Here is a 70,936-nt window from a genome sequence, read left to right as displayed (position 1 = left end):
TTCCTCCATTCTCAAATTTTCAAACTGATTAGTGAGAATCCTTCTTTTGGTTCGACGCACACTTTCAGATCCTTCACAGTGCATTTGAAGTTTTTCCCAAGCCTGTTTAGCACAAACACTGTTAGTCACCAGTGCAAACATGTTAGAATCAAGAGAAGTAAATATAGCATTAAGGGCTTTGTTATTCATGTTTGAAGCTGCTGTTTCTTCAGCATTCCAATATGTTTCTGGTTTGAGGAGAAAATCTCCTTCTCCATCAGTTCTTCTGGGTGGACTCCAGCCTTGTAGCACTCGTTGCCAAGCTTTTTCATCAATGGATTTGATGTAGACTCGCATCCTAACTTTCCAAATAGCATAATTGGATCCATCCAAGGTTGGTGGTCGTTGAGTAGTGCCGGAATATGGTATTTCCATAATAAACTCTGTCAAACACAAAAACCAGAATCTCACTTAGTATCGTCAAGTGTTGGGTTCTGATACCACTTGAAAGGGTTTGACGTCTCAATTACAGAAATACCAGATATAAAGTTTCAGAGGTAGTGTTATTTTCAGTGTTGTCAACACTTCGAAAAACACTTATGCAGCGGAATAATTAAACATAAAATAAATAACACAAATATTTATGCACAAGTAATTAATACTTGTGCGGTGCCTCAAGGAAAAATGATCACTAGAACAAACCAGTTTACAAAAACCAACTAGTGAACATATATGAAAACCTACTTTTCTCAATAAATTGAGAAAATAAAGAACATCATAAAAACTAGTAGAAACTAGCTAGAATAGAAAAACCAATATGGTGTTTAACACATGTGCCGAAAAACAAAAACCAAGGAACCACTTTCGAATCAACACTTCACTCGCGTGATTCTTCAAGTGTCTCCAACAATTTACGGCAACACGGTTATTCGGCAACGATCGGCAATAAAGTTTCTTCAGAAAAATCTCGATCAACTCTCAAATATATTCTAAACTATTCTATCTGTGTTGATCTCGCTTCGTTGCACTCCCTCTCGTTCTGTAGGATAGTGTTCTTAAATATATCTTATTAGAAATCCTACCAAAAGATTCAAAAACAAAAGTTGTTAGGATAAAATATTTGATCAACAGACTTGATAAGATATAAATCATCTCTTTAAACAAGAGATAAGTTATTCAAATAAAATATACATGATAAGATATTTATGATAAGATTAATTTAAACTCATGAGATCAATATAAGCACATGTCAAAGAAAGGCAAAATTCTAAAATTCTCAATTAGAGAATAACGTGATATACACGTTCTTTCAGTGAGAAATCAAATTCCATCAGAAACAAAGAGCTATAACCGAAGGAGTGAAGGCAAATTTCTTTTCAAATGCAAAACTGAAGAATTGTACAGCTAGTGTAACAGTCATGTAATGGAAATTAAATGATTATTATGGAGGATAAATTACTGATCATGGGAGGCTTTTCAGTAGCTACTTGAAGCATATAAATTAAGGATTGAGCTTATGGGAAAGACACCAATTTCGATCACTCCAACACTCCATACTCGAGCAGCAGCAGCATTTTTTTTAAAGCTTTGAGTTCCGTTAAATTCTGTTCATTTCGAGCTCCAGTTCCAGCCATTTTAAGCATCGAATTGCAGTCTAGTTAGCAAGGATTCAAGAAAATGATTTCTGGACCATTTTACAGATCAGTAGCAGCAATTGAATCAAGCAATTCAAAGGATTAAGTTGCTGCCCAGAATCTTCAAAGAAATCGGCATCGTATCGGAAGGATTATTTTGGCTATCTTCGAAAACCAGTAAGCAAAAATCTGAGATCATGTTTCTGTCCAAATTTTGAGCGTATCTCCTTCCTAAATTCGAAACTCAATAGCAGGAGTTTGAAGCTCGGAAATCTCTGCTCGGTGTTGATCTTCAAAGTTTCCAGAAAAGTCGGAAAAGTCGGCATCATTTTGAAGTAAACTTTCTATCCATTTTTGAAGAGATTTCTGTCCATTTCGAGAGCAAGTTTCTGCTCGTTCCTGAGGCCTTCGAATCTGTTCAGGTTCAAGCAATCATCTACTGCAACCAAATCTAGAAAGTTGTCCAAGATCAAGCCAAGAAGCAGCGCCGAACTCGAGCGAGGAGTTGCATTTTTCCAGAAAATTCGAGCAGCTTAATTCCCTTGGAACCGAGCAGATTTTTGTCGTGAATATAGTTCAAGTTTTTGCTCCATTCGAGGCTCTTCAACAATGTTTACTCCTACACGATTTTCTTAGAAATCGAATACGGTAAGTGGGCTTTTACCTTTCTTTTGTGTGATATAAGTTTCTACACTTATATTTATTTTTTTGTGTAAGTTATGTTTTATAAAATAAATAATTATGCTTTTGAAAATTCGATCGGCATGATAATATTCGTTTCACTTTGATATATATTATTTGTTGGCTATTCGTGATATTATTTGAAGCATGTAAGAATTATTTGGAAATATTTGAGATGCACTGTTAAGAGTCGATTTAGAAATGGTTAAGGAATTTCCGAAGATTTGATTTGATTTGATTTGATTTGATATGGCCCTGATGCGGTGGGTAAAATAACCGTTCATTTGGCCTCGCCCCTTTGAAGAGTAACATATAGGAAACTGATCAGTAAAACCAAGGAAAATGAGATAATTAACAGTGCAATGTTTGCTTCGTATTTGTGTCAGATTGAACATGCTTATTTTATTTAGAGATTATGAAATATACATGTGTACATGTAAATATATTTTGGTGTTTATCATGCTCGATCAGCCCCCACTTGCTGAGTGTTTCCCAAAACACTCACCCCCTTACTTTCCTCCCCAGATATCGAAGAACAGTTAGAAGAGGATGAACAATATGCTTTCTGGGGTTGGTGATCAAGTTGAAGTTTTATTAGTATTTATTTTTTGTTATTTTGTCGCTTCCGCTATTGTCGTAATTCCTATTTTGTAAAGACATATTTGATTATGTAAAAGACTGGTTGAAGGCTATTTTCTATACTACGTGGCTTGTTGTTTTACAATTCAAAATGTTAAACAACGCCGATGTCAACTAGGCCCGGTTTCGGGGCGTGACATTTTTGTGGTATCAGAGCCGCTAGGTTCATAATCCGGGTGGGAATTCCTTAGGAAAATTTTTGGCAGTTTCTCATAGTAGGCCAAAAGGCCAATGTAGTCCTCTCCGAAACGATCTCACAAATCAAAGTCATCACGAAATTTCATTTCGTCATGAGGAAACTCTTTTTTCGGCTGAACTCATTCGTTTAGGCCTCCGAAATCGCGTTTTTGCTGTTTTAAAAAATATTTAGAATGCTTCTAACTTTTTATAAAAAAAAAACTCGAAATTCAATTCCATCGATTGTGTCACGATCCTCACAATTGATACTGTCAGCTCAATTAAAAATCTCAAAATTTTCCATTTTTGGAAAAGTTTTCTGAAAAGTCCCATTTCGTTTGTAATTATTGAAACTGTTCATGTGTTGTTTAATTTTTGATTTCTGATATTTGTTCTAAGCCTTGCCTTTCCATTTGTTTTCTTTCAGGAAATGGCTCCAAGTTTTCCTCGTACCCGTGCCCATTCCATCTTTCGCATGAAGCAACTGGTTATTGATAACCAGAAGCATAAGATTACTCGATTTTGTGCTAAAGTTGTTTTTGCTAGGCGTGAGCAGCGAGAGTGGGAGAAGAGGGCCAACAAATACCTCTATGAGTTAGAGCAAGTGAGGGGGGATAACATATACCTCCGTGATGACATGGACCTTAATCACTTCCGTGAAGAAGCTCTGCGCAACCAAGTGATTAAGTTCGAAGAGGAGCATAACAAGACGAAAGGAAAAATGGAGGCAGCTGAGATAGAGCATAAGCAGACGAAAGTCAGATTGGGGACAGCACAGGACACCATAGCAGAGCTATCTGGTGTTTTTAGACACTTGACTAAACAAGTGGATCATGAGAAGCAGTTGGGGGAGCAGTCCTACGCAGAACATGGGCAGCGTCGTCAACAGATGTGAGATCGCATCCAGCAGCTGGAAAGCTCAAGTCCAGCAATTGCAGGGTACAGTGACAAACTTGAATAATCATAATGTCATTCTACTCCAGGCCATAAATCAACTGTAAGAAGAGGATTCCGAGGAAGAACCCGAGGAGGATCCGGAGGAAGATCCGGAAGAGATAGAGGTCGAGGAGGAGCCCGTCGATGCTGTGGGGGATGGAGAAGTTATAGACTTAGATTAGTATGGATGCATTAGTTTTGTTCAGCTATGTTTTTCTTATCACTTATTTTCAATTCAGTTGTTGCTTTAAATTCCAAAACTATCAGTTGTCATTTCAATTCAGTTGTTATTCTGAAATTCAATTAATGATCTTTTGTTTACCTATGTGTCCAACTTGTTCAGTTATGCTTCTAATCCGTAAATCTATCAGAATCTTAGAAACTTTTACGTGTGTAGGACATGGACGAGAGACCTGTACGCAACAACCGTAACCCGTGCTATAGAAACCGCAACAACAACAATGAAGGGAACCCTCCGCCACCGTCGCCTCCACCACCACCACCTCAAGGGTTAGGCCTAAATCATGCTGACTTGGTGGCTATAGCAGCCATTGTGGCTAACACCCTTCAAGGCTTGGGAAACCCGCCTGCAAATGGCAATCCACCACCACAGGCAGTACCACAAGTGCATGGGGTGAAGTATCATTATGAGTCACTGAGAAAGAATCGAGCCCAAACCTTTAAAGGAGATCCAGATCCTGAGGTTGGCCAATATTGGCTCAAGAATATCGAGACTCAACTCCGCCTACTCGAGATCCCTGATGAGTTTAAGGTGGATGTAGTAACACCCTTCTTGGAAAAAAAAAGCAGCCAAGTGGTGGGAGGCAGTTTCACCACCTATGATAGCAGCTGGTCCAATCACGTGGCAACAATTTAAGGATATGTTCTTGAAACAGTACTATCCAGCCGAAGTTAAACTGCAGAAGTTGAGTGAGTTTGAAAATTTCATTCAAGCTCCGGATATGTCAGTGGTTGAATACACATCAAAATTCAACTCACTTGGGACATATGCTCCTACGATTATGGCGGATGATATTTTGAAGATGCACCGTTACAAACGAGGTTTAAGCAGCCATATTCAGACAGCGTTAGCAGTATACCAAGCCACAAGCTTTGCTGATCTAATGGGAGCAGCAATTCGAGCTGAGACCGGCATCAATCGAAGGGAAGATGAAAACAAGAATAAGAGGCCTCTCTCTTGCCAATATTCTCAAGGAAAGCAGTCATACAAGAAACCCAATCAGGCTAGTGGAGTAACCAAGAACACATTTACCGGCTCCAACTATCAAGAAGCCAAGATGTGCCCTACCTGCAATACCCGTCATCCTAGAGAATGTCGGAAGAAGTCTGGAGCATGCTTTAATTGTGGGAAGCTTGGACACAGAATTGCTGAATGTCCCGAGCCATTGAAGAGAGGGACAGGATCAAATGTAGATGCTACATCCAACAAACCAAAGGATCACAAGGAGAATAAGCCTAATGCACGTGTGTTTGCCCTAACTCAAGAGGAGGCAGGAAAAGCTAACGATGTCGTGGCAGGTACCATCTTAATCAATCAATCTCCTGCTTATGTGTTGTTTGATTTTGGTGCTACGCATTCGTTTATATCTAAGAGGTTTGCTAAGAAGTTAGGACTTATTCCTGAAATACTTGTGGAACCTTTTAGGGTAGCAACTCCCACTAGTAAGGAAATTGAAACGCATAGGGTACATCGAGATTGCATAATTGACATTAGTGAACACGTATTTCAAGCTGAACTGATTCAACTAAACATGGTAGAATTCGATGCCATTCTAGGGATGGATTGGCTAGCAAATAACCACGCATTAGTTGATTGTCGCATGAAGAATGTCAAACTGCGAACTTCAAACCTCGGCCAAGTCATTTATCATGGTAAGTCAAGGAGCATAAGTCTCTTTTATCTACTTCTCAAGCTTGGAAAGCTATGAAAAGTGGAGAAGAAGTATATCTAGCCGTAGTAGGCGAGATAAAGGAAGAAGTTACCCTTGCATTAGAAGAGATCCGGATTGTACAAGAGTTTCCGGATGTGTTCCCTGAAGAACTCCCTGGAGTAATTCCTGACCGCGAGGTGAAATTTGAGATTAATCTGGTACCCGGTGCTGCACCTATCTCAAAAGCACCATATCGAATGGCTCCAGCGGAATTGAAAGAATTAAAAGAGCAACTGCAAGAATTGTTGGATAAAAATCAAATACGACCAAGCGCATCTCCTTGGGGAGCCCCGGTTCTATTTGTGAAGAAGAAAGATGGGAGTATGAGGTTGTATATCGACTATCAAGAACTCAATAAGATCATAATCAAGAACAAGTACCCCCTTCCAAGAACTGATGATTTGTTTGACCAACTCAAAGGAGCTACAGTCTTTTACAAGCTCGATCTAAGGTCAGGCTATCACCAATTGAAAGTCAAAGCAGAAGACGTTCCGAAAACAGCCTTTCGGACAAGGTATGGCCATTATGAGTTCATGGTAATGCCTTTTGGGCTAACCAATGCACCAGCAGCGTTCATGGACCTCATGAATAGAGTATTCAAGCCGTTCCTCGACAAGTTTGTGGTGGTGTTTATTGACGATATTCTTGTGTATTCACCAAGTGAAGAAGACCACAAAGAGCATCTCCGGCTCACTCTCCAGACGCTGAGAGAGAAAGAACTCTATGTCAAATTCAAGAAGTGTGAATTTTGGCTGAAGAGCGTCACCTTCTTGGGCCATATAATATCCAAAGATGGAGTATCTGTGGATCTCAAGAAAGTGGAGGCAGTTATGGATTGGCCTAGACCAAAAACGGTAACTGAAATTTGAAGCTTTCTAGGTTTGGTTGGTTACTATCGAAAATTTGTGGAAGGTTTTTCCTCGATAGCTATACCTCTCACCAAACTCACACAAAAGAACTCTAAGTTCAATTGGGATGAAACGTGTGAAAAGAGCTTTGAAATTTTGAAGAAAAGTTGGCATCTACACCAGTATTGACACTACCGACTGAAGGCAAGGATTTTACCATCTATAGCGATGCGTCAAAGGGAGGATTGGGATGCGTACTCATGCAAGATGGAAGGGTAATTGCTTATGCTTCAAGACAACTAAAGCCGTATGAGCAAAATTACCCCGCGCATGACCTCGAACTAGCCGCAGTGGTTTTTGCACTAAAGATTTGGAGAAATTATCTTTACGGTGCAAAGTGTGAAATATTTACTGATCACCAAAGTCTCAAGTACTTGTTTACTCAAAAAGAGTTGAATATGAGACAGAGAAGGTGGATCGAACTATTGAAGGATTATGACTTGACAATAAGCTACCATCCAGGAAAAGCAAACAAGGTAGCTGATGCTCTAAGTCGGAAGAACATGGGTAAGGTGATCTTAGCTTCACTCTCAGCACAACCATGTCTTCGAGAAACAGTAAAATTGAAACAAAACCAAGATCCTTCTTTAGAAAAACTTAGGGAACAAGCAGGAGAAGGAAAGGCACCAAATCTTGAAATAGTTCCCAATGGAGTTATGTGGATGAAAGGACGATTGTGTGTACCTGACATTGACAATCTTCGTCAGGAGGTAATGTCCGAAGCACACAAATCAAAATTTTCAGTCCACCCCGGCAGTACCAAAATGTATAGGGATTTGAAAGGAAATTTTTGGTGGAATGGAATGAAAAAGGATGTTGCAGAGTTTGTTGCTAGATGCCAGGTTTGTCAGCAAGCCAAAGCCGAACATCAACGACCCGGAGGATTACTGCAGCCCCTTGAAATTCCGGAATGGAAATGGGAGCACATTTCTATGGATTTTGTTGTCGGTTTACCCAAGTCAAGACAGAGTCATGACGGGATATGGGTAATTGTGGATAGATTAACAAAGACAGCGCACTTCCTACCGATCCGCATGAATTATAACTTGGATAAGCTAGCAACCCTTTATATGGACAATATAGTGAGATTACACGGGGTACCTGCTAGTATTTTGTCGGACAGGGATCCAAGATTTGTGTCCCGATTCTGGAAAAGTTTTCAAGAAGTAATGGGAACCAAGGTTGCTCTCAGTACAGACTACCATCCGCAGACTGATGGCCAAACAGAGAGAACAATTCAAACCTTGGAAGATATGCTGAGGGCTTGTGCCCTAGACTTTAGTGGTAACTGGAGTGAACACTTGCCTTTAATCGAGTTCGCTTACAATAATAGTTACCACAGCAGTATTGGAATGGTACCATATGAAGCTTTGTATGGGAGAAAGTGTCGTTCACCATTGTATTGGGATGAAGTTGGAGATAAAGCCATCACTGGGCCTGAACTTGTTCAAGCAACAATAGAAAAAGTGGTCATCATCAAGGAAAGACTCAAAGCTGCTCAAGATCGACAAAAGAGTTGGGCTGATATAAAGAGACAACCGTTGGAATTTGAAATAAGTGAAAAGGCTTATGTTAAAGTCTCACCCATGAAAGGGGTGATCCGATTTGGGAAAAACGGGAAGTTAAACCCGAGATATGTCGGACCATTTGAGATTTTGGACAAGGTGGGAACATTGGCATATAGATTGGCATTACCACCGGATATGTCAAGGATTCATAATGTTTTCCATGTGTCTCAGTTGAGGAAGTACATTCCGGACCCAAGTCATGTCCTTGAAAGTGCACCCCTTATAATCGAAGGGAATCTAAATGAGGAACTTAAGTATGAAGAAGTTCCTATTCGCATTGTAGATACAAAGGACCAAGTGCTAAGGAGACGAACCATATCATACATTAAAGTACAATGTTCTAATCATTCTGAAAGGGAAGCCACATGGGAACTCGAAGAAAAAATGCAAAAACAATATCCTTATCTTTTTGAAAAGCAACTCGACTCAAGTTTTGAGGACGAAACTCTCAATAAAAAGGGTGAGATGTGAGAAATCAAATTCCATCAGAAACAAAGAGCTATAACCGAAGGAGTGAAGGCAAATTTCTTTTCAAATTCAAAACTGAAGAATTGTAACAGCTAGTGTAACAGTCATGTAATGGAGATTAAATGATTATTATGGAGGATAAATGACTGATCATGAGAGGCTTTTCAGTAGCTACTTGAACTTGAAGTAGGGGTGAGCAAAATATCGGTTTAACCGAAATAACCGACCGAACCGAATTAAATCGGAAATTCGGTTCGGTTTAATCGATCGATCGGTTTTTTTTTTCAAAAATATCGGTCAATTCAGTTTACTCGGTTCGGTTTTGGTTTTCAATTTTAAAAATCGGTTAAACCGATTAAACCAATTTTAATATATATATTTTTAAAAAATGATTATTGGGCCTGATTTTTCTTTGAATTCAGATTATTTATATTGGGCTTTAATCAACATGTTCAAAACCCAAAAATATAAATCATTTGTTGCCCTACCCAACTTCAACTTGCGCGTGGCTTCCAACTGCATCCTGGGCCTGCCCCCTGACGTCGTCTTCTTCTCTTCCCCCTGGCGTCGTCTTCTTCTCTTCTGCATCTTCTTCTTTTTTCTCTCAATTTTTCTGCGTTCCAGTCTCCGGGGAGTCTAGCCACAACTTCTTCCTCTTTGAACCAAAATTGACTAAAAAGGTTAGAGACTAATCGGTTTTTGTTTTTCAAAAATAGGCAAATCTGTTTTTGATTTTTGATCGAACCAACTGTATCTTCTCGATGGTCATGATGTAGCTTATCTCGAGTGACATTATTGATTTGTGAAGCTCTCTTAATTGTGGGACTGTGTCAAAGCATCAATAATTTGTCTGGAATGGATTTGAGGATTACTTGTTTTTTTTTTAATTTGTTTTTGAAAAACATCGGTTATTTCGGTTAGTAACCGAAATAACCGATGTTTAATCGGTTCGGTTAACTCGGTTTTTATGTTAAAAATCGGTCGGTTCGGTTATTCAAAAAAAGATTTCGTCGGTTTGATTTTGTTAATTTCGGTTCGGTCGGTTCGGTTTTGACCGATTGCACACCCCTAACTTGAAGCCTATAAATTATGGATTGAGCTGATGGGAAACACACCAATTTCGATCACTCCAACACTCCATACTCGAGCAGCAGTAGCATTTTTTTTAAAGCTTTGAGTTCCGTTCATTTCTGTTCATTTCGAGCTCCAGTTCCAGCCATTTTAAGCATCGAATTGCAGTCTAGTTAGCAAGGATTCAAGAAGCTGATTTTTGGTCCATTTTACGGATCAGTAGCAGCAATTGAATCGAGCAATTCAAAGGATTAAGTTGCTGCCCAGAATCTTCAAAGAAATCGGCATGGTATCGGAAGGATTATTTTGGCTATCTTCGAAAACCAGTAAGCAAAAATCTGAGATCATGTTTCTGTCCAAATTTTGAGTGTATCTCCTTCCTAAATTCGAAACTCAATAGCAGGAGTTTGAAGCTCGGAAATCTCTGCTCGGTGTTGATCTTCAAAGTTTCCAGAAAACTCGGAAAAGTCGGCATCGTTTCGAAGTAAACTTTCTATCCATTTTTGAAGAGATTTCTGTCCATTTCGAGAGCAAGTTTCTGCTCGTTCCTGAAGCCTTCGAATCTGTCCAGGTTCAAGCAATCATCTACCGCAACCAAATCTAGAAATTTGTCCAAGATCAAGCCAAGAAGCAGCGCCGAACTCGAGCGAGGAGTTGCATTTTTCCAGAAAATTCGAGCAGCTTAATTCCCTTGGAACCGAGCAGATTTTTGTCGTGAATATAGTTCAAGTTTTTGCTCCATTCGAGGCTCTTCAACAATGTTTACTCCTACACGATTTTCTTAGAAATCGAATACGGTAAGTGGGCTTTTACCTTTCTTTTGTGTGATATAAGTTTCTACACTTATATTTATTTTTTTGTGTAAGTTATGTTTTATAAAATAAATAATTATGCTTTTGAAAATTCGATCGGCATGATAATATTCGTTTCACTTTGATATATATTATTTGTTGGCTATTCGTGATATTATTTGAAGCATGTAAGAATTATTTGGAAATATTTGAGATGCACTGTTAAGAGTCGATTTAGAAATGGTTAAGGAAATTTCCGACGATTTGATTTGATTTGGTATGGCCCTGATGCGATGGATTATAATAACCGTTCTTTTGGCCTCGCCCCTTAGAGGAGTAACATATAGGGGACTGATCAGTAAACCACGGAAAACGAGATAATTAACAGTGCAATGTTTGCTTCGTATTTGTGTCAGATTCAACATGCTTATTTTATTTCGAGATTATGAAATATACATGTGTACATGTAAATATATTTTGGTGTTTATCATGCTCGATCGGCCCCCACTTGCTGAGTGTTTTCCAAAACACTCACCCCCTTACTTTTCTCCCCAGATATCGAAGAACAGTTAGAACAGGATGAACAATATGCTTTCTGGGGTTGGTGATCAAGTTGAAGTTTTATTAGTATTTATTTTTTGTTACTTTGTCGTTTTCGCTATTATCGTAATTCCTATTTTGTAAAGACATATTTGATTATGTAAAAGACTGGTTGAAGGCTATTTTCTATACTACGTGGCTTGTTGTTTTACAATTCAAAATGTTAAATAACGTCGATGTCAACTACGCCCGGTTTCGGGGCGTGACAGTTATTATATCATTTTCTCAATAACTCAAAAAAGTTTATTATACCGTGAATATCCGAGAATTAGATGTTGTGACGAGGACAATGATTAAGGGAGTTTTTGCAATAGATTGTGTTTTTGTAGAAGTGATTAATTTATAGATTATAAAAAAGTTAAAAAAAATCAAAAGTTGGTAGTGTTTGAAAACAAATGTGAAAATCTAAAAATCAAAGTTTGGTGGTGTTTGATAAATAAGTGATTAGAATGATTTTAACAATGATCTTCTTATTAGAATCATTTTTGGAGACATAATCACCACATGACTAGCTTTTGAATTTCAATTAAGTTAAGCATAAGCTAAACAAATAATCTAGGTTTAAAAAACACACAAAAATAATTTTTTTAAGCCAAAAGCTAACAATCACTTTTTTTTAGTGATTTCAAACACTCCCTAAATAGATTTTGTAGGATTATAAGGTTTTGAAATAATATGTCTCAATTCATCTACTAAAAAATAATATTTTTTTATGAGTTAATTGGATATAAAATTGACATGTGATATCGTTTCATGATATTTTTTGCGTTCAAATGTTTAGTATAAATATGTTTGTCAACTTTTTATATCTGGTGGAGGGGAGGACAAGGGAACTAGTCCAAAATATTGAGACAACGATTATTTTGCCAGTACCATAAGTAAAGATTCTTGTAGTTATTACACTGATGCTATTGAAAACTCAAAAAACAAAAGGTTAATCAATTATTGATGGATGCATTCATCTCTTGCGACTAAAAATTTTAACAAGAGAGTGAATTTCATGTAAATCTCTCATTCTCAGCGCCAACGTTTGATGTCGATGCCGACGAACCAAAGGGAAGTAAGTTCCTATGCGATTCAATACATTTTCGGTTTCAAATTCTGTCAGCTACCCCTGCCTAAACCCCATGAAGTAGTTGAAGTCATGGTGTTGAACCCGCAATTGCTTTAGCCACGAATCTGCAACGCTCGAAAGTGACGCTAGCCTCTCTCCATCTCCCCCATTTTTGTCTGAGATCCACACATCAACTTGCATTTTATAGGTGGCTAGTCCAAATGGCCGGAGAGAGATGCTTTCTCCTCCTAATTTTCTCCTCCCCTCAAAGTTATCTTCCAACTCCGTATCTGTTCCATTATGCATCCAACTATTGTTTGTGAGACAATGTAAGTGTTGATATAATGCACGGGCACGCGGAAAAAAGATGTATGGGAATGTAGTCAAAACCTTGAAAAGAAGAAGAAAGGGTGTGGTATGTGAGAAAGCATGTTTGAAAGTCTTTGATGGTTCGTCCCATAGGAATGTGATAAATCGGGTACCTGCATTCATTTTCACAATTTACAAATACATCAATCCGAACACGTTTTTGATGTTCAGCGCCAAATATAGTGATGCGAAAAGGGGAAGGAGACAGGAGAGAAACTAACCAAGCAACAGCCATCCAACTAGCGGGTGAAAGATCAACACTTCTACACGTCGTTAATCCCGGGTATCTCTGAGAAAAGCTATTAACCTGATCAGAAGTAAATGCTTGGATTTTTCAGAATATGTGTTGAATCTATCCCAGTCAAATAACAAGACAATGCATGAATGTTCAGGATTCTCACTGGAACCATAGTTTCGGCGCACAAAGGGAAATATTGGTCCCCAAAAGCTAGAATATGTTCTCGAATGGAAGCACAAATAAATCAGTTCCCACGTAAGGAAGAATCGTTTACCATCGAATCACCTAACGAAAATCTAGAATTAAGACACCTAAAATATATACAAGACAAATATATATTTGATTCGCCTTCAAAAGTATAATGTTCCACATCTATTTATCAGATATGCCCTGTCAAAAAAGGAATTTGATTGATTCTATCATATCCGCGACAACTTGCATCTCCTTTTTCGATTCTCCAGTGCACTTGCATGCCATCATCTTTTTCAAGTAACAATTTTTAACAATTCAAGATCCTCCGGAAGAAAAGACGCACACGGACATGTCGAAATTAATCAATATACACACTAAAAAACATAGGATAAACCATGCACCTTGTCCACCAGAGGAACTCTTCCATAAGGAGATGATGTCTCGAAGTGCTGAAAGTAAAGATTACCCAATCTTTCATCCGAATTCCAAAAGCTATCTTGGTCGAACAATCCTTCTTCAGACGAACAACCATCCCATCTCGACAGCTTCTCGCTCTCACTCTCGTCACTAAACGAATCACTAGATGAATTCCTCGTCTCACTCACTGAGTCCATATCCTCCCTATATCAATTCGACGTATCATTATATACCATCTTCGAAACAGACCATGAGCAATGTATAACTCCAAGTGGCAGGACTATGAAATTCGAATAACAAGCTAACTAACTAATAGACCCTTTCACTGGCCCGATATATAGGAGGAAATCAAACGAAACGCTGAAAAACTAAGGCCCCACAAATGAATTTACATCATGAACATATTGCAAAAGAATCAAGTTCAAACTAGAAATCACAATAACAAAGATCACTTATTCAATTTATGGAAGAATTGGGAGATGCGATTACCTTAAACAGATTAAAGATGAACTGCAGGTGAAAATTTGAATAGCAGAGAGATAAGGCACAAAATACTGGGTCAAATTATGTCCACCATCTGAAATAATTGGAACTCCAAGCCCACAAGCACTCCATTCATCAAAACTCTCCCAAAGATCACCCAATGTAAAGAACCCAACTTTCTCCCTTTCCCATGGGTGCCATAGCTTATTAAGCTTCCTCGTCTCACTCTGCATAAATAAATGAAACCAGAGGATGCATCAGCCAGTAAAAAAGTTTAAAACAGAACAGAAACACAAAAACGCCAAAAATCATCTTAAAAAACGAAACAAACCTTGGACAAGAATTGAGATGGGACCACGGGTGTTGTGCGATTCAAGAAGCTGTCAAGGTTCGATTGTTTCGAAACCTCTTTTTCAAAAGACAACATTATTTTCTTCCAACACAAAATCCAGAGAGATGGGCAGAGAGAGACAGAGTTCTTTCTCTGATTCTGAATTCTTTGTTTCGGATAAAAGAGAAAATGGGTAAAACTTGCTTACGAGACAAAGATTACCAGGCTTAGACGTTTGCACAAGCTAATGGAAAAAAAGGAGCTGGAGTCCTTTTCAACTGTATACGTTTTCCCTTGTTATTATAAGGAAAAAAAGTGGAACAGAATTCCACTCCTATCTGATTTCTGATCGAACAGAAAAGCGCATTCAGACAAGATTTCTCCACAAAGGTCAAAACCACGATTGTTTTCTATTTCTAGAAAGCCAGAAGATGTCAATAAATATTGAGAAAAATTATGGCCATTTGATGCATAGATGATAGATGGGATAATTTACTACATCATTCCATGAAATCACGAGATTGTTAAAAATTGAACTATTAATTCTTTGTGTTTTTAAAATTTGAGCACATGTATACGAACGAGGGATTATGTGCTCAAAATTTGAAAAAATAAGAACATATGTGCTCACGATTCAAAAACATAAGAAGCTAATTTTTTCACATGAGATTTTTAGAAATCTCGGGATTTCACCGAGGGATAGGATATTCAATTATCCCATTATATATTAACACAAAAATCACATCACGAATTTATGATTCGACCTCGTGAAATTGTTAACTTTTATCATAAAAGTTGATCGATCAACACTTGTCATGAATAAATTTTCTTGTCCTAGAGTCGAATTAGGCAGTACCCTTCTGATTGTCGTTTATTTTCTTAATCCCCACAAACAATTAATCAACGACATTGGTAGCTATCACAGTCGTCTCATTGAAACCACTAAGTTAACAAGAAATACAACAATAAATGGTATGGACCATATTGTGAGTCATATGGATAAAAGAAAGAGTATTACTTCGACGACTATGATGATTTTGCAGCACTTATTTATTTATTTAATTTTTCAATAAAAATATTATAGAGTTCTAATAAAAAATTTTATATTATATAAGTAGGCTTACATATTTGTTTTTAATAAATAAAATTTAAATTTATTTAATTCAATTTTATATTACATTTTTTAATTGAAGCTTGAATTTTTTTAAAAAAAATCTAAATTTTTTTTAAAAAAATTCTAAAAATTTGATTAATTCGATTCGATTTTAACCTAATGCTCATCTCTATTCACACAAGTGATTGATGCAATATGATTAAGGCTCAATCTTTATTAATATTATTATAATTGTGCATCTGCGATGTCAATGTATAAAATAATATAATATATTTAGTATCATGTGTTATATATACACAATATATTTTTATTTTTAAATAATTAGTTTAATCATGATTTCTTAATTATTATTATTTTATTTATAAAGTAATATATAAATAAATTACATTTTTTATCTTATTTATGATAATTAGTTAAGAAAATATGAATATATATATATAATAATATTTACATATTGGTATAAAATATAAGGGCAATTTTGAGGTGGACAAAATTGGCGTCAACTATTGTACATAGTAAAAAATTATAGGGAAAATTGTTTTTTTGGTCCTGTATGTTTGTCACTTTGCGATTTCAGTCCTTTATATTTTCAGATTTTAGTTTTAGTCCGCTATCTTTATTCTTTTGGCAATTTTAGTCCTTTTTCCAATGTGGCGCTGATGTGGCACCAATTCAGTGCTAATGTGGAGCTGACGTGTACAGTGCCACGTAAGCACTTTTTAATAAAAAGGACCAAAATTGCCAAAAATCAAAACATGCAGAACTAAAACTGAAATTTGAAAACATAGAGGACCAAAATCGCAAAATGACAAACATATAGGACTAAATTTGCAATTTTTCCAAAACTATAAATAGATAGTTCATGGCCATATAATGCATAAATATGGGTTGCCAATATTTCGACAAATTAACCAAAAGAATGATATAAAGTTGTGTTTGGGATGGAGGATTTGAATTTGAGAGAGCATTTGAAAGAATAATTTGAAACGACTTCATATCGAGATGAAATTATAATCAATCATTCACAATACCTAAACAACAACTAGTTGTTATTTGTTATTTTCCCAAAGAAATCAATGAATTTGTTACTATGAATTTAAAATCTGATGGATATAACCCAATTTAATTATTTAGCTAATAAAATTAGGCTCAATCTTATTTATTGAAACATTTTATCAAGGCCTGTAAATTCAATTAGGTCTATAAAAGTCAAAGCCCATAAAACTCTTTGAAAATTTATAAATAGCTCAAGTTACCTATACGTTATCTATTATCAGTAAATTGCTCTAAGTCTCTATAACTTTTATCGAATCAATGCTGATTTAAACGTTGAAGTGTCTTTATCGGCAAACTATGATGTCACTCACTTTATTTTGTGGCATAGGTAATGACACACGAAGTTCGTTACCTGGACATATTCAAAATGTCAGTTGGTCACCCGGATCTCCATGCACTGCCCGAATTTTCTCTATTTGTGTCATACAATTTTTGGCAATATCAGCTCGTTTCCATTTATGGGAAAAGTTACATTCTCGTTTGATCAGAATGCATACTTGTTCACACACCTCTTACAATGCCAACTGCAACGAACATCTGCCTCTTATTCTAAACAACAACAAGATCAGTGTTCAAAGACATTAATGAGGGAGATAGTCACAAGCTCTATAACCCTAGCTAGTACGTGTTGTCCCAATTTGTAGAAATCGATTGGCATAATAGAGTTAACAAAACAACCACAAGCGCGCGGTAAGTCATCAAAACGTAACGTGGCTCTAATGAATACATGTCAAAGAAAACAACGGCTAATTAAATATATTAACGAAAGCCATCGTTCCCAACAATGCCAAGAAGAAAGAAACACGTATGGAAGACGAAGCTATATAGCCACATATGTTTGTGCCGAGGAGTGAAGGTCATGCATGTGGCATGTCACTCTCACAACCAAGGATCTCGTACTTGGAATGAGGATGCATGAGAACCCTCTAGTAATTTTACCTGCTCGGCATACCTTTTAACAACCGTCATCTTGACCGAGTTTCTGCCCAGTCGAATAAAGATCACCAACAATTGGCGGATTTTTTGGTATATATATAAACGATTCACAAGATCGTCAAGACAAATTTTATGCAAAAGAAAATTTATACGACATAAATTATGCCGCATACTGCAAGATTTTTCGAACTACTTTCTCATGTCATACGCTCACGTGGTTCAACATGCAAATTAAAGTTGAACTACATGCATTTCCTAGGAAAAGAAAACGAGGGGAAGAAAAACATGGAGGAATACAAAATAAAACTGAAAGACGTGCCAACCTAAAGTCTAAAGAAATTCAACACTTAAAAGTATCAACTCCTTGAATATTTTATTAGCTTTAATTTAATTTCCTAATTTTTTTGACAGTTAATTAGGAATCATTTGGGTTGTAATCTTCGTTTCGAAGTTTATTAATAATTTATTGCTGACAACATAATTTAGCATGCGTAAAAATGTATCTCCTGCCAACGAATGTTTAACCGAGATGTCATTATAATGTCATATATCCGGGAAATCGGCATAGATAATTTTAAAATGTCATAAGAACTATAAAGAATAAATTAAAATTCGTAATGATTATACAAAATTTGGCAACAAGCCATAGCGACTATTAAAGCTTCAACAATTCATTGCGTATAAAAAAAAATCGAAGAAGTCAATAGCGACTACAAAAAAATCGAGTGGCAAGGATAAAAACTCCAAAAAGTCATACCGAGAATTAATATATACTAGTAAAATGATGAACACATGTTGCGTGTGTATAATAACAATCAACATGATTTTATAAAATAAATTATATTTTAGATTTTCAGAAGTTATAGTGGGGAGTGAGGAGTGGTAAGTGGGAAGTGGGGAGTGGGGAACCTACATGTGAAAGAATAAATGAAAAAGAGGGGTAAAATAGGAAAGAAAAAATGGTGTTCTCAAAAAACGGTTTCTCTAACATGCTCAAGTATTATATAATAGTAGAGATATAGAGAAATTTTCAGATGTCCAACTATGTTTTCTCACTTCGTCCGCGACCATCGGGTTTTAGTGGTTTTTTTTTTACATGACTAAAACCTGACCGGGCAGCTGAATATATATATATATATATATATATAGAGTTTTGCTATCCTGCTCACACACCGTACCCACATAATGTACCCACCATGAGGTGGCACTCAACTATTGATGCACAATTCATCACATCTAATAGTTGAGTGACACCTCATGGTGGGCATATTAGGCGGGCACGGTGAGTGGGCAGGATAGCAAAATTATATATATATATATATATATATATATATATATAGAATAAGAAGCACGGAGGGGTTTGTATGCATTTAAATTTTGGGAATTAGGGTTTGCTGGTGCGGAGTTTGGTGCTTGCCAGTATCAGATTGGGTTGGGCTATGGGCTGTTTTCGAAGTTACGCTATCTGGGCTAGGGTTGTGAAATCTTTCTGCTGCCCATTTACATGTAATAGTGAAATATTTCCAATTATTTATTATCAAAAAGGGTTGACCCAAGGGGATCTTCAGTAAAAGTTAGTGGTTCATTGGTACATGCAAAATTTAAATCAAGGGATATGCACGAGTAGACAGAAACTCAAGAAAGAGAACAAAATGGTTCATCTCCCAGAGTTTACCCCACAATATTTCATTGGAAAATATGTCCTACACAAGAATCAAACTTTTATGTCAGAAATTGTTAACGGTAGATACTAGAGTAATTCAAATGGTTGTATTACATAATTTCCATTGTAACATCATTTCAAAAATTATATTATACTTCTGTTATGTATATTAGAGTAATTAAAAAAATTATATTTAAGTTGAAATTAGTATTAAATTATGAAGATTATTTAAGACCAAAAAAAAAAAAAAAAAAAACGTATAGGCGATAATAAAATAATTTTGGAGAAATTGCACTATCCATTACTTCATAAATCACGATTTCTGTATTTGAATCGTTTGATACATTGGAAATATTATTTTTCATCTTTTTTTTGAAATAGAGGTTGCTTCTTCTTTTAATTTATTTTTTAATTAGAGCGTGTGTGTATATATAGACACACACGATATACCACTACAATTTATTTGATTAGTTTGATTTGAAAACTATTGAGTTAGTTCGAGATTTATCCCGTGTGTATCAAAAAGTAAAATATGTGAGCTCCAACTCAAATATAATATATACTAGCTACAGTGACACACGCTATGCGTGTGTAACTAATTAAATATGATAGTATCAATTGTAGAAAAAAAATAGATAGATGATAAGAAATCAAAGAAATTCACTATAATAAAGCATAAAAATTTGACTGAGATATGAAAGAGAAAAAAAGAAAAACAGTAGCAACACACCCTTGCATTGGAGAAGAAACTTTCTATCTTTGCTTGATATTTTGGCTCTCAGAATTGGAGGATTGAAGTATTTTCTACTTAGTGGAAAAAAGTTGTTATGGAGACATGGGAAGGTGAGAGAGAGAATGAAATAGGAAGATGGAGTTAAAACGTGAGAAAAGAGTTAAAGTGAGGGTAAAATGAGGAAAAAAACATGGTGTCCTCTTGTCATACCAAATACGGTTATTATATACCCCTCAAGTATTATAATATAGTATAGATATATATATATATATATATATATATATATTTATTTATTTATTTATTTATTTATTTATTTATTTATTTATTTATTTATTAGTCTTATAATAATATTATAAAATTTCATCTAATCATCTTTATTCATTTGTATATGTGTGTGTGCATGAAAAAAAATCATGGTGGCACAGATAAAAGATATATATTCCTATCCAAGCTTTATCAAAGCCTTTGTCTCACTATTAATCACCAAAAATAATAATCTTGCCTGACATCTAATTTGATTGTTGAAGAGGGTTAATATGTTAAATTATACGTTAAGATCGATTTCGACTGCTCTTATGCAACTTCCATGAGTAGTTCACTTGAAAAACTTTTTATATGAGAGCAGTTGTTGTTAGCAACTTACTCTATATATTTTTTTTCGTTTGTCAGTGTTAATCGGTCAACAAATATATGTGCATAAAGAGGCCAAATAACAGATTGAACAATGATAAAAAATAGTTTGACAGAAATATATATAAATAACACAGAGATGTTTATGGATGTTCGGAGACAAAACTCCCACGTCACCCCTTCTTCCATGAAAGAAAGATCCAGTACTAGAAGACTTTGGTTTATACAACGTCTTGTATACAACTCACTCCAATCGTAGGACTTACCCTTGTCTAGATCGGAACTCTTATAACACAATTAAGACGCCTCGTCCTAACAATCAAATTACAGTGATGAATGAATCCTTAGATTCAGACAGTAGATCAACTCCTCTTAAACAAATAGGCAATTGAGAGTTGATTATTGGCCCTTGATGATCCTCAGGATCAGATGTATGGTTTGTGTGTGTGGGCACGTTGAGCAGTTTAGATGAAACTTTTATGAGTGGAGTGCTCAAATAGCTTGTATCTATGGCTGCTGTTGTGCAGAATTCTTGCAAAAATCATATCTTAAGTTATAGCCGTTGGATCGGGCTGAAATTTGGACAGCGGATTTAAAACATCTTATATCACATTATGAACGGTGAGATCGGATTCGGATCTTTCTAGATTTGCCAATAACTTTTAGACACTTGCTGCTTCGTGATTCCTTCATGCGCCTCTTCTCGGTGCTCCGACTTTGATATTCGCACTTCTTTTCGCTTCAATATTATCTTGATCTTCTCCTTATTTCATCTATTTCACTTTTTTTACATGTCAAAAATTGATTGTTACCTAAATTCATGCAAACACAAACAAACACAAACACACATTATATCGCTCGATACATAACAAAAATCAAGTTAAATCATATAAAATAAAATGCAAAAATTGCACTTATCAGTGAGCTACACAAACTAACATTAAAAAGGAACAAATCAAATCAAATCAAAGATGAAAGAAACGTACTTCATTGAGTCATAAAATCATACCATGCATTTGTGATATGACAGAGATATTGATTGATCTTCGAAACATTTTCTTAACTGAACTGCCTAAATTACACTGTTTAGATATTATGTCTCCAAAATCCAAATTTTTTGTTTTGAAATTTACAACATACTCGATGTTGTGTTTTTCTGTATTTTTCAAACTTTTAACCACACGTACATACTCTCTTTTTTTTTTTTCAAGCTCGAAAACCGTAACTTAGATGACTTCTTCTTATATTCTCTTTATACGTCCAAATTATGATGGGACTTGATCTTTCTCACGTTTTTTCTATAAGCCGAAACTCATACCAGCGATTTTAGATTTTCAAAATTTCAATTTGTACATATGTACTCAGGAAAAGCTGTATGCTGTCATGTTTGATTCAGATCTTTTGTCGGATTTCAATTCCTAAGACCCAGTACTGCATAGTACCCCAATTAAAAGCATAAATCAGGCCCATAAAGGTTAATTAGCAACTTAAACCTTATATATATTAGTATTCTGTTGCACGCGTTGCGTGCGTACATTTCGTTTTTTTTAAAAGATAATAAATAATAAATTGTAAATTTTAAAAATAATAAAAATATAACGCTTTTCTAAACAAATATTCTATAAATTAAATGTCATATTTTTAATAAAATACTATCAAAGGGCACAAAGTGAGCTTTTAATAGCTATAAAAGAGGAAACCTTATAAAATGAGTATTTTTCCCAGTAATTTTGGTTTTATTGAAAATTAAGTTAGAAGATAATGATAATTTCAAATCAAGCTTCACCAATTAATTGAAAATTTGTTAATTAGAGGGTCTCTACTTTAATAATATAGTAAGATATATATACAGTTTTGATCTCACGCACCCTAGAGTGCGGGGGATCCACGTGTACTCGTGCCCAAAATAACTCTGATTGCCTTGAAATTTTCACGGTAGGGTCGCCTCAAAAATACGAAACCAACGATATATCATATGATACAAATTTTTCAATCTCAACGTTTGGAAATTTGAAGATGGCCGGAATTAGGTGAAATATGCAATTTCCGGCCATCTTCAAATTTCCGACCACCGAAATTGAAATTTATATAATATGATATATCGTTGGATTCGCATTTTCGAGACGACCCTACCGTGAAAATTTCAAGACAATCGAAGTTGTTTTGGGCACGGGTACACGTGGATCCCCCACATCCTTGAGTGCGTGGGATCAAAACTAATATATATATATATAAAATATATATATAGAGTTTCCATCAAATGATGTATATATATATATATAAAATATATATATATAGTTGCCCATGATGGTTTTACATCATTTGATGGAAACTCTATATATATATATATATATATTGACTCGTGAGTCTATATATAACTTGAAACATAATATATCATAAGCTAAACAATCAAATATCTTGTAAAAACATTTAACAACTTGGGTACAAAATGATATATAGACATACATAATTATAAAGAAGTGAAAATGGATATATATTTTAAAACATTGACTCAATATTAAATGACCAAAAACAATGAAAAATCAAAGCATCCGATATAATTGTAATAATTAATATTTAGATATAATAATATATGAAATTATTGTTCATAATTAACAAATACCATAATAACTAAAATTTCTAAGCCTATAATTTTTTGTCATATATTTTATTACTTTACCTTTTATTTGAATTTTTCAAACTCTTATTTTATATATAATAATAATAATAATAATAATAATAATAATAATAATTTTGTAATTATTTATTTTATTATAATGTGATTAATTTAACATAGAAATATAACAATTAAAATAAACTTTAAGTAAAAAAATTATAATAACAACTTAAAGTACTTTTTTAAACTTATTATATATTGTTGGGTGCAATAATTGTCTCTGTTTGATAAAACGACCGAACCATAAAACTTGGGTTGCTGTGCAGTTAAAAGATTTGAGTTGCACCATTACTATCAACTATAGCTTTTGGTAAAGCGAAAAATGTTTGGTCTTACGTATAGTATCACTTCGTTGTCTTCTATAAGAATTACTTAAAATGTTAAAATACTATATGATTAATTTAACATAGAAATATAACAATTAAAATAAATTTTCATAAAGATCAAGTAAAAAAATTATAACAATAACTTAAAATACTGTTATTTTAAACTTCTTATATATTATCACTTCGTTGTTTCTATAAAAATTACTTAGAATGTTAAAGTACTTAAATAATATTTAATATGTTGATATATTAATTGATCACTCCATTTATTTCCTTTTTTTTACCAACTAAAAATTAAACATAACAATTATAATAAAGATAATTTTATAATAAATTTTTAATTATAAATATTTCATTAATAGGCAGTATGATTTATTTTATTCTTTTTATTCACTTTATGAAAAGATTTTATTATTGACACATTACTCAATCCTTTCACTATGTTAAAAAAAATACGTGTAACATAAAAAATGAGGAAATATTTTAACAAAATAATTTTTATACAAAAGTATAAAATAAAATAAATTATTCTTCTTGCCATAATAATTTATATATTCAAAGTATTATTTGTAAATAAATGATTTTTGCTCAACTTGTTTACTACGTATTGTTTGATGATAATTGATAGATTTATTTTCAATCATTTGAATTTTTTTATACCGACTAGATAAATTATTTTTATCTAACCATTTTATTTAACTATATTAAAAGTAATGTTTGTTTATAATTTTATACATTTTTATTAATCTATTGATTTTTATATTAATTCATGTATATGGATATAGATATAGATATAGATATAGATATAAGTGTATGCATAACATTTCATTTATTAAAGTGATCGTCTTCATGATAATAATTTATTTTTATATTAGAGTGTATCTTTCGTAAAAAAAAAAATTAACAATTATTGGTTTATAAGCTACACAAATACACAATAATAAATTAACATAATGTTTTTCTTTAAAATAATGTAACTATTTTTTCAACAACCAAACTAATGTCATAATCACGAAAAAAAATAATATAAGTATATAATTATTAAACACAATCATAATAATATTTGTCTAGTTACTTAAAATATTTTGGAAAAATTTGCAACATTAATAAATAATTATAGTGAAAATACTATATAAGTTTTATTATAATTTTAAATCATTTATTCAATCTTCGATTGAATATTAATAAAATAGTATTACAAAAATTTATACTAGATCTTTCAAATACGTGGATGAAATGAAAAAAAAAATCATATAATAATATATAAAATTTATGTATAATAATTTTTAGAGAATTTGACAAAATCAATAGTAAAATATAAAAGCTATAGAATTAAATAACATCTATTAAGATGGAAGTTAAAATATGAGAAATTATTACACTCAATCAATTATTACACCAAATTAATTGTCCAGTGTATTTTTTCATTTTTGTTCTTATCTTTTTTGTAATTTTACTTATATAACTCTTATTAACAGATCATTCATATTGAACAAAAAGATAAACATGCATATACACAATGCAAAAACTTTGTCCCTGCATTCATATTTTTATAGTAGGTAAAGATATATATATATATATATATATATAATGAAAAATCGCAAATAAAACACCAGCTACCGACCGAGTGCAACCTCGCAGCAAGAGCAAATAAAATGGAGAACGCCTCCAGTGGGATTCGTGAAATGTAATGTCAATGCGGCTATTTTTTCTAATCCTTTTCGTGTAGGTTTTGATTGCATTCTAAGAGACGCACGAGCACTATTAATTTCTGCAATGCATGGAAGTATAGCCGGAAATCATCATCCTTCAATGGTGGAAGTATTGGGCAACAAAGAAGCTCTCAGTTGGCTAAAAAGTTTGGACGCTTACAATATAACTATTGAATCTGACACTCAAATGATGATTGTTGCTCTCAATGACTCAAATACTGATTTTTTTAGTTTCGGATTGGTTATAGATAACTGCAAAAAATTAGCTTTGGAGCTATCAAATTGTAATTTCGTTTTTGCGAATAGATCAGCGAATCAGACAGCTCATATATTAGTTAGGGTCTATGCTTCTATATGATCTGGTCACATAGGGTGGGCTATCATGTCCTCTACTTTAATTTCTGATGTAATCGCTCTTGATTTACATGAATACTTTCTTATCGTTTTTGTAAAAATAATAAAATTAAAAAAGACGAGAAAAAAGAAGAATTTAATTCCAAAAAGTGATCAAGTTAACTAGTTTCGAACCACAATTATTGTTTATTATCATTTATTTTTCCATCTTTATCGTACAATATTTTTTGGATTCGATACAAAAATTTTATTTATCAAAATCTCTATGATACATTGAATGCAAAATCTCACAATATAATTGTTGTAAATATCGTTGTACACGATATTCATTTTACCTTTAGCATTATTTAAAAAAAACACACACACAAAAACAAGACTTTAAATACTCTTTGATTTGATAATAATGGGAGATAATGAATTTATGATCCGGCAAAATCTAAATAACTACACCATCCTCGGACTCGTGGCAAATTATCATCAACCCAAAACTTAAACCTTAAAAAGTTAAAACCCACCTAAAATGCCGGCTAAGCTAAACAACATCCTCCTCTCTTTCAAATATATATTTTATTTATTCATAATTTAATATTTTATTGTTGTTGTGACCTACTCCCCATTGTTTCCATCAACAGCCCTTTTACTCATTCAACTCGAAACCAACCTTCTGAAATCCCCAAAAAATTACGAATAATGCTATAGCTACCATATATATATATATACAACGATATTTACAATAAATATATCGTGAGATTTTGTTATTATATCGAGATATTTTACATTCAATTTATCATGAGACTTTGATAAATGAAATTTTTGTATTGAATTTTTTGTGTTGTACAAATTGATGTACAAATTTGATTATACATGTAGCATTGCTCAAATATTACTTTTTTTTTCCAAAGCTATTTCCGTCATTTCACACGTTGAATGGCTTCCATATCTACTACATTGCCGCCACTTTTCAAGCAACATTTGTTTTACCCCTCGCCCATTTCCTCCTCGCAAGATAACCACGGTGTGTGCGGTGTTTTACGATGAAGACCCACGGCGGAGCCACCACCGTCTCCGATCATTCGCTAAAATCCACGAAGCCCAAATCCATACAAGTGAGTTCGAAATTCCTCTCGCCGAATTCCAGTACATCATCATCGACTGAATATGGCATTCAATCTCCAAACAGCATCCTTTCTCCGATAAGGCAGAAGCCCAGGTCATCCGTTGACTCAAAAAAGCACAAGAGCCTCGAAAACTCGGGCTTTTTCCGCGGGCTTTGGCCCTCATCCTCGACCCTTTCACCTTCGAAGCCTCCGGACACTCTGGCGGATCACCTCGGAAACGAGAGACTCAAAGACATGTCTGAGACCAAACACGATCGGAATCAAGAGTTCCTCATCAGTAGACAAAGAAGCTGCACGGGATTAAGCAGGTTCCAGAGTGGGAAAAAAAGTGATGCCAAAGAAAACCATATGCCTAATTTCGGCAGGTTCAAATTCCATGGCAAATCATCGAAATCTTCTGATTCACTTGATGATCGAAACGTGGGTCGCATCGAGCCTGGAAGATTTTCAGTTGACGGGATCGCATTGCGTAATAAATCATTCGGCAGAGGCGCAGTAGCATCCGACTCCGAATCAGAACACAGCGATTTGTGTTCCGGCGCCAGTTTTGAATCTCAGGCGACCGGAAAAAAATCCCAGCTGGCATCATACATGGCTCCGACCATGAGTTCAAGAAAGCATGGGGCCGAAGATCCACCGAAATCTAAGCATGATTTGAGAAGATGGAGTGCCGAATCCATCGCTAGTAATCCGAAGCCATTTCCACCTGCAGATACCAAATCTCCGAGGATATTCACTTTAAAGAACTCGATGAAGAAGAATGGTTCCAAGTGGGCTATGTCCCCGGGCCGATCGGGCTCTCCGACAGCAGAGAGCGTGTCGAGTCCGAAGCCTCCAACAAGCCCGTCTAGGGGAAAAGGAGGAGTTGGAAATATTCTTACCATGGGCATTGAATTGTTGAAAGGCAAGAAATCTAGTTCCACTAGTACTGCATCATCACCTCTCGGGCCGGGCTCGGCGGAGATTGCTCAGGAACTAAGGTTGTTGCATAACAGGTTGGTACAATGGAGGTACGCTAATGCCAGAGCCGAGGACGTCGCCGGAAACGTCGTTAGCTACGCCGAGGTAAACAGCTCCTCCGTCCTCAAACTAAACAGTAACACGAGTCAATTATGAAACGAACGTAATATTCGATCAATGAGAAAAATATTACCATAATATATATGAATGGATCATGAGACCTGTCTCATAATAGGGCTAGCCATTCATAAAACAAATTGCAATTAACATGACTCCTAACATATGTTAAAGATAAAATTCAGAATTAAATAATGAATATTGCTCTATATTTAGATGTAATTAACAATTAACTATTATAATTTGAGTTGAGTACATCCCGTACATTAAGGTTGAAGCTTGAACCCAACGTACATTGATTGTAATCCTTACGTCCCCTACCAATATATATCTCGTTAATTTAAAATGACGAGATATCCTAGATGAAGATAAACAACTCAAAATATTGTCTCTATCTTTATTTTATTTTATTTTTGCTTTTTTGAAGTAGTAATACATGTGATCATGAGTTCTTTAGTTTTAATTTTTTAATTCATTTAATATAAACATTAATTTACAATTTTAAAACGTATTTTATTTAGAAAAAATTGCATTTTTTGTCATATATATATATTAGCAATTCTGCACGCGACAATTCATGCATATGCATAGATTTTTAACGTAATTAATCGTTTTTTAATCTTTAAGTTTTTTTTTAAAGAAATTTTTAAGTTGTTGAATTATAATTAACAAATCATTTAGTTATTTTTCAAAATATATGTAATATATTTATTAAAATAATTTTTTATTAGATGAAAGAAGGGATACTTTTGTTCATCCATTACAAGGTAGATATATATAGACATACACATATATATTTGCTTATTTGTTATTTTGGTAATTTCTTTAGTCCCGTATCTTATGATTTTTTTGCAATTTTAGTCTTTTTCCATCCACAACAACGACACATCTAAAAATGATTAAAATTATAAAAAAAAAAACAAACAAACAAACAAAGCTAGCCGACAAAACTGAAATTTGACAATTTAAAGAACTAAAATTGCAAAAAGACAAATATATTATACCAAAAATATGATTTTTCCTATTGTTTATTGATCGAGCAATGTCAATTAACCACAGTCAAGATCAAATCAAAGAACATGATTTATTTATTTTTTTTATTTTTTTTTTGGGTGCAGAGAGATTTTCTATACGCATGGAATAGTATTGATAAACTCCAACATTCTGTGGTACAAAAAAAACTGCAGCTGCAATCGGAGAGGCTAGAGTTCAAATTTAATTACATACTCACCTCTCATGTAAAGTACTACATGCAAACACATATGAAGTTTAAGTATGATTTGGCTTATTATATATATATGTGTGTGTTTAATTTTTGATCGTGTACGTACGTAGATGAAGCAGCTGCAGAGGTGGGGAAATATGGAAAGAGAACACTTGTCTGCAGTCACTAGGACCAAGGAATCTTTGCATGCTGTTGTCTGTAGGATACCCCTCGTTGACGGGGCAAAGGTATAAAGTGGGTAATGACAACAAGCATGCTTGATATTGTACGTGATGCGTTTTGTGATTTCGATTTTTTATATTATTAAATTACAGTGCTAGTATTTTTTTTATCATGAATACTGATGTGACATTATAAACGCCAAAGTCACATTGTTGTCATACACATAACGCCAAAAATGACTCAAATTATAAAAAAATAAATAAATAAACGTAATGGAGTTAGAGTGAAATTTACAATATAAAAGACCAAAATCATAAATATAGAACATACCAGGCTAAAATTAAAATCAAGTTTCCCTTTTAATTAAATTTTCCTATTTGTGTGAGCCATCAAATTAATATTGTGACTAATTAAGATATTGAATAATGTTACAGGGCGAGAAACCATCAGTTTCCTTTGCCGTCAGACATGCGGACGATGTGGCAGCTGCTATCGACTTAAAGCTAACTACTTGCTCACCAATGGTTTGTTATTGTTCTTATTAATTATTAATATTTTTCGCAAGTGTTTGAAATTTAAATAATTCTTGATGTTTCATATATAAATATAATAATTGTACTAAATGACGACTAATGATTTCTTCCTTTAGATATTGGAGAAGACTGCAGGATTACTTTTTGAATTAGCAATGGTAGTCACACAAGAGAAGCAACTGTTAGAAGAATGTTTGGAGCTTTTCAGAAATATTTCTGCATTAGAGGTTACACATGATACGCATGGCTTTCATCTTTTCATGCATGATTATACACATATATATTATATTATATTGACGGTTGAGTTTGACCTATCGTTAGTGTATTGTCCAAATCGTTAGGTCCAAAAAAATTTTAAGGTGGACATCATATATGAGAATGAATAAAAACTATGATACGAAACTTTAGCATATATAATTAATGTCGGCATGATATCGACATGTATTGACCACCAAATCTTGCATGTATACTTCTACATCTAATTTGAATTTTTGGTTCAGATGCAAGAAAGGAGTTTGAAGAGCACCGTTATGCAATCTAAATTGATGCAGCAGCACCATATCTTGTCCGCATAGTTCTATCAGCTATACAATGCATGGACTAGGTTGTCTCATTGATCGTCGTAAATCGCGGGTTTTCAATTGTAGGTGATACACAATATATATAACAGTTAGTATAACAATTTCTATTGTCATTTATGTTTTCAACCCTTTTCAATTGATAATGATCAAATTGTGATTTGGTTAAATCTCATTTGAAACAATTTATAGGATGTTATATCTGATATCATGAGCTCAGTACCTATTCAGTATTCACATTATACCGTAATGTACGTACTCTTCTTACTTTATTGGTTTGATCTAGATGAAAATTATGTACACTATATTATAAAATAATTTAGGAATTATGGATGTTTGCGAGTGCAAATGTTTTTTTCTAAAATTTAAACATTTCGAAATTCGAAGTAGCCTAAAATTTGGTAACATATTTTATATATTTTCGCTGACAACTTTTTTTTTTCTTTCAAATAACCTAGAAAACTCTACTTTTTATAGAATATTTTGTAAGCTCTAAAACTTAAAAATATTTGTGTCATACAGATTTAGCCCAAATTTATAGTTTCCTATACTAGAATGAATTTTAAGCTGCAGAATTATGAAATATGAAAAAATAAAATAAAAATTGAGTATATTAATTTAAGTTTGCATGCTTTAAAATGATTAATAATGTTGAAGTAGGAAGAATGAAGCGAAAAATATATCTTGTATTATATCTAATTGAATGGTCCTTGATCGACAGATTTAATTTGTGAAAATCGCAAATTTCAGAACACTAAACATGAGATAGATTGATTGGAGGTAGACTGAAATCTTGGTAAAATGAATTTGAAGTAAATTGAAGTTGAGATCAATTGAACCGAGGTAAACTGAGTTGACTAAGTGACCAAGATCAGTCTAGCTAGCTAGACTGAAATCGAGCAGCTTCAAACTCGTAACTGATGCATTTACTTAGAACCATGACAAATTAAGGACAATAAATGAGCATCCTAAGAGTCATAATCTTGCCAATAAATATCACTCAAATTTCTGAGACTTGTTACACGAATTTCTAAACAATACAGAAATTCAGTTTAGCAGGAGCAGCCAGTTAAGCAGACTAGTTGAACAACCAGTTGAGCAATCGAAATTGTCTAGCAAACTACGGTAAGTGGGCTTTTGGTTTTTAAGCAAATTCCATGAATAAGATTATATTCCATGCATGACAATTGTCTGAACTTCTGAAATCTCTGATTTTTGCTATTGCACTGATACTTATGAACTAGTGGTAGGAATATATATTCTGAACTCCTGTTTTTGTTTCTGTTTTGTTCTGATTTCTCACCCTTTAGATGATAAACATATGAGGGGGTGATATCAGTAAGCCACGAAATTCAATAAGTTAAATCGATGCATGTCCTGAATTCTGTTTTTCTGAAAATATAAGAATGTTCAGTTCAGTTCTGTATGAATGCATAAGTCTGAAAATGTTTTTATGCGGGATATTCCCCAATTTACTGAGTGACACACATATCACTCACGTCCACCTTGAACCACCATCTCACATAAGAATGAAGAAGAGATCGAGCCCCCAAGGGGGTGTCCAAGTTGGTGGAGCAGATGAACTCTTAGCCAAAGGTTAGGAGTTTGATTCCCCCTGCCAACACTTTCTTGGACTAATATGTCACACATGGTTTGTCCAGTATAGTTTACCTGACTAGCGTAGTTTGCAGGCTATTGCGTTAGTCCGGGGGTTTACCCAGAGCGCACTGAAGGATAGCGGCTGCGGGTTCCCATGTCACAAAAAAAATGAAGAAGAGCTCGAGGATGAAGAGCAAGACCAGTTTTGGGGCTGGTGAATGAAGATGATTAGTCTCTGTTATTATAGTCCATGTATAAACCGTTGCATAATATATGTTTTGATTGAGCTTCAGCCTTCAATTTATGAATGAAAAATTGATATTTTCTGGAAATTTGTATTCTGAGGATTGTTATTTGATGTGAAAACGTTAAATAACTCGAACTCGAGCTCGAGTTCGAGTTCGAAAATTATATATATATAATATATAAATAAATAAATATTATATATATATATATATTTATATTATATTTTATATATTTGTGTGTTATCGAATAGCTCGCGAGCTACTCGAACACATAGATTTAAAACTCGAGCTCGAGCTACTCGAGCTCGAGCTTGACTTGATCAAATCGAGCTCGAATCAAGTTTTGACAGAGCTACTCACGAGCTGCTCACGAGTAGCTCGGCTCGTAATTTGCACCCCTAGTCTACTCTAGTTATAGTCTCAACCAATTAACCAACCAAACTCATAGAAACATAGAATGCAAAGTCGCGAGGAAGAACACGATAATTTATATGTCTAGTATTCAATATTATCACTAACAAATAAAATTGTCTTGTTAATTTTGATCTCTGCACCGGGTGCAATTATAAATTCATGGACGATTAAGGACTGCTAAAATATGTTACCGTGTTTAAGCAATCCTCGTGAATTTTGATCAAAACTGATTGTCTTGTAGTCAAAATTAATGTATCAATAGACATCGTTTGGTTTGAGGTATGATATAAGTAATATATAGATAAATAATATAATGTAATAAAAAATAAATAAGAAATGATAGATAAAATAGTATTGGATTTGATTGATAGATTATAGTTTGTTTGATTTGATTGATTAAATTTTATATAAAAATGCTAAATGACTATTTTGTCCTTTTAACAATAAATAAAATAAAAATTATATTATTTATAAGGGGTAATATAGTAATTTGAATTTAATGTTTTGATTGATGTGAGATAAATAATTAATGATTTGATTGATGTAAAATAAATAGTTAATATATGTATAAATAATATGATGAGAAGAACGTAGGATGAAATGAGATGAGTTATACATATATTAGTAATATGATGAAGAGAACGGTGCCTAATAATATTAATAAAGTTGATATTAACAGCATATTTTTACGCCATATTAAAAGCAGTTGCATCAACAAAAATAAAGATAAAATTATAACAAAATAATAGTGGCACATAAGGATGGCAGTTGACTGAGTAGCTAGTAGCTATCAGTACTAAACCAATAAATTGGGGATTTTTTTGTTCCAACAGTGTAATAAATTTTAACCATCAGATTTCAAGATTAGGAGCGAGCTCCTATGATCAGGAGACTCGTATAATTCAATAGTTTTATGACGAATTGAGGATGGGGTATAATTCTGGATTGATGAAATGCTAACATAGAAATAATACATTTATCCTACATATAAGAATCCAATTATAATTTAATTAACTATGTCGAATCCATATATTTGATTGAACCACATATTCAAATCAATTTTAAACTCTTAAATTTAGTATTAATTAAGATACTAATCTCATACTAATAGAACTCTCAATCGTAATTATGATGAGTAAAATAGATTTTAAAAAAAAAAATGTGAGCATGAATTCAACGATGAAGTGTAGTCTCTTTAGACCGAAGACAAAGCTCCACGTGGCCAATAATTATAATAAACTTGAAAAGACGATACGATGATAAACAATAAATTAGGAATCCGTCTTCACAAATCACAATCATCTTTGTATTTTTTAAGGACAAAATATATTATCTTTTATTTATTAAACATATGTCATTCCCATGTTCTGCCATCAAGCCTGCTTCGATACATTATCAAACACTCACCATCTACTGACCTCTTTTTGTTTATTATTGTGTAGTATCCCAACAGTTCAAACTTTGGTCACTTATCATTTAACTGGGGAAGGCATGTTATCATAATTTGATCTAGAATCCTACTTGCATCTAAAAAGTATTTAGGGGTCGGTTTATGCTATTACTCCTTTTATATTTTAGTGTATCGTATTCAATTAGTCATAAAATAGGTTTTTTTCTGAGACAGTGTAACAAATTATTTTTATGAGATCCATCGATACGATTCATTTCGTAGTTAACATAAAAAATAATGTTTTTTTCTCATAAATCGGGTCGAGTTGATTAGTTGAATATATGTTTCACATAATTAACAGTAACACATCTCTTAACTTGATGCAATCTCATGTATTTTTATTTTGAATTCTCAATAACCATCTTAAATATGATATATACTTACTATTTAATAATACATCAACCCGTTAGAGTGACAAAATCGATCATTTTAATGGATAGACAATTATTTTTTTTATCTTCTTTTATTTTATGCGATTACAAAATTTATTTCAGTAAATTATAAAATGACAAACTAATTTGTTAAAAATCTTGAAAATATTAATTAAAAATATGTACAGACGAATAATCGATAATTATATTATATTATATTATATTGAGATAAACACGTTGTAATAAATATTTCTCCAAAAATAAAATAACTTGTCCCAAACTTGGAAAATCAACATGTTCGATAATTGATTTTGAAGTAAGGTCTTGTTCCCATGACAATTGTAGATCCAGCGTCATTAGCATGACATTTTGCAACAAATTGTATTTCTTCCCCACCATCGAACACCCCTGAAGAGATGAGATTTCTCGCCAGTTTTAGCAGGATTATCCGTGACAATTCTGCTTCCACCAAGCTGTTGGTGCTATGCTCTCTCAGGTTTCATTTCTTCCTACACATATTTTTATTTGTTCATGGACTTAGATTTACTACGATTCTTCGTAAATATGTGACTCTGTTTTGTTTCCGGGTTGTTCAGATTGCTTCGATTTTGAAATTATTGTGTATGAGGGGTGTAATCCAACTTTTGCGTCCTTCGCTTTTCTTGTTTTTACCAGATCTTGCTTTTCACAGTGCACTATTTTCCCCTGCCTAGAGTCCTCCACTGGAAATTTTATGTGGGTTCGTTTTAATTGTGACAAGTCTGTGCCGTCTTTCATTTTTGAGAGTGATAACTAAAATGCAGATTACTTTTGTTCTGCTGAACGATATTGGGTTGCCTTTTTGTTTTGGCATCCATGGACCCCATTCAAAGTGAATTCTGTTGCTTTAAGATAATTTGACGAGTCATCTTTCCAGAATACCAGGACTCTACTTTAGAACTCTCCTAGTTTTACTTGATTTTGAGTTTTTAGATGATTTAAGTTTTCGCTTAAAAGTGTGCTTGATGGAGATTTTTTTAAATTGTTTTTTTTAATGTGCTTATTATTGTCTTTTTTCAGATGATGATTTTAAGTGGTTTCTTGATGTTTGGACGAGTTTTTAACTCGTTGTCGAGCATTTCATACAACAAAATGACCTATTTTATAGGAAAGTAAACTAAGTTGATTCTTACATGAAACTATCCTTGCAAAGTTGACTTGATAGTAAGATTGATAGATGTAGGACCGATTCATATGAAATTATTACTTTTTCATGATTATATAAGTTCTTTAAGAGTATGCAATTTCTTTTATCCACTCAGCAAAGTTTCAGTATTATATGTATTCTTATTATGCAATTTAATTAGAAGTGCACGAGCTTAATCATTCTCATCATGTTTTCAGCATTTTGAAATTGTTAATTTGTCTTTTTTCTACCTGTTCACAGTAGCGGAGGCCTAATTGCATATGCAGAATCACCTTCAGATGGTAGATCAGTGACAAAAAATCTAAATGAAACGGAAAAGAAAAGAGTGGTAGTGCTTGGAACAGGCTGGGCTGGTATCAGCTTCCTGAAAGATCTGGATATTTCATCGTATGATGTTCAGGTGGTTTCACCCAGAAATTACTTTGCATTCACCCCATTGTTACCTAGTGTCACATGTGGAACAGTTGAGGCACGAAGCATTGTAGAACCAGTTCGGAACATGATAAAAAAGGTAGTTTATATTTGAAGAAATGTGTTTATTATGTTTCGTTGTTGTAACTTTTCATGGCGTATTTCCTCCCTGATTTGTTATCTGGGTATGATTTCAACTAATTTTGGTTGTCCTTTCAATTACTGGTGAATGATTTTACATGTTTTTCATAAGAATCTTTTTGTTGTTTTGCCTAGGTTTTTTTTTTTTAAATTGTAGAATATTTACTAGTTTGCTTTTTACCATTTTTATTGACAGAGAAATGGAGAAGTGAGGTACTGGGAGGCAGAATGCCTTAAGATTGATCCTGTGAGCAAACAAATTTTCTGCAGGTCCAGTGTTGATGAAAATTTAGCTGGGAATAATGACTTTTCTTTAGAATATGATTTCTTGGTTGTGGCATGTGGAGCACAAGTAAACACCTTTAATACTCCTGGTGTATTGGAGAACTGTCACTTTCTCAAGGTATTGTCCATATTCAAAGAGTGAAACAAATATGTTCTTTAATTAGTAAATTCTGATGCCATGTGCTTTTGTATCTTTTACCAGAAAGTTATTATATTTCATGCAGGAAGTAGAGGATGCTCAAAGAATTCGTAGGACAGTGATAGATTGTTTTGAGAAAGCCGTGCTTCCAGGGCTGACTGATGACGAGAGACTGACTAACCTCCACTTTGTAATAGTTGGAGGGGGTCCAACTGGTGTTGAATTTGCAGCAGAGCTACATGATTTCTTACATGACGATTTGGTAAAAATTTATCCCTCAGTTAAAGATTTTGTGAACATAACTGTGATCCAATCTGGCGATCACATCTTGAACACGTAAGTAATGGTACCCATACTTTCTCTGTGTTTATTGTTGGGAAGCAGAGAATGATTCAGCAACTATGGCATCTCATGTGTCTTCAGGTTTGATGAAAGGATTAGCTCATTTGCCGAGCAGAAATTTCAAAGAGATGGCATTAAAGTTTTAACAGGACATAGAGTCATGAGTGTCTCAGACAGAACAATTAACATGAAGAAAAAGGTTTCGGGGGAGGATGTTTCTATACCACATGGAATGGTTGTATGGTCAACTGGTGTTGGGACTCGGCCAGTCGTGAAGGACTTTATGGAACAAATTGGCCAGGCATGTTTTGAATTGGGATTTAATCTTTTACCTATCATATTTCTGCACACGTTGTTATTGATTTATTGGTTCAGGTCTGTCATGTACTTGCTTTTGTAAATTGTGATCCAGATGAGAACGTACCCACAATGACTGGTGCGTTCTACTTGCAGGGCACCAGGCGTATCCTTGCGATTGATGAATGGTTGCGAGTGAAGGGATGTGAGGATGTATATGCCCTTGGTGATTGTGCCACTGTAGATCAACGTAAAGTCATGGTAAAGTTCGATTTGGACATTATTTTCTCTGTTTTATAGGCAACATTTGTTAAATTCGAATCGCCATGACACCTTCCATCTTATAAATTAATTCTCTGATAATTTTGTAAAATACCGGAATACATATACCTTCTTAGCAAGTCGTCCCTCTTTCCAGGTCACATCTGAATTATCTTTGTAAAGCTTGAGAAACAACAATCAAAATAAGCAGTCTCTTCTTGAATTTTAACGATCAGCATTAAATCAGCAGGAAAATGTACTCAAGTGCTTCACATATTAAGCGGAATAAACTTTTTGCATGTCAAGTTTTCGTTCACCAACTGTAGATAAAATGATAATATATGATTTTGAAGTTATGATAACAGAAAAGAGTATGAACAAATGGAAATATAGGAATTTATGTGCAGAAACATTTGTGACTTCCTTTTCTTTATAAGCAGTCAGTGCACAGAGCAAGAATCTTATTGTAGTTGCATAAAACGATTATGTCCTCCATTAGATTTGTTAAGGTAGACTACAAACCTTCAGTTTCATACTTCAATCTTCTAGGTGACAGGAGTAGATTTTTCTATAGTACTGCATTGTCATCATCAATTTTTTATTTTTCAGGAAGATATTTCATCCATATTTAAAGCGGCGGACAAAGACAATTCCGGTACCCTAACTATGGAAGAATTTCAAGATGTGATCGAAGATATCATCATTCGTTACCCTCAAGTGGAATTGTATTTGAAGAGCAAACATCTGTTTGAAGTTACTGACTTCCTGCAAGACGTGTACGGAAATAATAAAAAAGAGGTAAATATTGAAGAGTTCAAGTTAGCACTCTCGCTCTGTGATAAACAGATGAAGAGTCTTCCTGCTACTGCTCAAGTAAGTTTGCTTGGCTGTTTACTTTTCCTTCCCTTTGTTTCTTACATACTGAGTTTAAATTTAATATCTTATGTACAAGGTTGCTGCTCAACAAGGGGCATACCTTTCTAGGTGCTTTAATATAAGGAAGAAATGTGAACAAAATCCGGAAGGTCCTCGCAAATTCAAAAGTGGAGGCCGACATGAATTTCTCCCCTTTCAGTAAGCTTTTCTTATATATTTTTATTTATTATTTATTTATTTATTTATTTTTATCATGGGCATCTCTAGATTTTTATTTTGAACATCATGGGGTTACACATCACCCGCACTGTAACCCCATGATTGGTCAAATTAGTGTGTTCCACGTGGGCCCCACTGATTTTAACCAATCATGAGCCGCCACGTCACCCGCAGGGCACTACCCTACGGGTAGCATCTACTCAACCCATCATAAGACTGATTTATTTAGTTCATGTGAGTCAATTTTTTACATTGAACATCGATTTCTTTAGTTCATATTAGTCAACAGTTTTTGTATTTATTCCTGTATAAAAAAAACAGGTTTATTATTTATTTATTTTTATCTAAACGAAACTATAGGTCACTCAACTGAAAGCAAAGGAGGTTAAACATTTTTCACCAAGTATTAGTAGATGTGATGTAAACTATGTAGTGATCATTGGGCTGTTTATTAGAGACAGAGTCCACTGGAGATTAGATGACCTTGCCGATTACAAACAGAAAGTTGGAATTAATTAATAAAACTGCGCCATTTGGATAAATATAGTTTCGCCTCTTGTTTATGGTGTATGCAATCTGCTTTGTGCCCCTTTCTAGCATTCTTGCCTTTCCTTTTTTAAACCTTAGAAAATGCTGCATTCTTTTTTCCGTTTATGATCGCACAGTATCTATTTCTTTTTTCGTAAAGTTACAGATTCATCAAAGCATAATAATTCCTTCGATACGAACTTAACTTTGTTTTATTCCATTAGCAAAAATCTTTAGGAAGCATAAGAGGGAGACATAAGTTGACACCGAGAATGGGACAATTCCAATGTTCTTAGTGAGCTTCTACGAAGATCTTTAAGAAATCATCTTATATCGTTGGAAATACTGATGAATTGGTAGAATTGAATTGGCAGCACGGGGATTGTGAGTTGAAAGTTAGTTTGTGATGTGAAACGTCAGCGTATTCATGTTAGACTCGTTCTCAGTGAGAAAATATTTTTCATGTGTTTCTTGACTAGGTTCTGGAAAACTATGCTTCAATTCATTGTCATTGTGCTTTTTAATCTTCCTTCTTATTTTTATTTATGAATAAATGTCATGCCCAGTTAGTCACCTAGCTCTAACGTGCTTAATGCACTTGGTTATGGGATTGAGAATAATAATTTGTGAAACCAGCAAATTTGATAAAGATGGATATACTATGTTTAGCTAAGTTTCGATTTGAAAGTAGTTTTCTGTGCCATATTTCTTAGGGTTCAAAGATGTGTCTAGCTACTGTAACCAACTCCAACCTAGGCACAGACGGTTTTCATTAACAAAATCTACATTGATCAAGAGGTTCAAGAAGTGGGATAAGAATTCCTTAAGAGACATTATATTATGGCTTGAGTACCTCGATAGATTTTATGTCAAGGAAAGTGGAAGAATTTTTTGATGCTCTCATTGTCCGTGGAAAACATCTTGTTTGTGTGTTTAAATTCATCTAAGTGGTTCTAGAAAACAATTGAGTTCATGTCTCACAATCCGGTAGATATTCATATTTGAATTTTATTAACATTCTAATTTTGATTAGAGCTCGAATGGCTATACAAGGACTGATAACGTTCAAAGTTTTATGCATATGGAAATTCTTTCTAGACAACCTGTATCGACTCCAAGGATTTGAGATATGTGTATATCTGGAATCTCCTGTAGATTTACACTAAATGAGAAAGAGGGATTGCAACAAATTTTAATCAAGAATGATATTTTTTGTTCAGGTGTATTAACCTTTTGTAACTTAAAACCCGTCTTGGATGCATTTCCAGCTGATATCTGTCTCATAATTGAGCCAAATGATGACTCTCTCTTATTTGCTTTTCATATATCATGTGGTTTTGTAACATTAGATCTCAAATGCTTCAAAATGTCAGGTACCGGCATCTTGGTCAGTTCGCACCACTTGGAGGGGAACAAACAGCTGCGGAGCTGCCTGGAGACTGGGTTTCCATGGGTCGTAGCACGCAATGGCTTTGGTATTCTGTGTATGCAAGGTCAGTAATTAGCTTTGTGTTCAATGAAGCTGGTAGTCTTCAACTTGACAGTTAAATTTGTGGATTTATGGGGAATTATTTGCATGCAGTAAGCAAGTTAGCTGGCGTACACGGTTTCTGGTAGTCGGTGACTGGTCTAGGCGATTCGTGTTTGGGAGAGATTCAAGTCGTATCTGAGTGCTTAGAAGAAATACTGGTTTTGAATAATTTTGGTTACTGGAATTCACTTTTTCTGCTGTACATGCCTGTAATCTATGTAGTTCTTGTTCTGCATCTCAAATATGAATGGATCCGCAGTATGGTTATCCAGATTAACCCCTTGCATATTTTATTATGCAAAAACTGTTTTTATTCTTCAGACTGTTTGGCGTTTGCCTCGATTATTTTTTCATTCCAATTTCTTGTTTTGATCAAATAATTATTAGTTACCTGAACCTCTAGCAAAATCATCCTACTCATGACTCACGTTCATGATTTTAATACAACCATTTTTGGGACTCGTTTGACCGACAACTTTTCAAATTTATTTGACATAATTTGGAGTCTAAGATATAATCAACGGATCATTCAAACAAAATGAACCATTTACCCCGCAGCAAGAGATATATCCAAATCTAATTTTTTGCAGGATAAATGTGCAATGATCTCTAACTGGGCGGGACTTTTTTTTTTAAAAAAAGAAAAAAATACACAAAACAAAAAGGAGTAGTATTAAATTAAAGATATAAAAAAAAATTCTTGAGGGAATTTTCCAAAAATTATTTAAAAAACTTTTTTGAAAGGGTCGATTCATCCATGCATGTAGTTTTATAGAAGTGTGTGAATTGGTTTTTTTTTTTTTTTTTTTTTTTTTAAAAAGCCAAACATACAAACAATTTATATCATCCCAATTTCTAATTAGAAATTGTGAAGAAAAAAATACCGTCATTTTCCCTAATGAAAAACCAATCTCGAGCATGGATAATTATGTTATACCAAAAAACGTGAACTCTTTCCATTAAAATCGTAGTCTCGCACTACCGACATTAGCCCTGTTTCTTATAAGGGGCTGAGCTCTCTCTTTTCCACATAGTGAAGTTCAAGAAATGGGCAAGGACAGGGACCCAACCGCCGAAGCGGCCAACGGAGCCGCGCCGTCTAGACACGGCCACCGCACGTCCAAATCCAATCATGAATCCGAATCTGAACCCGACCCGGATTCAGACTCCGACACCGACTTCGAAGAGGGATCCAGAAAACCAGAAGCTAGGAGAAAGCGAAGCAAGAGCAGTAAGAGCAAAACCCGAATCTCCGCTTCGAGGAGAAAACGGTCGAGAGACAGTGATTCTTGTTCGTCATCTTCAGATTACGATTCGGAGTCGGAATCCGAGTCTGACTACTCATCGGATTCGGAGGAGGAGAGGAGGCGCCGGAGGAAGGAGAGGAGGAAGGAGAAGGAGAGGAAGGAGAAGAAGAAGAAAAGGAAGAGAAGAGAAGAAGAGAAGAAGAGGAAGGATAAGAAAAGGCGTGATAAGAAGAAAGAGAAAGATAAGGGTAAGAAAGGTGCCGTCACCAACTCGTGGGGAAAGTATGGAATTATCAAAGAAACTGATATGTGGTGCGTTTACTCGTTCTTTTCGAGTAATTTTAACATTAGCTTTCTTATCATTTTTCTGGTTGAGAATGGGTTACGTATGCAGTGTTTTTGGTGTAATTTTTTGCTTTGAAGTAAGGAGTAGAGCTGAATGTGTTTGGTCTATTTCTGCTTTGATAAATGAATCTGCAGCTGTATATTGTTTAAATTGGTACAATCATATGCTACCTTGCCAGGATTGTTTGAATGTTAATGTCTTTCTGTCATAATTGTTTTGCGGCCAGCCACGTGTCTGTAGTTCACCTTTCTGATGCTTCGACATATGTCAGGGCTCGTGTCAGTCCCTTCTCTGTATCTGAATCCTGAACGAATGTGTCTCTAGAGTTTGTGATTCTTTTTTGAGTGTAGTACTGTTGATGTAATCACACTAGCTGTGGAAGCTGCTGCATGATAGAAGGTGAATATTACAGTGGAATTTAGTGAGAAAACTTGCATCCCCATAAATATTTTAAGGTGGTGAACAATTGATCAGACTGTATTTTACAGGTTAAGTTTTGGTCGATTGGATTATTGGATGATGGTGACTTGCGATGTCTCATGTGATTCTTAACTTCTCTGCTGAGTTGGTAGAGCAAGTACAACTTGGTCATTGTCAATTCGAAAGTCTGAAACTGTTGTTTTTACGGATGTAGTTATTTTGTTCTTCCAGTTTCCTGGTACATGCAAGATGTAGCTGTCAGTCCTGCATTGATGTGGTCTGAGTCCTTGCAGATTATTTTATTTTGTGATCTTCTGATGTTGTATAGTTGGACCGCTTTTGAGACTGTTGTTTGACAAAATTGTTTTATTTTTAGGAATAAACGACCAGAGTTTCTTGCGTGGTTGGCAGAAGTGAAGCAGGTAACCCTTTCTGCCAAATCTGAGTTTTTTCTTCCTGAACCAGAAACATGTATCCGTGTGGCCTATGTTTATACTGTCCAGCTGAAATTCCCATGCACTTGCATCCCATTACAAATTTTGTGGCATTCATGTGGAAAAATTGCTTAATGATTTGCTGTGAACCATTCGTGCATGGTGCCTTTTCATCTGCGCCATCGGATATGTGAGATACATAAGCTTCATGCATCAGTTTTTAAGATACTTTTGAGCGTTTACCCTGATTAAAATTTCCAAAACTTTTTATGTGTTTGAACAGGTGAATCTGGAAAGTCTGCCTAACTGGGAAGAGAAGCAGCTGTTTAAAGAGTAATTTTCAATATTTTAGTTAGTATTGTGTGCAAATACTGTCGTTTGATAGATGAATAAGAATCGCTTAAATGTTGTGTTGAGTACCTTCACTATTATCTAATAATTGATACATTTATGTGTTGGCAGTTTCATGGAGGATCATAACACGGCTACATTTCCATCAAAAAAGTGAGGCTTCCTTAATAATAACTTGTTGGTTTTTCAAACCTATTATGTTACTCATCTTTTCTCCTCTCCCTTGTGATTGTTGGCTTTTCTTCGTACTTGGGTTCTGATACACGTGTGTTAGCCCAAGGAGCGGGGTGTTATTTTTTTTTCCCAGAGAGCATCATTTGCCATTTCCACTTCCACTGTCCTCTGGACGTTTATTTACCCTTTATTATTCATATCTGCAGATATTATGATATTGATGCTTACTATCTTGCTAAAATGAAAAAGGAAGAGAAAAGGGGATATTCAAAGGTTCAAGACACCGAACGAACTGTGTTCAATGACGAAGAACAGCGGAGGTTGGTGCTAAATTTTAGCAAATGTTTATCAACTTCCACACTCAGACACTAACCATGTTATCCATCTGCGAAGAGTACTAATACGTAGCCTGTAGGCTGTAGCCAACAAACTATTCATCATTGAATTTATGTCTTATATAGCAGAAAATTGATTTTGGCTCTATCGTTGAACTTGCCCAAATAAAATATTATGCTTACTCATAAACATTAGGACAAAATGCTGCATCTTCTTCCATACTAGTGTATCTGGTTGCTCTGGAGTGTAATGCTAAATCTCTAGTGGTGATCATATTCTTATTGTTGTCTTAAATAGTTCCGGTCAACCAAGATTGCTTTCAATAAACGGTGTCTTATTTGCTGTTTTCTTTTCTCTTCCCCATTTACAGGCTAGAACTTCGGATAGAACGGGAAAGACAGAAGGAAGAACAAGTGGCGGCATTAAAGGGTTCCATGCAAAGTGGAATGGTATCGTATTGTTCGAAGATTCTCATCTCTCTCCAACTAACTGCATATTTTGGAAACACATGGGTCACTTGTTTCACTGTCGTAATTTCTAGGCTCAAGCAATGAAAGAGCAAGCTCAGCTGAGGGAAGAGATGGCGCTCCAATACAAAATCGGTAACCATGAGGTGAGAATTAATATCAATGATGTAGTTTTAAAGGAGTCTTTAGCTGTAGTCATCCTCTAACCGTTGTCTCAACTTCGAATTCGCAGGCAGCCGCCGCTATCCAGAGAAGGCTGGACCCAGATATTGCAATGTAAAAGGTTTAGCAGAACTATAATGTTCTAAGCCTGAGTGTATTTACGACTATTTATGTTTCTTGATTCCATGTTCGTTCCTTGTGTTTCTGAGTACTTATCTAAACGTGGAAGTCACTGATGTTTAGGCGGCCCATTACATTTTTGTGGGGACATCTGTTTCATATCCTACCTAGTACGCATTTAATTTACTGTTATTGGCTCATTAAAAGCAGTAAAAGAGCGATTTAGTCGGTGCTTCATGACTCATGTCTTAGAATGTAAGAGCTGTGTAATAATCATCCAAAAGAAAACGTCGTAATCATGGAAACACTCCCGACAAGGGTGGATCGAGCCGCAAATGAAATTAAAATTTTAAAAATAATATCACTTCCTGAAATTTATTTATTTATTATTATTATTTTTTTTTTTGTGATGTGGGAATCCGAAGTCGTTATTTTCCGTGTGCAGCGGGTAAACATCCGGACTAACGCAATAGTCTGCAAACTACGTTAGTCAGATAAATTAAACTAGGTTGTGTGACAGATTAATCAAAAAGTTGTTGGTAGGTGTTATTATTATTATTATTATTATATCTCCTGTCTACGACGTTAATGCGAATATTCAAGTTTAGAATGTGTGATTACAGAAGTCCTTGGGCTCATCCATTGACTGTCTTATTAACCATGAGACAATGACAGACAGATACATGCATATATACATAAATAAAAAATTAGATCCATCTTACGAAAGTACGAATAAAAAATGTTTTTCAGGACTAAACAATTGTATATAAACATTCCTCGAGGCCTACATTTGGGTCTAGTCTCTGTTTCAATACAATGATCCTAAAATATTTTTATTTTAAATTCAGGTAATCAGTTGAATACGAGATACTAAAATATAAAAGTAAGCGTTATTCTAGCTGTGACAAAGATTAACTTAAATCAAACAAGATTTTTTTTAAAAAAATTGTATATATTTATGTGTTTTTATGTTTTATTGTCATTCCTTCTTGGTTTTACGGCTGATGAGATGTTAATATAAATATAATATTTTTATATTATATCCAAGTGTCTAATTTTAACGTGGTTATACATATCTATATATTCTCATGGCTCATTAATATAAGAGAAAATTGCAATTTTGGTCATTTATGTTTGTCACTTTGTGATTTTGGTCTTCTATGTTTTTATATTTCAGTTTTAATCCTGTATATTTCGATTTTTGGCAATTTCAGTCCTTTTTATTTGAAAATGCTTACGCGTTACACTTACACGTCAGCTCCACATCAGCATTGCATTGATGTCACATCAGTGCCACATAAAAAAAACTAAAATTGCCAAAAAAATAAAGATAGCGGACTAAAACTGAAATCTGAAAATATAAAGGATCAAAATCGCAAAGTGACAAAGATACAAGACCAAAAAAACAATTTTTTCTTAATATAATTACTTTTTGAAGATATTGAAATTTGAAACATATCTCCCGAATTTTAATTACACAAACCAACCCCTACCTCACATCCCTCAACCTTCGTCTTCATCATTTAATGATCCTATCCCTTCCCCACCGAAATTTATTTCATTTTTGGTCAAGTGCCTAAAATATATTGCATCACTCATCTGTGCAGACAATAATTGTTAAAATACAAAAATCTGCAGTCTCTCCCACAAAAATAATTACTCTAATTATCAGGAAAACATAAAATTAATTATTAAATATCGATAACATGTATTTAATCTGTCACCAAAGTCTAAAAAACGAGAGGAGATCTAAAATTATTATTTGACCAACATAAAGTAAATATTTTCGATAAGTATAACAAAAAAGGAACTTCGTCCGTTTGTTGTATTTACATTAACCGAAAGCGAACAAAATTGTTTTGGTAGGTAAACCAAACTATCACGCAAATGGTTAAAGAAAAAAACCGTTTACAGACAGGCAACTTTCATCCCACGCGCCACTCGAGTCTACGATCGGGTCAACGAGCTTGTTCGCGGGGCAGTGGATGTCACGCGCTGGGTGAGGCGTGTGGGTATCTGGAAATTTAACCGCTGTACAAAGCAGATAGCTACGTCTGACTTTTCACTCACTCTCATCCATCTTCCATTGCTTTTTCAATTTTCAGGAGAGACGTAGATAAACTCGAAGAAAAGAGCTTTTGCACTCTCTCCCCCAACTTTATTGAAGCTTTTCGCCCGTTTCCACCTAAATCTAAAGGTGTTGTTGCTGTTGCGTTTCCTTTTTCCTTTCTTTCTTTATTTCATCAATCTTGTGTTTTTTTTGTTTTACTTAATTAATGCTACTTGGGTAGTTCCATCTTTTCTTTTCTTTTTTTTTTGGTATTTTTTGTGATTTTCCTGGGAGTTCATGGATCATTAATGCTGGTTTCCAACAATGAGATAGGTATATCAGCATTTGCCGATGATTGGCTTTGAATTTTGTTTTCGAGGGTCAGTTTCAGTTTGCCTCATTTATTATGGAACTGTTAAGTTTGGCCTTTTTTGGGTTTGATTGACTTTGATTGGCCGGTTGTTGTAATAATTCTGTGAAGCTGCCAGTTTACTTACATGGTTTTTGCTTCAGAATGGGGGTTTGGAGAGATCCTTGCGTCTGTGTTTTTTTTTTTTGTTCGTTTCTTTACGATTTACTTTCTGCAGATTGGATGGGCGTGGCATGTATTGGCTATGCGGAGTGATTTTCCGGAAGGTAGATTGGAGGTAACTGTGCTGTAATTTGGATCGATGGGTGGGTACAAATCTGGTGTGAGTTGCCTCGGGTTGGAGATCTTCATTGGGCTTACATTGGTTTGTGCTATGCGAATGTGCTTTGGGGTTACCAATTCTAAAGATGGTGAGTCCATGTACAACTGAGGCGATTTGGTGTTTTGCTGATTTTTTTTTTCTTCCTAGTGAAGCTCAAATGTTGATTCTCAGCATAAACAACTTTGGCAAAGATTATTTTTTTAATTTAACTTAGGAAGTGTTTGGAATTGGCTGAAGAGTGCCTCCTAAAAGCAATTCCAAAGACTACTTTAAATTTTTCGGATCATTCGACGACTATTATTTTAATTTATCAGCCTACTTTGGTGTTATGTAAGAATTTATACCTATATTTTGAGTATAGAGATAATGCTGTTTTTTGAGACTTCGTCCCAAACGCGAGACCTTGGCATCATATGGAATATAAGTCTATCGGCAGATAATGGTGTTATCAGACTGCATTCATCACTGTTTTTGTGAAATATAGCAGTTTGTGCCAAGATGTGAAACTAGGCCAGAACCAAAAGATGAAATAATGGGGGCAATTTAGGGGTCAAAATCTCAATTTTATTCTATATGCCATATATATGTATTGTTGTCTTCATGCTGCTGTTATTAATTTTTTTTTATGACTTCTTGGCTAGCCTTTTTACAGGATGAGAAAATATTCAAATGCTTTTTCCTCTATCTGTTTGATGCTTTATATGCCCACGTTCTTGTTTGAATTATATTCTTAATCTAGTTGATGATCCTAACCACCACAATTTTGCTTTTGGATTTATGTTATTTCGAATAGTTGCGGCTATCAATGGCTTATATGTTTCATTGGGTTCTCCCACTCTTCCGGGATGGGTTGGTGCTGGTGGAGACCCATGTAGTCAACCTTGGCAAGGTGTTGGCTGTGATAGTACGAACTCGTTCATAATTTCAATGTAAGGATCTATTTATTTTAATTCGCCTTTTATGGTAGTAAAAGACAATTTAAGTGCTTAAATATAACATCTCGTTTTGTAGAAAAATTGTTGGAGCGAATTTAGGTGGAGAATTGGGTGACAATCTCGGAGATTTTTCCTCCATTCAAGATATGTGAGTGCCACCCTAACAATCACATTTGCATTTTTCATCCGATCGTAAATATATGCTGGAATTGTTCCGACATGGGGCGATATATTCTTTGTGCATTAGTAACCATTGGATTGGTGCTTCTTGATGTGATTCCATATGAATCACATGCTGGTCTCACTTGATCCAACAGTTTCAATCCTCCCTGAGTATTTTGCATGGTGTTATAGATAGAACCTAATCTATGTTTTGTTGCCTCTCTTGGGGCTGACAGCTACTTGGTTTTATTGCAGTGAACTGAGCAACAACCTTATCGGGGGCAGCATTCCTAATAATTTACCTAATACTTTGGTAACCTTGTATGTTCTGTCGCATTCTGGATTAAATTGAAGTACTTGTGAAAAAAAATTGAGGCAGATTCATATACTATATTACTAATATTTGTCTGATGCAAGTTATTTTATGTGCCTATCCAAGCGAGAAATGTGATCGATTTTCTTTACGTTCGGCAGTTTTCTTTCAGATAACAAGCTGACTGGAAGTATACCTAGTTCGATATCATCTCTGAGCAACCTATCTGCAATGTTAGTATTGATAACCACTAAGTTGGGCTCTGGTTAACTCCCGTATATTGGTCGGCTTCCTTAACAGTGGTTTCCTTCAGGTCTCTTAACAACAATGAATTAACCGGGGAAATTCCAGATGCTTTTGAAGGCCTAACACTGTTGGTCAATTTGTGCGTACCAAAGCATTTATGATTGGGACAATGAGATTATGATGTTGTATGTAGTGGATAACCAAAATTTTCTTTCGCAGAGATTTTTCGAATAACAATTTGAGCGGAGAGTTGCCACCGTCAATGGGAACTTTGTCGGCTCTTACTACCCTGTGAGTGACTGCCTCCTTCTGATAACTCGTTTTTTCTGTTTATATATAATGGCTATTAATTTCATGTTTGGCAGTCATTTGCAGAATAATCAGCTCTCTGGAACTCTTGATGTCTTACAAGCTCCTCCTCTTAAAGATTTGTATAATTCCTGTCATATAATATTCTGTCATCCTTCGTGATTTCCGATAACAATCCCATTTAATTCCTCTTTCAATTTGCAGAGATATACGAAATAATCTATTTTCTGGACCAATACCTGCAAAGTTGTCGAGCATTCCCAATTTTCGGTAGGTCTGAAGCACTCTTAACTTTTATTTCGGCATGTTTTTTGGCTGACAGTGAAGCTGATAGGATTTCCTTTAGTAAACCAAGCGTAGAAAATAATATAATTTCTTGTATTCTCCAACTGATTACAATGTAACATATAAATAAGAGCCTAATCTTTTAAATCTATTAATGAGATCCCTACAAATCTGGGATAGAATATTCACCATACAAATAACATAATCTGCAGGATTTATCTACCATAATACAAAATTAATTCAAATCATATATTATCTACAAAATCTGACACTCCCCCTCAAGCTGGTGAATGAATATCGCCCATTCCAAGCTTGCTAACAATATCTGTTAGCAAACTACTAGATAGTGCCTTTGTGAATATATCTGCCAACTGATCCTTGGAATAGACGAATGGAGTGCATATTAATCCACTTTCCAATTTCTCTTTGATGAAGTGTCTATCGACTTCAACGTGTTTCGTACGGTCATGTTGCACTGGATTGTGAGCTATACTAATGGCTGATTTATTGTCACAATATAACTTCATGGGTGAGTTCCACTTAATTCTCAAATCATCAAGAATGATCTTCAACCATAGCAATTCACATATTCCCAAAGCCATAGCTCGAAATTCTGATTCTGCGCTTGATCTTGCAACCACATTTTGCTTTTTACTTCTCCACGTCACTAGGTTTCCTCCCAAGAATGTGCAATAGCCGGAAGTGGACCTTCAATCATCCAAGGAGCCTGCATAGTCGGCGTCTGTATAGGCTTCAAGAGTAATAGCATCCCCTTTTTTGAATAATATGTCTTTTCCTGGGCTGCCCTTAAGATACTGCAAGATCCTGTGGACTGCCTTGAGGTGTTTTTCTTTTGGATTTTGCATATATCTGCTAACTACACTTACAGCATACGAAATGTCTGGTCTAGACTCTAGGCTCTGATAAGAGCCTCTATCTACCACTGGGTCATTTGGTGCATCACATAAGCCGTGATTGACTTCAATAGGGGTGTCCACCGGCTTGCAGCCCAGCTTTCCTGAGTCCTTCAACAAATCCAGCACGTATTTTTGTTGGGAAATGAATATTCCATGCCGTGAGTTAGCCACTTCAATTCCTAGAAAGTATTTTAACTTCCCAAGTTCTTTGATATCAAACTCTTTGAGTAGGCGCTGCTTCAGTTCCTGTATTCCTTCTATATCATTCCCAGATACTATCATATCATCAACATACACCAGCATAATAGTCACTCCCCCTGAAACCGAGTGCTTCACAAACAAAGAATGATCCCCTTGGCTTTGTCTGTATCCCAAGGTAATCATGGCTTTAGTGAGTCTTCCAAACCAAGCTCTTGGTGATTGTTTAAGGCCATAAAGTGTCTTCTTCAGCCTACACACCATCCATTTTTTAGATTCAAAACCCGGTGGGATCTCCATATAAACTTCTTCGGCTAGGTCACCATGAAGAAATGCATTCTTAACATCAAATTGTAACAGATTCCATCCAAAATTTGCTGCTAATGACAAAAGGATCCGCACTGTGTTCATCTTTGCAACAGGTGCAAAGGTTTCCCAATAGTTGAGTCCATATGTTTGGGTGTATCCTTTTGCAACTAGCCTCGCCTTATAACGTTCAACTGTCCCATCTGATTTATATTTGACAATGAATGCCCATTGACAACCAACTGGTTTAACCTTGTGTGGCAATCTAACCAGTTCCCATGTTTTGTTTCTGTCAAGAGCTTCCATTTCTATTTTCATGGCATCCTCCCACTTCTTGTCTCTTAATGCCTCTGATAGATTTCTCGGAATGGATGTGTTGTGAAGATTGGTCAATAAGGCTTTATGGCTTTGGGACAGGTTTTGGTAGGTCATAAACTGGTGTAAGGGATGTTTAGTACAGGTTCTGATTCCTTTTCTTAATGCGATTGGCAAGTTCGTGTCCTGGTCAACATCATCTAAGGTCTTAGAATCTGTTAAGAGTTCAGGTTCAACAATTGGTTCACTCTCGACTATGGCTTGGTTTTTTTCAGCTGGTAGCGTGGAAATTGCAGGAACTCGTGCGAAGTTCAGAGGTGGTGGTGCTACTGTAGAGGCTGGAAATTTCTTCCTGGAATAGGTTTTGAGTGGCTGTGTTTGGGTTTCTTTTTCCTTATCCGCGATCATATCACTATGTGGAGCTGATTTGGCAGTTTGATCAGGAAGTATAGATGGTGGGCTGTGTAGTAGTGGCAGTGTGCTAGAGTCAAAGGGAAGATCAAGTGAAAGACTTATATCCCCTCCATCTCTGTTTGTTTTGTAAATTTCTGGAAATTTTGAGGGAAAATAAGACTCATTTTCCACAAAGGTGACATCAGCGGAAACAAAAGTTTTTCGAGTGGAAGGATGAAAGCACTTGTATCCCTTTTGAGTAGAGGAGTACCCGATAAATATACATCGAAGAGCTCGAGGGTCGAGTTTTCCTCTATTTTGGGAATGTATATGAACGAAGACAACACTTCCAAAAATTCTAGGAACAAGATTATTAGACGCGGTAAAATGAGGAAAAAATTTTGTGAGAATTTCTATTGGGGTTTTAAAATCAAGAATACTACTGGGAAGTCTATTAATAAGGTGTGCAGCGGTAAGAACAGCTTCTCCCCAATATTGCTTAGGAACATTTTTGTGGAATAGTAATGCTCTTGTGATATTTAGGAGGTGGCCGTTCTTTCGTTCAGCCACGCCGTTTTGTTGTGGTGTATTGACACAAGAAGATTCATGCAAAATGCCTTCTTTTTGAAAGAAAGAAGAAAGGGACATATTAAAGTAATCTTTGGCATTGTCAGACCTAAATCTTTTAATTCTCACATCAAATTGCGTCTTAATCATGTTATAGAATTTTGGAAAAACAGTGCTAACTTCAGATTTATTTTTCAAAAGATAAATCCACGTCACGCGAGTGCAGTCATCGATAAAAGACACAAACCACTTGGCACCAGAAATATTGGGAACACTAGAGGGACCCCATATATCGCTATGAATCAAAGAGAATGGAATAATAGTTCTTTTATTGCTTGCTGGAAATGAAACACGTTTGTGATTTGCAAATTCACAGTCATTACAATGAAAAGACTCTAATTTATTTTCTTTAAACCATAAAGGAAACATTAACTTAAGGACCCTAAAGGAAGGATGACCTAAACGATGATGAAAAAGCCAAATTTTATTTTTAGTTGACAAAATAGACTCAGAAAAGAATGATGCGGATAAGGATCTCTCCACCCTAGTTCCTCCACTTTGACTCTCCAGATAGAAAAGACCATTCCTCTCATTAGCACGTCCAATCATCCTCTTCATTTTCAGTTCCTGAAACTCACAGTGGGAAGAGAAGAAGGTTACACAACAATTGGAATCCATGGTTAGTTTCTTAATGGAGATTAAGTTTGCAAACAACTTTGGAACATGGAGAACATTTTTAAAATATCACCTTGACCAGCAATGGTAGTGAAAGATCCATCAGCTAAGGTGATTTTCTTATGGCTAGAGCATGGTGTATAGGTAGAGAAGGATTTGGAATTATAGGTCATGTGATCAGTGGCTCCGGAATCGATTATCCACAACTTTGGAGAAATCTTTTCAGAGACATTAACAAAGCAAGAAGTAGGACCGATACCTGAAAAAGCCAAGGAGCTAGTACCTGACGAGGAGGGTTTCTCAAGTGACCCTAAGAAATTTTTCAACGCCTTAATCTCCTGCTCACTTAATCTTGCATCAGGGTTTTGTGTGCTTCCTTCATTGTTTGATGGTGCACTTACCATATGTGCCTTGCCTCCTTCATCAATGTTTCGATCAGGCCTACCATGTAGCTTCCAACACTGATCTTTGGTGTGACCATTCTTTTTGCAGTAAGTGCAATATAGAGATTCACGACTGTTGAATCTTGATTTTTTGTGTTGATTGTTGAACTTGTATTCCTTTATCCCAACCGTTTTAGCAACAAGTGCAGATCCTTCCTCTCCGCGGGTCTCGAGCATCACCCGTCTGCGGCCCTCTTCTGCCCGAATGGTCGAGATTGTTTCATTTAAGGAAGGCAGATCGGCCTTCCCTAAAATTTGTACTCTGACTGCATCGAACTCCATGTTGAGGCCAACCAAAAATTCATAGGTTCGTTCCCTTTCAATAAACTGCTTTAAGACTGTAGCATCTTATGCACAAGTCATCTTAATGCACTGGTATTGATCCAGCTCTTGCCATAGTCCTTGTAAGAGATTAGCGTACTCTGTTGTGGTCTGATTTCCTTGCTTTGTTGTTGCGATCTTTGACTTAACTTCATAAATCTGGGCTGCATCATTAGCCCTGGAATAAGTCTGTCGCATGGCCTCCCAAATTTCTTTGGCTGATCCAAGGAACATGCATGTATCACTAATCTCAGGCAGCATCGAATTCCATAGCCATGACATTACCATGGAATCTTGTTCATCCCAAGATGCATATTTGGGACCCTCCTCCGAAGGTCCAGTACCTGTTAAATGATCCAGCCGTCCTCGACCTTTCAGAAAGGTCTTGACAAGTTGGGACCATTTCAAGTAATTTTTTCCATTCAATCTATGAGCAGAATGAAGATTTTGTAACTTCCCTATTGCCGCAATATGTTCGACGGTGGCAGCATCATATTTAGGACTAGTTACGGTACTATCGGACATTTTACTGGAGATGGATGAAAAGTGGCTTTGATACCAAAACAAAGCATAGAAAATAATATAATTTCTTGTATTCTCCAACTGATTACAATGTAACATATAAATAAGAGCCTAATCTTCTAAATCTAGTAATGAGATCCCTACAAATCTGGGATAGAATATTCACCATACAAATAACATAATCTGCAGGATTTATCTACAATAATACAAAATTAATTCAAATCATATATTATCTACAGAATCTGACAGTTGAATATATGCCTGTCTTATGCGACATGTGTGCATCTTCGTTTTCATTTATCTTATTGCATGAGGACTGAATGTGACAAGATTTCGTAATCTATCAAAAGATTAACATCCCAGTACAGGGGTAAAGTCTTACATCCAAAATTTATAATTTAGGATTACGTAAACTTTTACTTGCAAATTGCATTTTTAGTTTGTCGCCTTGGATTGCAGAACAAAACGGTCTCCTATGATCAGTTCTCAAACAATAAAATTTTTTACAGGGAAAATGAAATTGTAAATGAAGTTGTAGAAGTTCTTGTATTTGTTCCACCCTTCTATGCATTGGAAAACGTTGATAATGTATTGGAGAACGTTGATATTTTCGTGTCTTTGCCCTTCCTTGTGGGAAAGCATATTGTTAGAACCTACAGTAACAATAACTCGCGCTTTGTAGTCGCAGCAATACTTTGTGCCCTAGAACAATCATGAGGTTAAATTCTGCATCATTTAAAACAAGAAGTTCACACTACTATCCAGCAGAAACTACCAGAATATCTGAACATGGTATTTTTGTATCTGCTTCCTAATTTTCTTTTCTGACCTGCAGAAAAGATGGGAACCCATTCGATGTTAACATTGCGCCATTAGCTCCACCAATTTCCACAGGACCACCAGCACCACCATTTTTTCCTGGACCAACTTCTGATAAAACGCCACCAACTTCCAGCAAATCGCCTCCAACTTCTGGACAAAGACCTGGAAGACAAGCTGATGGGCCATCCGCTACAAAGGAATCAAATTCTGAAAATTCAAAAAAGTCTCCGAGCACAAAAAGAATTGTATGGATCTCCGTTGCATCTGTGTTGTCATTCGTAATACTCCTACTGGCAGCACTACTTTTTATGCCAAGATGCCTTCGTGAAAGAAGGGAAATGTATAGAACCCCAAAACAACGTGAAGTAACTCCATACAATGGAGCTAGAGAAAATCCTCAAGGCGGTGGTTCAGTTATCCAACCAAGAAACAATGAAGCAAAGGGTAATGCGAAGTTCTTATATTCATGTATTTGCATGTACAAAAGGACACTTCCTTACATGAGCCTGCTATTGAAACTTCAGTTCCTAAATATGTTTCAAGTAGTTAAATATTGAATTTTTCGTCACCTTTTGTGAAACTAATAAAATGATTAGTTTTGCAAGCAATTTTTTTTAAATGCTCGTATTTGTAAATTATTATACACGAAAGTAGAAATTCTTTAAATTATTGGACGGAGACGTGGAAATTTTTTCCATGCCAAGGGCCCTTTGGCGTCACACGGTTTTTTATTTTGTGAACAGGTTCCCCTCTTGTTCTTGTGAGGCCAAAGGAAGAGAATCAACCTAGAGCATTGGGTTCAATTCCCAAACCACGCGGTGATGAAGAGGAGGTGAATATGAAACAGATGAGCGGAGTGCCTAGGAAGAACTATCATGAAATAGACTTGAGTGGATTTGATTTAGATGTGATGCCGCCTCCACCTCCCCCGCCGCCTCCACCCCAACCTTTTCCACCACAGAAGGTTATCGTGAACCCTATTGCAGCAGTTGAAACCACAGCTGAAAAGCCTATACGTCTTCCTGCCACTTCTGTGAAATCTTACTCAATAGCATCACTTCAGCAGTATACAAATAGCTTTTCACCAGAAAATCTTGTCGGGGGTGGCATGCTAGGAAATGTTTACAGGGCAGATCTACCTGATGGAAAGGTAAGACTTTCAACCATTTCTAAAGTCTCAACCAGTTAATAAAAGTTTTGTTGCAAGTATCAGATTTTTATTACTGTGATGTGAATATATATTGGGAGACATCTAGATTTCATACTGACTAGGTGATATGATGTAGGAAGTAAGAATTGTGTATAAATTGGACTGCAAATTCAAAGTGATGACCGAGAAAAGAGGTTATTTACCTGTTTAATTCCTTATTTACTCCCAAGACACTGGATTTATAGGGCCGCTGTCCAATATCCTGATCCCTTCTGCCTTCAACAAATGTAGCGCACAATGTGCTCTTGTGAATGTTTGCTACTCTCCTACACTCCTTTATGGCGTTTTTTTAAATAAAATAAAATAAAATCCTTGACATAGGTGGATTTCTAGGTGTCAAAACGTTGTGTCATCAGATATTACAAAAAAAAATACATGATAGTGCATAGAATACAGCCATGCTAAAATCTATATATCTTGGAGACAGTCTCTCTAATTATGGACACAATGTATTGATTTACTAATGAGCTCGACCCCGTCCCACAATTTCCCCCTCTATTAATGTCCCACCTACTCGTCTACAGCTAAATAGAAATGATCACACAGCTATGCTTTTTTTTTTTTATCAGAAACACAAATATTATTAATAATTAAAAAGATTAAAATACAAAGTGTGGACAATCCTCAAAAGAGGTTGAAAGTTAGTCTATCTCAATGCTAAGCTCCAATCCCTATACAAATCTGAAATTGCAAAAGGTTGAAATTCTTTTATAATATGTAACCAAGTTGATCCGCTCAACTTAATCTTGTCCCAACTTTCTTCAATCGAATTTTCTTCGTCTTCAAAGATCCTTCTGTTTCTTTCTAGCCACACCATCCAACAAACGCAATGCACTAGAACACCCCACAAAATTTTCCCCCTTGTTCCCAGTGACCATCCCAAATCTGCTTCGAGCAGCTCTCTCGTGGTACTTGGTGTCACCCATGACAGACCCAATTCCTGTAGCAGCAGCCACCATAAGGAACTTGTGTAAGTACAATGGACCAACAAATGATCTTGACTCTCTTCCCCTTTTTTGCACAGTACACACCAATTAGGGCTCAAAGAGCAGTTCGGAAACCTCCTTTGAATCACATCACAAGTCGGCAATCTTCCCAACGCAGCTGTCCATGCGAATACCTTTACCTTAGAGGGAATCCGAACCTTCCAGATTGTGTGGAAAAGATCGAATTTTGGAAACAAAACATCCGGGAAGAAAGAATCAAAGAAGGATTTAACTGAAAACACTCCTGAATCAACCCACTTCCACCTCCTAACATCCTCCCCTCCCTCCACTAAGCTAACCCTGCCCAAAACTTCCAACAAACTAGATAACTCACCCAGCTCCTCGTCCCTAAGGTTACGAGGGAGATGCAAATCCCAAGAAAGAGAATTTAACGAAGAGAAGGACTCGCTAGAAAGAAAATGCGAAATGGATTTATTATGGGCTCTTGATAGCTGAAAAAGAGAAGGAAACAGAATCTGAAATGAGAATTGTCCTACCCAACAATCCTCCCAGAACCTAATTCTATCTCCCCCTTAACCTCTAACCTCACTGATTGAATAAAATCCGGATAAATCCTAAAGATGAACTTCCAGGGATTCCGAAAAGTGTTATGTTTTGCCAGTCCCGCGTCCCATCCATTTTCTTGCATGCCGTATTTGCTGGCCACAATCCTCTTCCACAATGAATTACCCTCCTCCGAGAAACGCCCCCACCATTTACCCAACAAAGCCTTATTCCTTGAACGGATATTGCCGATTCCCAGTCCTCCCCTTCTCTTCGGCAAGCTAATCTTTTCCCAAGATACCAAATGGCAGTGTTTGTCCCCGTCCGGCCCATCCCGCAAAAAATTCCTCATTAACTTTTCCATGGACTCCGCCACCCCCCTAGGGATTCTGAATAGCGATAACTGATACAACGGAATGGCGTTCATCACCGCCTCAATCAAGGTTAGTCTACCTCCTCTCGATAGAAAAGATTTTTTCCAACTCGCTAACTTTTTTGACATTTTGAACAATACCGGCTCCCAAAAGGGTACCTTGAGAGGATTTCCTCCTAAAGGTACCCCCAGGTAAGTAATGGGCCAAGACTCCAGCCCGCAACCAAACTCTCTAGCCAACTCTACTTCCGCTGCGGCCTCACAATTAATGCTCAACAATGCACTCTTTTCTAAATTGATCTTCAAACCCAACATTTCGCAAAAAGAAACCACAATGTCCTTCAAAAATCTTAGATGTCCTTCGTCCTTCACAAAAAATAAAGAATCATCTGTGAATTGAATGTGAGAAACCTCGACTCCTCCCCTCCCTATATCCCAGCCTTGAATAAAGTTCATGGCCTTAGCCTTGTCCATCTGCCTAGCCAGAACATCAGCTACCAAGTTAAAAAGAAAGGGAGATAGAGAATCTCCCTGCCTTAAACCTTTTTCTCCTCTAATTTTGCCACAAGGCCTGCCATTGATAGGAATCGAATAGTTGACGTTGTCTAGGCAGCCTTTGATCCATCTTCTCCACCTCTCACCGAATCCCTTCTTCATGAGTACAAAATCCAGAAATCTGAAATCCACATGATCGTATGCTTTTTCGAAATCTGCTTTAAAAGCCCATCCTTTCTTTTTCTTCAATCTGAACTCTTCTACCATCTCGTTAGCAATGAGACAGCAGTCGAGTATCTGTCTCCCTTTGATGAAAGCTCTTTGTGAATCTGCAATCGTAGTATCCATTACCTTTTTCAGACGCGAAGCTAGCACCTTGGCGATGATCTTATACAAACTGGTTACCAAACTAATAGGTCGAAAATCCTTGATCCGGTCTGAATCTTTCTTTTTTGGAATCAAACAAATGTAAGTTTCGTTTGTCACTCCGTTAATTATTCCTTTTTCGTAAAATTCCTCAAAGACCTTAAGCAAATCCCCCTTGATTACATGCCAACAATCCTGATAAACTGCCATTGTGAAACCATCGGGGCCCGGAGATTTCGATCCATCACACTCGAAGACTGCTTTTTTTATTTCTATTTCTGAAAACGGAAGCTCAAGCTGTAACATTTCATCGTGATCAATTTGGCTCCATTCCACTCCCTCTATGCCGAAACACCCCCCCCCCCCTCCCCCCCCCCATTACCTGTTGTACTGAAAAGATTGCGATAGAAATCTATCAAATGCGCCTTAATAAATTCACTGTCCGTGCAGAAGGTTCCATCTTCCAATTCCAGTTTCTCAATCCTCGATCTACTCCTCCTCTGGCTGAGTAAAGAATGAAAAAATCTCGTGTTGCAATCCCCTTCCTTCAACCACTTAACTTTTGCTTTCTGAAATTCCTTTTGAGCATTCCTGCATTCTATCTCCTCTATTGCACTCCTAAGAACTCTTCTCTCTAACACCATACTGTCTACCCAAAGTCCCTCACCTTCCTTAGCGTCCAGCTCACTGATCTTGCTCTCCAAATCCTTTCTTCTCGCATCTAAGTTCCCAAACTTTTGTGAATTCCATTTCTTAATGTCCGATTTGATATCCTTCAGTTTTCTCATGAACTTATACCCCTCCCACCCTTGCAAACTTTTACTCGACCACCAAATAGCGAACTCTTCTCTAAAATTCTTATGCTTTAACCACATATTTTCAAACCTAAAAGGAGTTGGACCCCACTCCCCCTTTGTGGTGTCCAGAATTACTGGATTATGATCCGAAGTGATTCTCGGCGAGATCAGTTGTCTACTGAACTTGAACATCTCTTTCCAACCCCCTGAGAACAAAAATCTATCAAGTCTGCAGCAAATAGGGGAAAGTCGCATGTTGGACCAGGTGAATTTGCCATTCAAAAGCGGTGGATCACACAACTCTAACTCTTTGATCAAAGAATCAAAGTTTCTCATGCTGCTGGTCATGGTAGTGCTGTTCATCTTCTCACTCAGAGATCTCACCACATTAAAATCTCCGCCTACACACCAGTTAGGGTTACACAACGCCTCCAGCCCTGCCAATTCGTCCCAAAAATCTTGCCGATCCTTCGGCTTGCATGGGCCGTAAACCGCCGAAAACCACCAATCAGAATTACTGCCCTTTTCTATTTTAACCGAAACTGTGAATTCTCCGATTAAGTTGTCCTTTACTGATACCGTCCTTGAATCCCATGCCACCAAAATTCCCCCTCTACTGCCTAGAGCTGGCAACTCCAGCCACTCAATAAATCTTGACTTCCACAAACTCGATATAAACCTCCTATCAACCCTCATTTGCTTGGTTTCTTGGAAGACCACTACGTCCGGCTTTTCCCTCCTTAGGATCGTACGAATCAAGCTCCTCCTCCTGCTGGAGCCTCCCTCTCTAATATTCCAAGAGAAAATCTTCATTAAACTACACCACGGCCCGAGAACTGCTGGTTTCCCACCGATGCTTTATCAGCGGTAGGATCTCTTAGGTAAAGTGTACTCCTGTGAAGAATGCCCTCTGATTCTGACTTATTAAAGTTTACCCGACTAATCTCCAATCTAGCGAGGCAATCGTTGCTCACTAATTTCTGCGCCAGAAAAGCACTGTCCTCCTCAATTCCTTGAGAATTAAATGATTTCCGGTTTCTCAGAACATCTCCAATCTGATCATCCGTTTTTTTATCCAACAGCGAGATTAACCCCTCCCCCACTGACTCCTCACCCCCCCTGCAGAATGAAATGGATTGCCCGAAAGAGAAGGAAGGCCAAGGTTGAAAGGAAGGCTTGTCGAAACCCCCTCAGGATCAGGGTCATTAACATGAGCCAGTAATTGGAAAGAAAGCTTACCTGCTGGAGATCCAAAGATGTCCCTGATGTCCTCCAATCCATCTTGAATCTGTGAATTGTTGCAAGATCCCCCATCTTGATCACTGTCTGAAGCAAACGAGTCTGAGACCTCTGACAAGTTGTCTCCGCTGAATTCTAAGACCGAATTTTCCTTAATCCACTCGGAATCCTTGATACTAGACAAAATGACATCTAGATCCGTAGGGCACACTAAGCTATCCCTCTCCGCAAATCCAGAGTTTTGTTGAACAGCCACAATTGGTTTCCTCCTAGAGTACACCTTCTTGAAAAATGGTAGAGACTGATGCTTGGAGGCTGCCACTTCATCCAACGAATTAATCCCATCTGTCGCCGCTGCTAACCCCGAACTAGACTGGATATTACCCTTTCTAAAATCCTCCTTCCCTTTAGGGCTAATCTTGTTGAGAAATTTGATGCGATCACCTATGGACGAAGGTTCCACTCCCTGCTCTCTCAAAACAGGACTGTGCTCCATTTGTGTAGTCTTTGGTTTGAACTGACCTCTGTTATTGAGCGAAGGCTTCGCGGCAAAATCAGTCTTACCTACCGTGTTGTTATTCGAGTTCCCAATCCACCCCCCCCCCCCCCACCCCCCAACCAACTGGCACCTTCGCACCATCGACCACCACTTGGGCGTACGAGCGTTTTTCATAAATTTCGTAAGCATCTAGATTAACAGAATTCACCTCAATGCGAACCACCAAAGGTCCTTGATTCGTTTGGATTTGCATAAAACTATTAATGAAGCCACCCTCAGGACCTACCACCTTTATTTTAGCTGCCGACAAATCTTTGAGTAGAATAGTGTCTAAGCTGATATCCAACAATCCCCCACATTGTTCGCCCACTGTTTTGAACAAATCATTGGACCATAAGTCCCAAGGGAGCCCTAAAATGCTTACCCAACTGTTGCAGCACGCGAAAACTTCCTGTTCCCTATTGATCAGGGGTCTCCACTCTTCGAATGACAAAGTAACTCTATTCTCTAGGTAGCATTTCTTGAGCTTTAAGAAGGATGAAGCGTCTTCTGCGTTGTTAGGCCACCATGCTGCTTTGTTAGCTTGGAAAGGAAATAACTCGATCCTCCTCTTCACTGCCTTCCCAAGTGTTGATCTTACCAAGTCCCATGAAGTGTTAACCCTCACCTTAGTAATAATAATAGCTTTCGTCCACTCTTTGACTATGCACTGCTTAATACTCTCCTTCGCATCTAATGATCCCTTCATCTCGTTTTGAGGAACCTTGATTCTTTGCTGCTGGAGCTGCTGAGTCTTCTGAGGCTCCCTTGTTTTGCCTCTGTCAACCCGAGAATCAGGTCCCTGAACTCTTCCGTGGTTGATGAAGAAATGAAGTTGGGTTGCCAGACGTTTCCACCCCCAATACTCGCGCCCGCTAGGAATAATTATGCGCTGCTTAATCCCATTCTGAGAAATTCTGCTCACCTCCAACGAGCTGCCTCTGTTATTGCTAATTCGATGAATACAGAAAGCTTCCTCTTTGACTCTCCATTTTTTGAATGCTGGGAACGCTTTAGGACTCTTGATGTGGTCCCAAATCGTAGCCCATAACCATCGAGCTTTGTTGAAGTCCAGCTCCAGAAGATAACTGGCCTTCCTAGTTCTCTCTGTCAAACAAATCGAAGCTCCCCTCAACCCCATTCGCGTAAGAAACAATTTCTGAGCTATTCTAACCTCTTCCACCACCTTAGAAATCGGCCGCTCATAGTAAACCCCTCTACCTATCTGGAACCCTACTCTCAAAGCCATTCTCGAACCCGTCCCAGCTTGCCGGAGCCAAGGGTCCATCCTCGCTCGAGAGAAGGGAGAAAAAGAAAGAGAAGAACGCAGGCCTTCAGATCTGAGACGCACTTAGAAAACCCTACTTCGTCGGAGAAGATCTCTCCCGATGAAGTCGCCGGAACCCTAGACAGCCGGAAGACCCGTCGCCGAGAACCTCCCGGGAAGACTCCGTCGTGTTTGAGTGAGAATCTAGATCGCCATCGTTGAGAGAGATTTTATTTTTAGAGAGAGAATATCACACAGCTATGCTTAGCACGTGTAACACCTTAATTGTGCTCAAAACAAACTCCATCTCATTTGCTAGTTCCCAGCACCCATAACTTACTATCTTACTTCCTTCCTTTCAAACAACCTCCATATCTCCATTCATGATTCACCACGTTCTCATGTCAAATTGTACCAACCAACTTCTCAGACTAGAGTGTGGCCTTATATTTCCTCTCACGAGGAAGGCATGCGCCTCTCCATGCCTTTCAGTTGTCCCTGATACGTTGAGAAGAAAAGCGTGAATTTTGAGAATACCTCACGGGGATTTTTCTGTTTACATATGATATTATGTTCATCTTAACTAGAAACGTAGGAGGCAAGTCTATTTGCACCTTTTCATCGAGATGTTCATCAAGGAAGAGTCCTTTAGTTATCGACAATGGTCACATTCTCTATTAAGTCTTGAAAAATTGGGGATAACCAATGTTATGATAAAACTATCATATATATGGTGAACAATGCATGATCTTATCCCTTTTATCATTTGTAGTTGATAAATTTATCAGACTTTAACTTTCTTTCATTAATCTCATCTTCAATTCCTCATTTTGCCTTGTCTCTCCTTTCAACTTGCTATCCATCCCATATGCACTAGAGGAAAATGGAAATGGAAAATTATTAATGCAACATAAAGCAGTCAAGAAAGCATAAGCCTGTTAGCAGTTGGAACATAAGCTGTAAACATCAGGCAACTTAGGACCTCAGCTCTCAGTTTTTATACTTCCCAATAAACATTGATGCTTGAATAATCATTCTTTCGAGTTTTGCTAATAGGAATTCGATCTGACCATCCACCCAAAATATTCTCAGTTTACTTCTCTCTCTCAGATTATTTCTTTTTCTTATGGTATACATGAATGGTAACAACAAATATATTTTCATTCCTGCAAATTTTACCTGTGTACCTCTACCATTTGGAATAAATTTTAACTCTTACTACTCGAAAGAAACTATTTGATATTCAATTCTCTCTTATTCTTCTTTAGTTGCTTGCAATCAAGAAATTGGACAAAAGAGTTACCAACCAACAGAAGGATGATCAGTTCATTGAGTTGGTTAATAATCTCGATAAAATTCGACATGCTAATGTTGTTGAGCTCATGGGTTTTTGCTCTGAGCATGGACAAAGGCTGCTCATCTATGAATATTGTACTTGCGGAACACTTCAGGATGCTCTGCACTCTGACGATGAATTTAAGAAAAAACTTTCATGGAACACTCGTATCAGGATGGCACTTGGAGCTGCAAGAGCATTAGAGTAAGTCAAATTAACCCAATACAGAATATTACCATTTATTGTTTTAAAATTTTAAAGATGTAATTAAACATAATCAACCTGTGTCTGATTGCTTGAAGATTTGTTTCTTTCCATTGACTATATTCTAAAATATCTCCGTCTCTCTCTCTCTCATGGTTTCTTTCTTTTCCTTTGGCAGAATTCATACGTATTTAAGTTTTTGAATTTCCTCACATGTTTGTCTAGATTTTAAAGTTTAGGTTTCCTAAGGATATGTAACATATATGGGCTCTGCTGTTTGTCAATTATCACGTTTCTAATTCTGCCTGAACTATTTCGTGAAGGTATCTTCATGAGGTCTGTGAGCCGCCTGTAATTCACAGGAATTTCAAGTCTGCTAATGTTCTACTCGATGATGAACTCTCTGTCCGTGTTTCTGATTGTGGTTTGGCTCCATTGATATCCTCTGGAGCTGTAAGTCAGGTAATTTAATGTTAATTCAGTATCCCAATCAAACATATATATTCAATGCCTTGATGCTGATAATTTAGGGGATATTATATGACAATAGGAAAAACTTGAACTGCATTAGTTAGTGAGTAGTGACTCTGGTGAATATGCTTAAAACATGTTTCTGAATCACCTGTTGATATTTCATATTCAATCCTCTGTGCTACTTTCTGGGTTTCTGGCCTATTCCTAATAAAATGAACCACTGCATGCACACTACTGTGCATAATCCAGTAAAAGTTCGATGCAAAGCAGAAATCTTTGCTCTGTCTGCATTTTGAAGGTGGAAAAACATTTCAACCAAACAGTTAAGGACCCGTCTAAGGACCAGTTGCTGTGAACAATGGTACTTAGAATTACAAGTTGAAGAATGAAATTTAATTTATCTGCGGACTTTAAGAACCAACACATGAATCTCTGCAAATATCATGTAATTATAATGCTTCATTTCAAGTACCTTTCAATATCATAATCAAGATTGGAAACCATGCTTGGTTTATTTCGTGAAACAGTTAAATTTACCAAAAAGCCATCCTTTACAATCTTAAACAATGCGTGAAAGCATTAAAATTCATTTTTCAACTGATAGAATTTATGGAGATTTGCCACTGAAAAACGTATGCTAATGGCAATTCCACTTACTTGTAGTTGTCAGGCCAGCTTCTCACAACCTATGGATATGGTGCCCCCGAATTTGAGTCTGGAATATACACTTCAAAGAGTGATATTTATAGTTTTGGAGTTGTCATGTTGGAACTGTTAACGGGCAGAAAGTCTCACGATCGGTAATACTTTGTTCTATGAACTTGCTAAGTTTGTGGTATGTCCTTGTATACTTGTTACCTTATCTTCTTCAAATCTTACGTAGGGCAAGGACTCGAGGAGAGCAATTTTTGGTAAGATGGGCAATTCCTCAGCTTCATGACATTAATGCCTTGTCGAGGATGGTTGATCCTGCTCTGAATGGAAATTATCCGGTGAAATCTTTATCACACTTTGCTGACATTATCTCCCGTTGTGTCCTGGTGAGCGGATTTGATGTTCCCTTTCATTTGGTTTTATAGTTCACGTTATAAATAAATGTTCTCATCGTGGCAAAAAAGTTATTGAGAGTAAGTAAACCAAATCTTTTTTACTTCTCTTTTAGTGATTCATGCTTCTTCCCAAATAGAGAACCTTTACCAGAATTTCCTCGATTATTTGCTTACATGATTGAGATTCCACATGCAGACGGAACCTGAATTCAGGCCACCAATGTCTGGAGTGGTGCAGGACCTTATACGAATGATAAGGAAGGAATCTCCTAGTAGCTCGTCAGACGGAGATTAGCTTGGATTACACGACACAACATTGGTTGGTTACTTTTGACATGAATTAGCGGCCAATCAAGGCATAGACCGCGAGGGGAAAAACAAGCTGTGGGACTATTGTGCCTCCATACACTAGAAGTTCTCGCGGTGCCTGCTTTCTCAAGAAGATCTTCGTGCTACGATCAATGAAATGGCTATCCATGATGGTTGTCCGTTAATTAATTCATGTTATTTTAATGTGGGATAAAAACAACTATTTCATGATTATTATCATTCATAGGAGTGCAATTTTTTCAAAATGTATATTGTCCATTCGTTTGAGGACTTTGTGGTGCCCTGAGGCTTACTGCATTTTTGCAAGACCTAAATGCAAGGGACATTTTATTGTTTCTTATGCCTAATAAAATGACAAGTTATAAGGAACATATTCAGCGAAAATGTGCAAGTTGTTTCTATTATTCAAAAGATAGTAAAAGTGAACAATACTATAATTTTTTAGATGTATAAATTTTGTGCAATCCTTTCAACACATTGGATGGATTCTATTGGGTCGCTTAACTTAGGACTACAGGATGTATCTGATATTTAATATTAAAAATAATCAAAGTTGAGCTTGTGAATTGGCTCATTACCAACAATTTTTAAGCTCAACCTCAAAAAATGTTAGCTCAAACCAAACGATTCCTAGGTCTCATCTCTGGAAAAAATAAATAAATTAGCGTTAGGTACAAGTATATCTTATTGAGTTTGAATCAATTTTTGTAAGGGCGTGTACAATGAGCTAGGATGTTCACACAGAAAGTGAGCTTTCTCGCCCATTTCATTTTTCGTGTCTTTACACTGCTGAATATGCTCTAGTCGACAAAAAAACATTAGGGGATATAATTGGTTTTCCCGGCAGAACAAATAATTTTCGAGAATGAAGGGCTAGAATGTCAATTGCTAGTATATTTGTTCATATTTAATGTCTGAATTCTGATAGCTCATTAATAAATGTATTCCTTAGATTAATTTTGTAAGGGAATAGGGGTTGCACATAAACAGTTTGAGGTGTTGACAACACCTACAATAACACCTTGAGTAATTTGCAGCGGAATATAATTAAAGCGTAAATAAAATAAACAAGCAACCAAGTAAATAAACTCAGATAAATATGTCTCAGGGCAAAACTTCACTAGAAAATAATTCAAAGAGTTTTAAAAAACCTAAAACTAGTGATTATTGTAAAAATCAATTTCTCAAAACAATTGAGAAAATAAAGAGTAAAAGTTCTCCTAAAACATTCTATAAGAAATAGAATAACGAAAACGAAGTAAGGAGAAAAACTTGAAGCCAAAACACGTGAGACAATAACACTATTCGATCAACAATCTTCGAGTGTTCTTCACGGCTTCAAGCAATCACGACCGAGACAAGTCTTCAGAAGATCTTCAGTTCTCTCGTATGTATGTGAAGCTCTCTGTAACACTCTCACGGTCTCTCTATGTATCAGTCCATCAATTTATTTGTCTCTCTCCAATATATAGACTAGAATCCTTCCTTGTAGATGTTTCCTTGTAGACATAGGATTCTCTAGATCTTATTTCTTTTTTATCAAGTCAAATCTACATAATAATGAAATTAAATCATTAGAAATAAGATAATAAATATTATGATAAACTTAATCATATCTCAAATCAAGTTATTCAAGGAAATGAATAACTTATATAAAATTATTTCATGTTCAAGAAAGGCAAAAGATATTAAATAAATTCTTTTCAAACTAGGATGATTTTAAGGAATAAAATATTTCTTTCAATCTCCCCCTTTTTGCCTTTTTGGACAAAACACATTTAACTCACATACATATCAACTAAAACTCCCCCTTAATCAAAACTCCCCCTTAATAGATTCTCCCCCCTAAGTATATTCAGAGGTGTTGTCGCGAGATGTTGGCAACATCTAGCTATGACACCTTAAATCAGAAACCATAAAAGCAAGGAGAAACACAAACAAGAAACCATATCAGAGTTAACACCACAAAAAGACAGTTTTGATTAGGATCAGAGAATAAAAACAATACTAAACAAAAAAATCAAAAAAAATCATAACTAAACTAGCAAAACCAAAAAAAAAAAAACTAAGATTAAAATTGATTGCTCTCAGATTCTGTTTCTTCTACTTCACTTCCTTCTCCCCCTTTTTGTTCAAAAGGGCCAGCTCCGCTTAGTAGTGATTCATAATGAGCCTTTAACCCTTCATAATAGGCTAGGTTAGCATTTGCTTGTGCAATCTTCTGCTCAGCATGCACCAATTGAGCTTGTATGAATGCAGGATCAACATCATGAGCAGTAGAGGGGGGGTACAAAAACAGCAGTGGCAGAGGAGGTATTGGCAGCACCTGCCACAACACCTGCGGCATCAGCTGACTCAGACCAAGGAAGGTCTATCTTCCGATTTCCTTTGAGCAATGCTGGTGCAATCTTTAGCAACTCTCCTGGAGCAATAAGTGCTTCATCATCATTCTTCTCAATCTCTTGAGAGAGCAGCATAGAATAGATGAGTGATGGATAAGGCAGCTTCAATGTAGGTTGAGCACCATCTGCAAAAGCCATGACTGTGTCAAACACGAGTCGGCCAAAATTGAAAGCAATTCCAGTACCAATAGCATACAAGAAAGGGGCTTGATGCTTGGTAACCACACTGGAATTTCTGGATGGAGTCTAAGTCTTCACGGCAGTTTTATGGAGGACAGAGTAAAAAGAAGTGAGCTTGGCTGTTGGCAATTTCTTAGGATGAGCTGGGTAAACAGTGACATGTCCACCAGTGATGACAGATGTCATCTCATCCATGGTAGGCAGAGCAGCATCATCAGAGGCAGGAGTCTGGAGAAATCCATTTATAATGGCAGGGCTGAAAGAGAAGATCTGCCCACGCACATAAACTTTCCCATACTTCATGTATCTAGGATCCTTCACAGCTTCAGTGAGATTGCAGTAGAACTCACGCACCAGTTCTCTGCAAAAAGGACCAGCAGTAGTAACAGTAGACAGTATGTTTCTTACCTCGAAAAATCTCACCATGTTCTGAGCTCCATAGTTCTCAACATCAATGTTATTCTCCTCCAGAAACTCTCTATCAGCATAATTCTCCCAGCAATCAGCAATCTCCTTGGAGTAAAAAGCAGATGAATAGGACGAATTTACCTGGTATTCTTCGCCAAAGATGTTGTTCAGGGTGTCGGCAACACCTTCCTCAGCACCTTCCTCTTCTTCTTCAGAGTCATCAGAATTGGACTCTTCTTTCAACTCCTTCTCAGCATCTGAATCTTTACTCGAATCAGAGCTGGAACTATCAGAAGGTTGAGGGCGGTTGTCAGCAAATTCTGCGAGCATCTCCTCGTCTGGTTCATCTTCAGATTCTGGGACAGGAGCAGTAGCAGTGGATGTAGGCTTCTTGCCTTTAGACTTCTTCATTTTAGCCATGAACTGGGCTATTGACATTTCTTCTTCATCGGACATAACAGGAGGAACAGTAGATGTCTCCTCAACAGTAGGAACAGATGCAGGTGCATCTTTCTTATCAGCTGCAGCAGCAACAGGTGATAGAGTTTCTGACTCTGTGGAGTCCTTATTAGAGGAATCACTTGCGGATTTGCTTTCAACAGCAAATGGAACCGAAATAGCATCTCCAGAAGGTTCCTGGGTACTCGATTTTCCCCTTTTTCGACGGACTAGCTTAAAGTCTTCATCAGAGCTCTCATCCCCAGAGGTGAATTCATTGTCCACTAGAGATGGTCTTGATGGTTCTCCTTTTCCACGGAATCATTTGGAGGCAATGTAATCTGGGTTGTATCCAGCTTGTCTCTTGGATCGGCGAGTTAAGGGTTTCGTGGGAAACACCTTATTCACCACGATCATGTCTGGTAAATTCTCTACATCGATGGCATTGCCAGGCTCTCCTGGAGCGATGGAGTCTAGAGGCACAGGTTCCTCGGCAACAGGAATGATTGCTTGCTCAACCACAGGGTGTGGTGATGTAGGTACTGTGACACCTTCCGCAGCATCTTTCGTATATCCCATCTCAGAACGAATATCGTGTGAATCAAAACCCTTTCCTGCCATTAGAATATGAAAGAATGAAGGACACAGAAATTTTGAGAAATTTTGAAAATCGATAGAACAAAGAATACACTAGAGCGATACAAAACAATGAAGTAGAATATTTCCTTAAACAGATAAGAACACAGATATATTAGGCACAAAATCTTTTTCTATTCTAGCTCGGATTCTGAGTAGGCCCCAACGGTAACAAAATCCCCAACGATAACTCACCGGCTAAATCGGTGTGATATAAATCTACTGGCAAGCGTACCAGGTCAAGTAATAGTAAAGTGGACTGAGAGTCCAAGTATCGATCCCACAGGGACTGTTGTCAATTCTCAAGAATTAATTATTTTACTTAATCTAGACAAAATAATAAAAAAGCAATTTGATTTAATTAAAATAAGAAAATAAAATAAAAACTGCTTAAAAAATAAGAATAAAAATAACTGAAGATAAAAATAATTAAAACAAAGACAACCAAGACACACGTAGGTACCGAACAAATCATGTAACATGTAGTTGATTCAGGACT

The 70,936-nt window shown here is 36.2% G+C and overlaps 6 protein-coding genes across 11 annotated transcripts; 5 read left to right on the top strand and 1 right to left on the bottom strand.

The window, feature by feature from the left end:
• The first annotated feature begins 5,068 nt into the window (after positions 1 to 5,068).
• Positions 5,069 to 6,867, top strand: LOC140889990 (uncharacterized). The gene is made up of 3 exons (XM_073297735.1): positions 5,069 to 5,939; positions 5,981 to 6,156; positions 6,307 to 6,867. The coding sequence occupies exons 1-3, from the start codon at positions 5,069 to 5,071 to the stop codon at positions 6,865 to 6,867; spliced, it is 1,608 nt and encodes a 535-aa protein (XP_073153836.1).
• Positions 6,868 to 12,250: 5,383 nt separating this feature from the next.
• Positions 12,251 to 14,766, bottom strand: LOC140891845 (uncharacterized). The gene is made up of 6 exons (XM_073300507.1): positions 14,489 to 14,766; positions 14,164 to 14,384; positions 13,659 to 13,878; positions 13,049 to 13,134; positions 12,849 to 12,940; positions 12,251 to 12,748 (listed from the first exon to the last, which is right to left on the bottom strand). Exons 1-6 carry the CDS (start codon positions 14,582 to 14,584, stop codon positions 12,513 to 12,515), a joined length of 951 nt encoding a protein of 316 aa, XP_073156608.1. The 5' UTR covers positions 14,585 to 14,766; the 3' UTR covers positions 12,251 to 12,512.
• An 11,919-nt stretch (positions 14,767 to 26,685) lies between these two features.
• On the top strand, positions 26,686 to 30,452 carry LOC140892848 (QWRF motif-containing protein 3-like). Of its 3 annotated transcripts, XM_073301865.1 has the most exons (6): positions 26,686 to 27,872; positions 29,003 to 29,122; positions 29,220 to 29,336; positions 29,706 to 29,795; positions 29,921 to 30,031; positions 30,305 to 30,452. In XM_073301865.1, the coding sequence occupies exons 1-6, from the start codon at positions 26,724 to 26,726 to the stop codon at positions 30,377 to 30,379; spliced, it is 1,662 nt and encodes a 553-aa protein (XP_073157966.1). In that variant the 5' UTR covers positions 26,686 to 26,723; the 3' UTR covers positions 30,380 to 30,452. The 3 variants fall into 3 exon arrangements, with proteins under 3 accessions (XP_073157966.1, XP_073157967.1, XP_073157968.1); XM_073301866.1 differs by lacking the exon at positions 29,003 to 29,122; XM_073301867.1 differs by lacking the exons at positions 29,921 to 30,031; positions 30,305 to 30,452 and having other exon boundaries at positions 29,220 to 29,343; positions 29,706 to 29,832.
• Positions 30,453 to 34,761: 4,309 nt separating this feature from the next.
• LOC140887406 (external alternative NAD(P)H-ubiquinone oxidoreductase B1, mitochondrial-like) lies at positions 34,762 to 40,963 on the top strand. Its single transcript, XM_073294636.1, has 10 exons — positions 34,762 to 34,957; positions 35,888 to 36,158; positions 36,396 to 36,602; positions 36,709 to 36,959; positions 37,047 to 37,266; positions 37,419 to 37,523; positions 38,133 to 38,396; positions 38,476 to 38,597; positions 40,520 to 40,639; positions 40,729 to 40,963. The coding sequence occupies exons 1-10, from the start codon at positions 34,878 to 34,880 to the stop codon at positions 40,814 to 40,816; spliced, it is 1,728 nt and encodes a 575-aa protein (XP_073150737.1). The 5' UTR covers positions 34,762 to 34,877; the 3' UTR covers positions 40,817 to 40,963.
• A 687-nt stretch (positions 40,964 to 41,650) lies between these two features.
• Positions 41,651 to 44,971, top strand: LOC140891601 (uncharacterized). Its single transcript, XM_073300191.1, has 8 exons — positions 41,651 to 42,236; positions 43,067 to 43,112; positions 43,408 to 43,457; positions 43,587 to 43,628; positions 43,856 to 43,969; positions 44,356 to 44,434; positions 44,527 to 44,598; positions 44,685 to 44,971. The coding sequence occupies exons 1-8, from the start codon at positions 41,725 to 41,727 to the stop codon at positions 44,730 to 44,732; spliced, it is 963 nt and encodes a 320-aa protein (XP_073156292.1). The 5' UTR covers positions 41,651 to 41,724; the 3' UTR covers positions 44,733 to 44,971.
• A 1,844-nt stretch (positions 44,972 to 46,815) lies between these two features.
• Positions 46,816 to 66,744, top strand: LOC140886554 (protein STRUBBELIG-RECEPTOR FAMILY 3). 4 transcript variants are annotated; one of them, XM_073293188.1, is made up of 17 exons: positions 46,816 to 46,931; positions 47,372 to 47,564; positions 48,270 to 48,405; positions 48,488 to 48,559; positions 48,829 to 48,894; positions 49,048 to 49,119; positions 49,200 to 49,271; positions 49,352 to 49,423; positions 49,498 to 49,563; positions 49,646 to 49,711; positions 55,219 to 55,649; positions 55,949 to 56,355; positions 64,249 to 64,520; positions 64,844 to 64,982; positions 65,658 to 65,794; positions 65,878 to 66,034; positions 66,240 to 66,744. In XM_073293188.1, the coding sequence occupies exons 2-17, from the start codon at positions 47,456 to 47,458 to the stop codon at positions 66,336 to 66,338; spliced, it is 2,373 nt and encodes a 790-aa protein (XP_073149289.1). In that variant the 5' UTR covers positions 46,816 to 46,931; positions 47,372 to 47,455; the 3' UTR covers positions 66,339 to 66,744. The 4 variants fall into 4 exon arrangements, with proteins under 4 accessions (XP_073149289.1, XP_073149290.1, XP_073149291.1 ...); XM_073293189.1 differs by lacking the exon at positions 46,816 to 46,931 and adding an exon at positions 46,958 to 47,117; XM_073293190.1 differs by lacking the exon at positions 46,816 to 46,931 and adding an exon at positions 46,961 to 47,164.
• Positions 66,745 to 70,936: the final 4,192 nt, after the last annotated feature.

Source organism: Henckelia pumila, chromosome 3 (genome assembly GCF_033568475.1).
Source record: "Henckelia pumila isolate YLH828 chromosome 3, ASM3356847v2, whole genome shotgun sequence".
Lineage (NCBI taxonomy): Eukaryota > Viridiplantae > Streptophyta > Magnoliopsida > Lamiales > Gesneriaceae > Henckelia > Henckelia pumila.
This window is presented reverse-complemented; position numbering and strand designations above follow the sequence as displayed.

Bases quoted from the DNA above. Each gene is read 5' to 3' on its own strand.
- LOC140891601 (XM_073300191.1), top strand. From the start codon at position 41,725: ATGGGCAAGGACAGGGACCCAACCGCCGAAGCGGCCAACGGAGCCGCG. The intron at 42,237-43,066 runs GTGCGTTTACTC...TTTTATTTTTAG, and splicing joins ATCAAAGAAACTGATATGTG to GAATAAACGACCAGAGTTTC. The intron at 44,435-44,526 runs GTATCGTATTGT...CGTAATTTCTAG, and splicing joins GTTCCATGCAAAGTGGAATG to GCTCAAGCAATGAAAGAGCA.
- LOC140892848 (XM_073301865.1), top strand. From the start codon at position 26,724: ATGAAGACCCACGGCGGAGCCACCACCGTCTCCGATCATTCGCTAAAA. The intron at 27,873-29,002 runs GTAAACAGCTCC...TTTTGGGTGCAG, and splicing joins ACGTCGTTAGCTACGCCGAG to AGAGATTTTCTATACGCATG. The intron at 29,337-29,705 runs GTATAAAGTGGG...ATAATGTTACAG, and splicing joins CCCTCGTTGACGGGGCAAAG to GGCGAGAAACCATCAGTTTC.
- LOC140886554 (XM_073293188.1), top strand. From the start codon at position 47,456: ATGGGTGGGTACAAATCTGGTGTGAGTTGCCTCGGGTTGGAGATCTTC. The intron at 48,560-48,828 runs GTGAGTGCCACC...GTTTTATTGCAG, and splicing joins TTTTCCTCCATTCAAGATAT to TGAACTGAGCAACAACCTTA. The intron at 66,035-66,239 runs GTGAGCGGATTT...TTCCACATGCAG, and splicing joins TTATCTCCCGTTGTGTCCTG to ACGGAACCTGAATTCAGGCC.
- LOC140891845 (XM_073300507.1), bottom strand. From the start codon at position 14,584: ATGTTGTCTTTTGAAAAAGAGGTTTCGAAACAATCGAACCTTGACAGC. The intron at 13,879-14,163 runs GTAATCGCATCT...GAATTGATATAG, and splicing joins TCATCTTTAATCTGTTTAAG to GGAGGATATGGACTCAGTGA. The intron at 12,941-13,048 runs GTTAGTTTCTCT...AAATGAATGCAG, and splicing joins AGTTGGATGGCTGTTGCTTG to GTACCCGATTTATCACATTC.
- LOC140889990 (XM_073297735.1), top strand. From the start codon at position 5,069: ATGGCGGATGATATTTTGAAGATGCACCGTTACAAACGAGGTTTAAGC. The intron at 5,940-5,980 runs GTAAGTCAAGGA...CTACTTCTCAAG, and splicing joins CGGCCAAGTCATTTATCATG to CTTGGAAAGCTATGAAAAGT. The intron at 6,157-6,306 runs GTACCCGGTGCT...CTATTTGTGAAG, and splicing joins TGAAATTTGAGATTAATCTG to AAGAAAGATGGGAGTATGAG.
- LOC140887406 (XM_073294636.1), top strand. From the start codon at position 34,878: ATGAGATTTCTCGCCAGTTTTAGCAGGATTATCCGTGACAATTCTGCT. The intron at 37,524-38,132 runs GTAAAGTTCGAT...TTTATTTTTCAG, and splicing joins TAGATCAACGTAAAGTCATG to GAAGATATTTCATCCATATT. The intron at 38,598-40,519 runs GTAAGCTTTTCT...TCAAAATGTCAG, and splicing joins CATGAATTTCTCCCCTTTCA to GTACCGGCATCTTGGTCAGT.